Source organism: Vigna angularis, chromosome 11 (genome assembly GCF_016808095.1).
Source record: "Vigna angularis cultivar LongXiaoDou No.4 chromosome 11, ASM1680809v1, whole genome shotgun sequence".
Lineage (NCBI taxonomy): Eukaryota > Viridiplantae > Streptophyta > Magnoliopsida > Fabales > Fabaceae > Vigna > Vigna angularis.
Genome location: NC_068980.1, coordinates 2896693 through 2961440, shown reverse-complemented (window position 1 = coordinate 2961440; position 64748 = coordinate 2896693). Strand labels below are relative to the sequence as shown.

Here is a 64748-nt window from a genome sequence, read left to right as displayed (position 1 = left end):
AGTTGTAGAAATATTGACAAACTTTTACGAAAAAATAACATCAAGGAAGACCAATAAAAAAATCATCAATGTTGTTTTTTAACTACTAACAATTTTTTGATATTTCAATAATTTAGTTGTAATTAATACTTTCCTAATAAAAAATAATAAATTTGAATTGTCTTATAAAATAAAACATTTAAAATATAGTAATTTGAAATTAGATCAATTCAAAGTTTAATGTCTCACACAAATTGTCACAAATTAGTAAAATTCTCAATCCAATCAATACCTTAGAATTATAATTCTGAGTGTTTTAAGAATTACAAATATAAAAAAGTCACATTATACCACTAAATAGTCATAATAGACCTTTAATAAGCATTCAATCTCCACTATACACTTGTAACACAACATTATTCAACATAATTTTAGCACAATTAGACAATAAATAAATATCAATAAAAAAACTTAAGGAATGCTTGTATTAAGACTATCACCTTACTTAAACCAACACTTAAATAGTTATAAGAGTTCAAAAGTCAATGATTAAGGTAAATTTAGTAACCACACTTTGGCATCTAAGAACTCCTTAGTTTTAGTTTCTTATTATATTTGATATTTTAATTTATATAAGGTATATTATTAAGTGAAGAAAGTCATCTTTATTATATCGTGGAACAAACTCATACCATTTATTAATTATTTTTAAATTTATTTATTTATATATGTATCTATCTATTTTATATATTATTATGGAATGTAAGATCAAAATAATGATATAGTTCATTCGAATGTCTGATTAATAGTTAACCATTCGTTGATAGGATATATATTTATATATAAATATATAAAAGATCCATTAATGACATATCTGGTTTGATTGAAATTCAATATTTGAAAAGAAAGTTGGATTTGTCAGGACTTTTAGCTCCAACTACAATTTTCAGCTTGAGTAATAATTATTTCAAAATATCTCTCTTAATACAAACTACATTTATTTGACCTTGAGTTTTATTTGAGCAAAAGATTTTTCTTTAATTAAAATATTTCACTTAAGTGAAAATCACATCAAGAAAATGGAGTTTGTTTCACTGTTTCATTTTCACTATAAAAATATTAAATTAAATAAAGGCTTGGTATAGGAAAGTCAAAAACATAAAAAAAAAACTTACCTAAAATCAAACTAAAGATATAATTCCACCCATAACTCACATCTCCCAAAAGCGTGTAGTCACCTTAGAAAAAACAAATAAATAATTTGTGGATACACAGTACTCGTTAATAATTATTATTGAATTCTTTTTTCTTATTTAAAATAAATTTAAGTAATAAAAATAAAATTATTACTGAGAAAAATATTAATAATTGAAAAATTATTAGAATTTAATTTTATACATTTATACTTGTTATTTAGACCTAAATAATTGAAATTAAAGTTATTTTTAGAAATATTAATTTTTTAAAATATCTAACTTATTTTTAAAACAGACTAGATTTATTTACATTAATATTTTAATGTATAATTTTATTTTATATGTATTTTAAAATTATTATGTTATATAAAGAATTTTTTAGAAATAATTTTTTTAAAATTAAAAACAAAAATAAAAAATAGTTAGAGATATTTATATTTGGTGATATTTTTTCACATGTACTCGATATATATAACTACACAAATAATATAAAAAACTTTTTTTAACTGATAAAAAGTAGAGACTACCTATATCTATCGTCCTATATATCTTATACATGTCTTTACAAAACATGAAAAAGTCTTTTTCCTTTTAACTAGGTAAACAGTTTTCGTATCAACTAGGAAACTATTTTTCGTATCAAATCGGAAAAAAGATTGATTTACATATTTTAATTCTTTTAAAAATAGATTTGTTTGTATGTTTTCATCGGCAGTTTTTTGCTTTTTGAACATCATTGACTAAATTCAGCAACTTGGTTCCATTTTTTTTTCATTAATTGTAGTTATATTATTTATATTTTTGGTGTTAGTAGAAAATTATAGTCTAAATCCATTAGTTCTAATTTATATGATTGGACTCATATCTCATTGATATTATGTCTTCTTAATAAACTTATTTCTTAATAGATTCAACAATTAATTAGGTATAATGAGATTCTCAATATATCTTAAAAATAATGTATGTTAAAATTGTTCTGTTTTAAAAAATTACTAGAAAAAGCTTCTAGTTAAAAGTTAAGGAGAACGAGAAATTTAGAATTCATTTTCGTTTTTTACAGACAGAGCTGATGTTCTAATTTTAATTTTATTGATATAATATCATTAAAGTTAATAACTGCGATGTATAGTTTATATTAAAAGTTGATATTTTGATCTTTAAAAAGTATATCATAGAATTTGAGGAAAATGTATATTTAGATTGTTTTTCTTTTAAATTTCAAAATAATGTAAAATTATTGATTTACCATAATAATAATAATAAAATAATAATATAATCTAAACAATAAAAATTAAAAACATTAACACTTAAAAATACAGTTAGAAAAACGAGATATATAACTTAAATATTCAGTGAGTTGACATTTCTAGGAATAAGAATAAGAATTTAGACTTGTAGAATATTATAATATATTTGCATATTTATACTGACGTAATTAATTGAAACCAAAAGGAACTCGCTTTTATACCAAGTTTTTGTTGGATTTTGGATTTTGCAAATATTTACATCAAGATAATAATTATTTGACAATTTTTACAAAGAAAAATGTTGTTAACAAAAGTTAAATTTTGTATTTTTAAAGAAAACGAAATAATGGAGAGTGTGAAGAATAGTATAAAATGGATGTAAAAAAAACAATTGATATCAAAACACCATCCTTTAACAAAGGCAGTAATTAAGAAACTTTTACTCCGACAAACACAAGACCTTTTTAATGGTCTTTCTATATTGACGAGAGTTTTCTACACATATTTTATAATGTAAGATCCATGAAAAATATTTATCTTAATAGTAATAATTTTTTTACTAGTAGTAATAAATTTCTTTGTGAATAGAAAATATGATAAATTTATGTAAAAATAAAATGTGGAAAGGTAAATAAGAAATTTTGGTAGTTTAATTGGTAGAAAATTGTGGTGATTTCAAAAACATGGGTTCAACTCTTTTCTACCTTTTTGTTCAAAAAAAATAAAAAAAAATTAAAATATTGATAGTGGATAAAACACTCCACGTTTTAAGGCATTATTGAGGAATCTATTATGTAAGTGGTGATTAAGATATTAATATAATAAAATAATATTAAAATAATAAATAATATTAAAAAATTGTTGAATAGTAAAATTTTTGGACTATAAATAGTCATGAGAGGGGAGGCTATTTTGCACAAAGAGAAACAAATTCGGAGCAAGAGAAGTCTGGAATAGAGGTAGCGGAGCTAACCTTTCTAAGCTTTTATATTATGATTTAATATTGTTTTATTACTATTCATGTCTTGAAATTCTGTGTGAATACTGTTAATGAAAAACATAGGTGCTTACGGTATATCTATCTATAGTGAATTTCTGTGCTAATATTATATGCTCTTGTTTTGAATCTGTAAATAAGAAATTTTTTAAAAACCAGTTGAGGAACACTTTGGCTAAGGAAAGACTTGGTACTTAAGTTGTCCATTGTGACGCACCTCTCTTTCCTGGAAGTCTACTCGACAAGTTTTTAACTTAAATCCTATTGAACAGATTATGTACTGTTAAATTTGTGTAATATATCTTGTTGGAATGGAAATTTCTGATGAATTCATGTTATTATGGTAGATATGGAATTATGAATTATAATTGTGATGGTAGGATAGAGGAATCTTAAAAACCGGAGTTGGTACATCCCTGATCATAGAGCAGCCCTGGTCAAATTCAATAAGTAGTAAGTTGTGACTAGTCATATGTACTGGCGTTTATGGTGAGTTTGATTTGTCAAACATTTGATTCTTCTCCGGTGACTATTTATGGTGATATTTTAGTATTGTTAATTTATTTTGTGATATATTCATTTTGTATGATTTCTGTGATGATTGTAATTTATTATATTGGATTTGAATTTATGCATCTGAACATGATATGAGTATTATGGAGAGATTTCGTAATAGTATAATATGAGTTGAGGAATGTGAGCATGGTATGAGTCTCATGCAGAGATTCTATAATGATATGATATTTGTGTATATGTTGATGTTGAGGGTCCTGATGTTGGAGGTTATCCTGATACTCTAATAATCATTCAGTCTCAAGTAGATAAGGATGAATTATGTGGTGAGAGGGGCAGGAGGTCCTGGTCTATGTGCCGGTTTTGGACATAGTGTTGAGGACTAACCTTGTGGATGGTATGGAGGGCAGGAGGTCCTGGTCTATGTGCCGGTTTTGGACATATTGTTGAGGACTAACCTTGTGGATGATATGGAGTATTTTGGAAGTGTATTTGTAAGAAGAAGTAGAAGTCATCACAAGTGCATAACCTCCCGTAACCGCTCATCAACATATCATTGGAATAAATGTCTATTAGGTATTGTGGAAATGAGTGTCTATTGGGTATTGTGGGATGAGTGTCTATTAGTAATTGTGGTATTGTGGTATGAGTATCTATGATGCGATTGTTGTATGATGGTATGAGTATCTATGATGCAATTGTTGTATGATGGTATGAGTATCTATGATGCGATTGTTGTATGATGGTATGAGTATCTATGATGCGATTGTTGTATGAGGGTGTCTGACATAATTATTATATGAGGTTTGTTGAGTGTATCAAAGTAATGGATGAATATCTATGATGTGATTGTTGTATGATGGTATGAGGGTGTCTAACATAATTATTATATGAGGTATGTTGAGTGTATCAAAGTAATGGATGAATATCTATGATGTGATTGTTGTATGATGGTATGAGGGTGTCTGACATAATTATTATATGAGGTTTGTTGAGTGTATCAAAGTAATTATGCATGTTTTATAAATGATTGGTTGCATGTTAGCTCACCCTACTTGTTTGTGTTTGTGTTTGTGTTTGTGTATGTGTGATTATCGTATAATTCGTTATACGGGAGCAGATGGAGGAATGTCGTCTGATTCGGTGCCAATGAAGAAAGAGATAGAAGAATAAATTAGAAGAATTCGAGATATATTTATGAGTTTATAGTTGAAATCTGAGTTTAAAACGAATTATGAAGCGTAAGATTAATGGATGTTACCTTAAATGTAATGCTACAATATATCAATTATAAATTATCAAGTGTGAGATTTTGGGATGTTACATGAAATCTGTATAAAGAACTCTCATTCTTAACAAATACCATTAGTGAAAAAATTAAATTAAATTTTATTAAAAAAAGTAAAGAACTAAATTGAAAAAATCAAGATTTAGGAGTCTTTTTGAAATTTTGAATAAAATTAAATAATCAAATTAAAGATTAAGCCTTTGTTTTTTTTTTAAGTAGTGTACAGGTATCTTAAAAAATAATAACTATTATAACATGCAAACTAATATTTAGATATACCATTCATCTTAAAAAAGATAAAAATGATAAAGAAATAATAATTTAAAAATTATATTTTTCTTTGTACAAAACAATCATGTAATAATTTATAGTTGAAACTCAGTTAAATCATTACATAGGTTTCGATTTTTTATAAAAATCGGTTCCTACATTTTTATTTATCTTGACTTCTAATTCGAAAAAATTGATAGCAATCAGGTTTTCTATTAATACACTTGTTAAAGATATGTTATAGGCTAGTTCATGCTATTTTAAATAATTTTTAATTTTATTTTTAAAATAAAACTTTGTCATCTGTCAAACTTATTCCTGTCAATAGTGTGATGTGACAGTAATAGGGGTACATGTTACTGTTACGTTGGGTATTATTGTCTTAGTCTCAATTTAATCATTCTATTCTTATTTTGTCTCAATTCAATCTTAATTTTTTTTTAAAAATAGTAATTTTGTTCTTCTCTAAATTTAAGTGAAATTTAATTTTTCTATATATGTTATAAAAATACTTTTATTAAAAATTTTTGACAAAATTATTTTATGTTTATTTATATTTTACATTGAACTTTATTTAAAATTACTTTTAAATTTTAAGTTTGTTTCTTTTAAATGTTATAAACTTGTTTAAAATTATTTTAACAAATTTACGTTTAAAATGTGTAAAATTTTAATTTCTAAATCAACTAAAACATTTGTATAAAAATGATTGAATTTTACACATTTTAAAAATATACAATGATTTAAAAGAATTGAAGTTGTAAATTTATTTTATTTTATGAAATGTAAATTGAAAAATAAGTTTAACATATTTTTTAGTTGAAATTAATTTTGAATTTTTTTTCTATTAACATTATTTTCTTTTAAAAACTTTAAAACATTTTTAAATATAATTTAATGTAAAATATAAATATAAATGAATTTAATTTTGTTAAAAACATTTAATAAAAATATAAATTTTGTATAACATTCATATAAAAATTATATTTCGTTTCTATTTGAAGAGAGACAAAATTGTTTAATTTTTAAAAAAAATTATAAATGAATTGAGATAAAATAAAAATACAGTAACTAAATCAAAACTAAGACAATACATCATATTATCACTGTCATATGACATGATGTTAATTTGACATGTGACAAATTTTTAATTGAAAAAAAAACATGAACTGACATGGAACACCTCTTTAATAGTGTTAGTGCAATAGTAACAAAAAAAACCTAACTGTATCAATTTTTTCATATTAAAAACCAAATCGAAACATGGTACCGATTACAATTTTTCTAAAAAAAAATGAAACTAATGGAATGATTTAACCCTATATCTATTACATTACATGAGCTTACTCTATGAATTTATTCTAATAGTAGAGTTCCTTAAAGATTAAGAACTAACTATATAATCTAAGACCTTTTAAGAAAGTTCTTAAACCATTTTGCAGAGAGTTTTTCATATCGTTTTAAGTCATCCTTATAATCCACAAAGTGAATTCCAAAGCGTACTGCATAACCATCATTCCATTCGAAGTTGTCCAACAATGACCATGCAAAATATCCTTTTATGTTTACGCCATCCCTAGTAAAGTCAATAAAATAAATAAATTAAATTTGCAAATAAAATAATTTGTGAGCAATAAAGAAATCATTAATTACCTAATTGCCGAATTTATATAATAGAGATGGTGATAATAGTAGTGAACTCTATGTTTATCGTAAAGGGATTTCCTTATCGATACTGTCGGTTCGTCCAATTCACTTACACCTTCAAATTAAAAGCAATATACGTTAAAAATGATAGAAGAAAGATTACTTATAAACATGCAAAAAGTTATATTAAGGCTACATAGTTTAAATAATTTTGTCTAAATAATTACTTAATGAGATATTTCAAAGATAATAAAATGATGATTTGATTTAATTACCATTTTCAGTTATGTAAATCAAAGGAATGTTGTACTTTTCTTTTGTATAGAGCAACAATTCTCTGATTCCTTTAGGATAAACGTATAACCAACTAGAACCGCTCTGCAAAAATAAATATGAAGTTATACAAAACCAAATAAACCAATAATAATATGAACATAAAATTTCAAATGATTGAATACATACCGATGGACCTATTGGAACGCCATTACGAATAGCTAGCCCACAAAACAAAAAACAAAATGTGATATTATGAAAGTATAAGATATGTTATTTAAATAAGTGATAGTTAAAGTTCTACTTACATGACAGATTGGCCTTGCAATCTGTTTCATAATTAGGTTTGGTCTTGGGTGCATCGGCAGCATAGTAAGTGGTGTAATAGTTTAATCCAAGAAAATCAAATGAACCAACAAGAAGTTTTGCTTCTTCTTTAGTGAATTCTGGTAATCTTTTACCAACTAAGGAATGCATGCTCTCTGGATACTTTCCTGATGTCAATGGTTCCATGTACCTATAATTATTATTACAAAATATCAAACTTTCATACTTTTCTTTGTTGAATAACTCCAAATTATTCACATACCTACTACCAAAATAATATAATATAGTACAAATCCAAAACTTACAATATTTTACTCTTGAAAATAGAAGAACAATATAACACCTAATAACAACTTTAATTAGTGTGACTCTAGATAACTCAAGATATTCCACATCAATTATAGTTATAAGATAAATTTATAATATATAAATGAGTACAATCTTATATGATTGTATAAGTTTAAAATTCACTTATTAATATAATATCATAACTATAATTTAAAATATATCATAACGAGGTTTTTTGTTTGTCCAGCCTATTGTACAACATTATCATACCAATAATTAATGTTTAGTCCCTAAACTCAATATATATATTTCTCAGTATGAAGGACATGTGTTGAAAGTTTCGAATAGACGGACAATAAGACAGTTCACAGTATATAAATAAGTATAAATTTCATGTTATAAGTCGATTTTACAAGGTTGAGTTAATCTTAAATTTTATATTCTAACATAATTTTATTTTTAAGAGTGGTAATATTTAAATGGAGAGTGAAGTACTTACCATCCATACATAAAGTCAAGAGCTCGTTGAGCAGCTTCTTTATCTGATGTGGTATTTGAAAATGGCTCAAACCAATGAGACACATGTGTTATGCCTATCACTCCCCTTTGAGATTCCTTAAGCAAAGTGTTCCAAATTTTAAGTACAAGAGTTGTACAAAAATAGTTTAACCATATAGCAATGCTGAAGTCTAATTAACTATAAAGCTTTTGGAGAAGACTAAAAAACCTGATACTTTTTCTTGTACACTTGAACAGCTGTTGCATGAGAAAGTAGTTGATAATGTGAAATTACATAAGGTTCTGTTCCTGAATCACCACCAGTGCATTCTGGATTTAACCATTGGGAACATCGACCTGGTGCAAAGCTCCCAAGTGCATAACCACCCCTACTAAAAGACCATGGCTCGTTTAAAGTAATCCAATGTTTCACCTTATCTCCAAATTCTTCGAAACAAAGTTCCGCATAGTCATGAAAATCATTTCTGAAAATCAGTGATGGATGAATTATATTCATGGTAGTTATAATGATAATAAATTAGTGTAAAGTTAACATCAAGGAAGTAACTATTTATGGAAATTAGATTACTAAGTTATCTTACATATCATTCGTATTTTTATTTTTATTTATGACATAAAAGATAAATTTTGTAAAACTTACACAATGAGAGGACTTAAGAAACCACCATAGTCTTCTTGTAAAGCTTGAGGAATATCCCAGTGAAAAAGTGTCACATATGGTTGTATACCTGAAATATTAATATTTCGCATATAACTATTGTCACTTACTTAAAAATCTATTATAAAATGTAAACTTTTTAATTAAGAAAAAAAGAGAGTAAAGAATTAATGTTGACCGTTGAGTAGCAAATGATCGATGAGCTTGTGGTAATAGTCGATTCCTTCGTGATTTATACCTCCACTCAGCTTTCCTTCTATTTATGATTTACAAAGATTGAAATCATTAACATGAAAGGTACAAATACAATAATTACGAAAATAATTAATAATTGTTGATGAACTTTGATCTCACTTGGTAGGATTCTGGACCAAGAGATGGAGAATCTGTAAGCATCCAGATTCATATTCTTCATTATATGAATATCTCCCTGTTATATAAACAGAAAACAACACTAGAAAAATGATTAATTACTTTGAGGGAGAGTGATACTTGGTTTCTTCATTGACTCAGAATTTGGACTTTACCTTATAGCGATGATACTGATCAACTGCTACGTCTCCATTACTTTTATCCTTTATTTTCTCTGCAAGTATTATACATGTATAATCAGGCTATTGTAAAATGTAAAACTGAGCTCAAAGCTCATAAAATTACTTTATAGATGGTTAGAGATGAAAACATAAAAAATATTAAAATATAAATTTTAAATTTAATTGAATCTTATAAAATTAACTTTTTAAGATAAAATATTAACTTACTTATATATTACGAAATCTTCTTATGTTTAATGAATATGAAACTCCAACAAAATATACCTGGATATTTGTGGGTGAATACATCCCACATACTTAGTCCTCTTCCATCTTCTTTTGCAGCACCTTCGTACTACAGCATGAACATCAAATTATGTGAGTTTAGGTTCAAATTTTAAAGGTTAACTTCTTGTTAGGAATGGATTATGAGCATTACTAACAAGTAAATTTTAACCCTAATTCAACTTTTTGCATTAACATTGAGAGATATAAAGTTGGTTTAAAGAGTTTGAAAAAAGAGAATGAAAAAAATTACGAGTTTAACTCTTTTTATGAACAACATACTAACAACTCACATTTATTTATAAAAAAATAACCTAATTAAACTTATAAAATTAGTTTAAATTTAATTCAATTTTATAAAATCAATTTACTTTTTTATCATCAGAATATCTATATGTGTATATATACATAAGACACTTGTCATGTGTCAACTCATGTACAATAATTCATGATTTTACATATGTAATGTTTTTGTATCAAAAGTCCATTAAAGACAATGAGATTTGCATATACTTTATATGGTAAGGTGATATTTGTAAATATTGTAAATTTACTTTATTTATAGTTGATATAAGATTTGTCACAAGGTTTTTGCCAATAGGATAAATAATGTCATCTTTATTTACTTTGTACAATGAATAGAATGATAAATACATCTATAACTATATGCTCTCTTGCTTCGTTCAAATCTGAATAGTTATTTTTTAAAATAAGTGATAACAACCGTGTGTATATATAAACTACAAGATCTTTGATCAGATGGTATTATAACATTACACGTTGGTTGCTAATTAAACTCCAAGAGATGTAGTTCTAAATCTGAGTAGTTAATATTAAAAAAAAATTCAATGTAATAAAAAAAATGAAACCTGAATATGTATACCTGGTATGCTGCTGATGCTGTTCCAAAAACGAAACCTGTCGGAAAACTACTTCGATTGAGTGAAGAAACATCAACAATAGATGCAGGACCAGCGAAAGTAATTGATTGTGGTATGAGAGGAAGAGCGAAGAAGAGAAGGAGAATAAAGTGGTTGCATGCCATGTTCATTGTTGAATCTTAGATTCTGCTTACTGAAGCTATGATGTGTAATATTCCATTTTATAGAGAAGAAGAACATAAAGTTATAGCTAAATATAGTTTTATAAGTAATTTAGAATGAAGCTCAGCCATATACTTAAACTGTACTGGTCAATACTACTAATTTAATCTACACTACTACTAATTTAATCTACACTAAGAGATTCACTACAGTTTGAAATGATTCTGGATGAAAAATAAATCTATAAATCAAATCTAAAAAAAATTATAACTCACCACTCAGTCAAAGTTAGGATTTTATAACTTTTTTTCATGTAATAAAATATAAGAAGCTCATATACAACATCTATATTAGGAAAAGACCAAGAGAAAGAGATGAAACTCAACTTATAATAAATAAATAAATTAATGGATGAAATTTTTCACTACAATACGACGTTCAATATAGTAATACCCATATTTTATAATTTTATTCATAGTTTTCTTAATGAATCTTTTCAATACTTTTAAACAACTTTTTCATATATATATATATATAACTTATCCTAAAAGTTCAAATTTAATATGGGAACAAAATTTAAAATATGAAGAATTCAAAATATTTAATAAAAATATGTGAATAATGACAAATAATAATAATAACTAAAAATACGTAAGTTAATAAATAAATATTTAATAAATGACATTATTAATAAATCAAAAATAAATTAAATAATAAAATATTGTGAATAGTAGTTATTTTAAAATTATAATATATTTATGTTAAATTTAAATAATAATTTCATTAATAAAAAAATAAGTGTATTATTAAAAACTGAAAATCATAAACTCTTTCAACTTTTAAAAATATAAAAATAACGATTTATTTTAATTTGAATATTATTCTAAAATTGAAATTTATATTGGTAAATTTGAAACTTGTTATATATATATATATATATATATATATATATATATATATATATATATATATATATATATATATATATATATATATATATATATATATATATATATATATATATATATATATATATATATATATATATATTAATTAATTTTGATTTTGAAAATTGAAATCTAAAAAAACGGTAAACTTATAGTAAGAAAGTTTGATATTGGAATTTAAAATAAATAAAAAATGTAAAAAAATATGCCGTTATTTAATAGACCCCTTTTAATGTCTAAATAAATTTTCACATATTTGTAATCTATAAGAAGAGTTCATATTATAGGAACAAAATTTGAAGAATGAAGAATTCAACAAATTTAATAGTTTTTAAAAATTAATAATTTATCATAACATGTAATAATGTTAAATAATAATATAATGACATAATAATACTAATATAATAGTAATAAAAATTAAATAATGATATAAAACAATAAATAAATAATTGAATAATGATATTTTTAATAAACTAAATAGTAAATCATTTGAAATAATACTTCGTTTAAAATTGCAATGCAATTATGTAAAATTTAAGTAATAATTTAAAAAATAATTTCAATAACATAAAGTATCATTAAAAGGTGAAAATTGTAATTTTTTAAAAATTTTGAAGATAAAAAAAAAGTAACATTTCCATTTCAATCCTTTTATAAAATTAAGATTTATAATTCTCAACGTGAAATTTAAAATTTAAAATATATAGTAACCATGAATTTGAAATTTAGAATTACAAAATAAAAAATTGTAAAAGAAAACCATTTATTATGGACTGTTTGAATGTATCTCTGTAAAACTTTCACATACTTTTATAAAAGTTTACATTTAAATTAAGAACAAATTCTAGCAATGAAAAAGTTTAAAACATTTATCGGTTCTTAATAATATAATAAGTAATAATATTTAATAATAATAATAATAATAATAATTATAATGCTTAAATGTTTACTTCGTCTCTATGTTAAAAGATGGATTTTTCTTTAGTATCCGGTTTTAAAAATGTAGACATTGGGTCTCAAAGTTGTCAAAATTGTATGAATTGAGTCTCTTTCCTTAAATGAACAAAAATGGATCAAAATTGTATGAATTGAGTCTCTTTCCATAAATGGACAAAAATGGTTAACTCCCACCTGACGTACCCAAGAAATCTTCACTTTTTTTTCTCTTTCTTCTGCTTTTCCTGAAATGCCCAAGCTTTTACTCTTTTTTTAATCTTTTTTATATCATTCCAGGCACCTCCGCTGAAACATGAACATCTTTTTGACTATATATCTTCATTTTCCACTATCTCTAAAACACTCAAAATTTTCCTTTTGAACATCTCAAGCACGCTCCTTCTCCATCTTATTCCTCGTAAGAAACCATTTCTAAATCAGTATTTATATATTAAAATTTAGATAACTTTTTATTCTTAAATTCTTCAATTTTTATAAGTGACAAATCTATATAATTTTTAAATAATATTAATATCAATGTAAAGATATATACCATTAAATCTATTTTAATAAAATAGAAACCCAATTAAATAAAAACCAAAAATAAAATCAAAATGAATCACGCATCTAAATAAAAACATTAAATTATTTATTAAAGTTAAATAGTTACTGTTCTCTGCTAGATTTAGTAGTACATGAAAAATGAAATTGTTTTAACACTTCCTAACAGGCTACAATTTCATTTTAAGTTAACAACAAATACTCCATTATTATATACTAAAAAAAGGCACATTGTTATAGAATTTTAAAATGCAAAACTGATTTAATTAGTTTTATATCACACACATGTTTGTATTATAATATAATTAAGAAAATGTATTTTTGTCCAAATTTCAATTATTTATATTTTTTTTAATTTTAATAATTGCAACAAACACACAAAAACAAGAATTTCTTTTACAAAAGAACATTAACGTTGTGTTCCTTTGTGTGATACTCCTGTTCACGCTGATATGCAAAGATTGATTTGCGAAGAAAGTCATGTTCGCTTGCCACGATTTGCACGGAGGGAAAAGCGAGGATTTGCCAGATTCGGATACAAGGAGCATCCTGTTAATTTGAGAAGATTTGCGATTATTTGGGTGGAAAAGATTGCTTTGCCCCGTCCTATTTTAAAAATTATTTATAAATTTTTTCTCTTTATAAACATTTTTATAATTAATTTTAATATTAATAAATCACATTTTATATTACTTTAATAACTAGAGGCATTTTGGTAATCTTCAATTTCTATCAATTAAACTAATTTTTTAAAACTGTCACATCAATCAAATCATACATTAATTCTCATAAACTTTACTTCTAAATCCACTTTCAATTACCCACAAATCCACTCAAAAAACAACAAAAAAATTACCTTCAAATCCACTCAAATCCATTCAAATCATCTCCCCCAAATCACTCCAAAAGAACAAAGCCTAACAAATAAGTTTCACGATTTTTTTTCACTTTTTTCTGTTTCTTTTTATTTACAGAGGAACATTGTTTTCAAATAAAAAACTAGCATGTTGAAAATTTAATAACAATATAACAGTATATTTTCAACAGCTGTATGGCAAACCTAAATCCTCTTCAACTTTCTGCTCTCAATCAAATAAAACTGCACCTTCTCGGAGAATTCTCTCCTCTTCCAATCACATCCTCTTCTGATGTCACCAAAAATAACTTCTCTTTTCTATTTGAGGAACCAAATCCCACCTCATCTCAATCAAACTCCATCTGTTACCAATCTTCAACTTCTCACTCATTTGAAACAATGGACCATTTTTTCTCTGACTTTCTCGACTTCCCAACTACTTCCATGGAACACCAGTTCTCTCGTTTCGAACTCGAGTCCAAACCCCAAATGAGATCACCACACTCCGAATCCACACCCTCAAACATCTACCTCGGATTTCACATTTCCGAACACGCATGTCCCAGCGTCGTGGCCGGGGCTGAATTGGAGGAGGGAGACGGTGCTGGAGCCGGGAAGAAGGGGTTGCAAGCCTTCAACTACGGGCCACAGAGATCTACGTTTCCTGCGAGGGTTGTGTTCCAAGAAGAGACCGATGAGGTGGGTTAAGTTGTTGACGGAGAAAGGGATTTGACTGTTGAAGTTGTTGGAGGATAATCCAAGCGAGTGAGACGAGCGAGGCAAGTGATACTCGAAGAGAACTCACCCGAGAAGTGGTTATTCTGGAGGTAGAGGTTAAGGAGGAAAGAGAGAGAAAAGATAAATATTTAATAAAAATATAGGAAGAGAGAAAAAGTTGGTGTATTTAAGTAAGGAGTGAGAAAAAAAATGTGAAGATTCTTTTCCCACTTTACTTTAACTTCGTTTATATCCATTTTTAAAACCAATTACTAAACAAAAATTCATCTCGGATATGACGAACTAAACATTTAAACTTAATAATAATAATACAATAGTTTAATATTATTAATATAATAATAATAAATTTTTTAATATTATATAAAAAGTTAAATAAATAATTAAATTTATCTGTGCATTTTTTTCTTTCTCTTTATTCTTTATTATTATTGATATTATATGTTAAATAAATATAAAAACAGAGAAAAAATATTTTAAAGCTTAAGAAATCAATTCACCATGTGATCTTAAATTTTCTCCAAACACGTAAAAATTTGTTACCGCTATAACACAATTTGCCCATAGCGTAATATCAAACCTTCTAAGATCATATTTTAAAATTTCACAACCTCTTAATATTTTAGTAAGAATATCTTTGAACAAAATTAGATTATCCACAAATGTCAATAACACTTATTATTTAATTTATCAAATTAATGTAAAAGTGTGTGATCCTATCCTTCTTTAATAATTTGTATAACTTACACAATATTATAGGATAGAAAACCTCCATACTCCTCTTCTAAAGCTAGGGAAAGATCCCAGTGAAAAAGTGTCACATATGGTTTTAGACCTCCAACATTAATATTTAAATCAATATCTCATTCACTTAAAAAAATATATATTATAAAATAGAAGTTTTATCGAAGAAAAACCAAGAGAGGAAAACATGGACATTGACCGTTGGCTGTGAGATGATCAATGAGGCGATTGTAATAATCGATTCCTTCTTGGTTTACACCCTCCTCGTTTGCACCAACCTTTCCATCTATATATCAATAATTTTAAAAGAAGATTGAAATCATTAACCATGAAAGGTCCAACAACAATTAGCAAAGTTCATGTACATTCATCGACTGCTACATCTCCATTACTTTTATGAAGATATATTTTTCGAAAGGTGTAATATTTAGAACTAAGTATAAGAAAGCATTTGGAGACCTGGTAAGCCGAGGATGCTGTCCCGAAAACGAAGCCCTTTGGAAAAGTGGTTCGATTGAGAGAAAGAGCATCGACAACAGATGGTTCTACACGTTCTTGCTTGTCATCTTGTCTACATTTTGCTTCGTGCTTTTTTATAGGTGAAAAAACATAAAATAAATAAAACAAGACATTTGAGATATCCTAATCTATATACAAAGTTGTAACACAATTTTGATAATTAATAATTGCTACGATCATTGTTTTTATTTTTATTTTTTATTATTATTTTTTAGATAATTAAGGTTTTTATTTTATAAATTAAAATACTACATTTTATTGTTCATTACAATTTGAATAAACCAAATCAATTTTTTGTACCATATGGTTAAAAAAACATTCCCTGGTTTTATGGTAGCGGTTGCACCATTAAGATTATTGTCGGTGACTGTGTATACAGCTTCTCCTTTGTTACTTGCTTTTATATTGGATGGAGGCAATTCAGTTGTTTCAACTTACAAGGAAAAAAAAAGTAACTCATTGTTTCTACTCCATGAAAATATTATTGTTAGGAAACAAACAAAGTTTCACATGAAATAAAACTATAAATGGATATTTGTTTATATACACATAAGACACCTCTCTTAAAAAAAAAAAATTTTGAAGTAATATCAAAAGAAAATATGTGAGAGCTTAATTAGAAATGGACAATATCTTACTAGTGTGGAGATTTATGTGTGTGACTATTTTATAATATATAAATAGATATAACAATAGTTTTATGATTTTAATATCATGTTAAGAAATGAATTTTAACTCTAACTCAATTTCACAAAATCGATTTAAAAAGTAAAGTATTTGGATGACTACATTGTAGGCAAATCTAGAGTTGCAAGAAACCATGGTTGTGTTTGATTTTTCTCAAAATAAAAAAAATATTCACTTTCTTTAATAAAATACATAATATTACACGTATGCCAAGCATTTTAGTTTAGTTTTATCATTGAAATATCAATGAATGAAAATTCAAAAATATTGGATAAAATTCAAAGTGAAAATTTATGTTGAAGATGAGGAATGTTGTAGCAACAACTACCATATGTAGAACATAGGGAGAGACGTGGAGACGCATTTAATATAGCGTTAACTTATTATATAGAGTAGGATATTAAAGGCAATTTATAAGTGTGTTCAATGTGCCACCAACAAATTTGTACGATTTCTACATTGTAGGTGGGGGCTTTCTCATTAACACCTACAACAATCATACCCTTCACTTTATCACTTTCCACGTGCTAACCAAACTCACTTTATGGGAATAAAACCGTTAAAGGTTAAAAAAACAAATGCAATAATAATCCTTCAATATTTTCTAAAGAATAATTGTGATAGTAATTTTAAATTTGAAGAGATCGTAATCATAATACAAGATTTATCAAGATCGTTTTATTTTTGTAATATTAGAAATAGAGATATACTTTCCAAAACCTACTTATTTACATTTACATTTATCATCTGATATTTCATATACATGGATTAGAATATTTTATTGCATCATTTTTTAATTTCACTATTCTCTTAATTACAAAGTTAAAGAAGTTAAAAATGAGTTTTTAAGGTTTAAATAGAAAACAAAATTATTCATTTTCCATTTTTTAAACAATTATCTCTATGCAAATTTTATTCACTTGAATTTTTGCTAGGATTTTGAGAAATCCTTTTCTGTTTTTTTTTTCTTCTTTTAAACTTAAACATGACTTAAAGACACACTTAGATACTCAAGTTGATAAACAGAAGTTTTGATTAAGTAAGCTTTTGAGTTTTAGTTGGTTTTTAATTTCTTTCCCTTCTCCTTCAAGTTTTGTGTGATGTTTAGCTGAGAAGTTTGAAGAAAAACAAAAATGTACTTCAGTAGTCTATTGGGTGGGGGCCTTATCATCAATGAAACAATTAATACCTGCAGTAATAATGCACTTCGTTTTCATTTCACAAAATAATTATAATTTTGTTTCCCCTTATATTAATACAAATAGTATTTTTCAAAATATTATTATTGTAAAAATATGTGTTTGACATTCAAGATAAAACGTGTTTCGGATAAAGTCATTCGACTTTTTAGCAATGACTTTCCTTTTCTGTATTCCACACATAACCTTTCTACATTTAATTGTTAAATTTGTCATCGTATTAAGTTAAAGAGATTATATTTGAGGGTCTTATACAAGTAAGCATACCTATAGTGACAATTTTTCTTAACTTTAATAGATTATTATAGTAGTTGATATTTTTACTCACAAAAATCTACAAAATATCATAATTTTTTTTTTCAAATGGTTCAAAGTCAATTCGGAATTAGGATTACGTATTTCAGGTCTAACAATGTAGAAAAACTTACTCTTACTATTTTTTTTATATAAAAAAAATGATAATTATATATATATATATATATATATATATATATATATATATATATATATATATATATATATATATATATATATATATATAATATCTAGAATATCTAAGAAGTATGAACACTGTTACTTTAGTATATAGTTTTAGGTATATTAACGTATCTAGATTAAATAGCAAAATATGTAGGATTGTGCTTGATTAATGAGCATAGAAGATTTAAGACCAAAGTAGATTGAGATTTAAGAGATATTAGATATGAAATAGATTGAGAATATAAGCGTGAATCGAAATGTCATATTAGTTAAAAATAAAAAAGTGAAACAATATTTAAGGATAAAATTAATCTATTATTTTAAGATTTTGAGTTAAGAATGGTATTAATTTTGTATATAATTGTGTCTAGATATTCATTTATACATGACTTAAATAAAAAAGAATGTCCCTACTTTTTATCTTACATATTTATTTATACATGATTTAAAGTATTCAAATGGTGCAGTTAATATAATTTTTTTTTGTGAAAGAAAAATACAACTGATAATAAGCCAATATGACAAATAAAAAATTAAACAAATATGTTTTCTTCTAAAATAAAAAACAAGCAAAGCCACATTTCACTAACAAAAAAAACATTACATCAATAAAAAGATTAACAGCTGACACACTTCACTCTTCACTGAAATTTATTAATAGGCAACATTACATAAGAGATTATCTCCCAAACTATTGTAACAGATGTGCGTTGCAATTATCTCAACTTTTTCTGAAGAAAACTCTTAAACCAGTTTGCTGAAAGTTTGGGATATCGCTTCTGATTTTGTCTGTCCACATAATTCAGTCCAAATCCTATTAAATAGCCATCTCTCCATTCAAAATTGTCCAAAAGTGACCACGCAAAATATCCTTTTACATTTACATGGCCGTCCCTTATAAAGTCAAAAAAAATATATTTAAATTTAGAGTTAGAAACAAATTTAAAATATGTGAAAAATAAATCATTACCTTATTGCTGAAAGTAGATAATACAGATGACGATAATAAAAATCGATTCTATAAATATCTATAAGAGATTCCTCAAGTGTCTCCTTGTCTTGACTGACGTCATTGCCTCTTCCTATAAATTGAAAGTAAAATACATCAACACGTTAAAAGAAAATTTTATATTGAAATTCCACATTTTGAATAATTTTCTCAAAATATTTTCTTTAAAGACAATAAAAATTGCTTTTGATATAATTACCATTTTCAGTTATATAAATCACAGGATCGTTGTACTGTTCTTTGGTATAGAGCAACAACTTTTTGATTCCTTTCGGACAAACATATAGCCAATCAGAAGCGGTCTGCAAATATAAATATAAAGCTACATAAAACCATATGAAATAATAATATTAAAATGAACGACATAATCGTATACACACCGGTTGACCTATGAGAATACCATTGCGTTCAGCTGACGGATGAAAAAAAAAACAAAAAGTGTTGTATTAGAAAATTCAACAAATATAATTTAAATAATTGAAAGATAGAAGCTTCCTCACTTGAATAACGGACATGAGGATCTGTAGTATAACTAAGTTTAGAAGGATCAACATGGGGTTCATCCGCAACGCAAAGAGTGGTGTAATAGTTTATTCCAATAAAATCAAATGATTCGGCAAGAAGTTTTGATTCTTTTTTTGAGAACTCTGGTAATCGATTACCAACTAGAAAACGCATGCTCTCTGGATACTTTCCTGATGTCAATGGTTCCATGTACCTATATTCATTGTTACATATCAAAACATCACATTTGAGAATGCATATTCTTATGCAGAGTTAAGCACTTACCACCCAAACATGAAGTCAAGTGCACGTTTAGCAGCATCTTTATCTGATTCAGTTTCTGAATATGGCTCAAACCAACGAGAAATAAGTGTTATGCCTATCACTCCTTCTTGATATTCCTGTGTCAAGTGTTTTTAACGTTATTAAGTAAAAGAGCTATATATATATATAAGAGTCCTTGAACCCTCGTAGCATTATAGAAATAAACCATAAAGATTTGAAAGTTTCTCATTAAGGTTAAACAAACCTGGAACTCTTTCCTGTACAGATCTACAGCAGCTGCATGAGCAAGTAGTAAATTATGTGTAACTATATATGGTTCTGTTCCTGAATCACCTCCGAGACAAGTTGAATCTTGCCATTCAGAGCATCGACCTGGTGCAAAGGTTCCAACTGCATAGCCATTATTACTATAAGACCATGGTTCATTTAGGGTAATCCAATGTTTCACCCTGTCTCCCAAGTATTTGAAACAAATTCCTGCGTAGTCTCGAAAATCACTCCTGAAATATTTTTAAATTCACAATTAGTATACAATCCCCCTAGCTATAGCTTAATATCAAACCTTATGAGATCATATTTTAAAATTTCAAAACCTAGTAATATTTTACTAAGAATCTCTTTGAACAAAATTAGGTTAGCCATAAATGTCAATAACACTGGTCTTTAATATTTTACCTAAATTTTTATTTTAATAAAAAAAATGCATTGTAACTCTTAATAAGGGGTAACTTTGTTTTAAAAAAATTGTCATCATAATTTATGTTTTTTTCTTAAAAGATTATATTATCTCAAAAAAAACAAATCATATATATACACATATTTGTAATAGTACTAAGTTGAATATAAAAAAAAATTGTACAACTTACACAACATTATGGGATAAAAAACCTCCATACTCCTCTTCTAAAGCTTGGGGAAGATCCCAGTGAAAAAGTGTCACGTATGGTTTTAGACCTGCAACATTTATATTTAAATCAATATCTCATTCACTTAAAAAATATATTATAAAATGTATGAAAAACCAAGAGAAGAACACATGGACATTCACCGTTGGCTATGAGATGATCAATGAGGCGATTGTAATAAGCGATTCCTTCTTGATTTACACCCTCCTCGTTTTCACCGACCTTTCCATCTATATATCAATAATTTCAAATTAAGATTGAAATCATTAACAATGAAAGATCCAACAACAATCATAACAAAAAGAGTAATAATAGTTCATCAACTTTTTTCTCACTTGGTATTATTCTAGACCATGAGATGGATAATCTGTATGCATCCAGATTCATATCCTTCATTATCTTAATATCTTCCTGTCATATAAATGTAAAACAACGTCCAAAAATTTAATTAATTGATTTGATGAAGAAAAATAATTGGTTTCTTCATTCATCCTAGACTGTCATCATTAAGATATTGGACTTTACCTTGTAACGGTGGTATTCATCAATTGCTACATCTCCATTACTTCTATCCCTTATCTTCTCTGCAACATTACATGTTTATAAAATCAGACTATAATCTATAATTTTTATTAAGTTCATATATATAATTTTTGAAAAACTTAGAAACAGATACATTTTTAAGTTATAAAAAGTAATCTGTAATTGTTTTAGTTGGATTTATATTTAGAAAGGTAGAAAAAAGAACCTGGATACTTGTGAGTGAATACATCCCATATACTAGGTTTTCTTCCACCTTCAGACGCCGCTCCTTCGTACTATACATGGGTATACATATAAACAACGTAACAAAATCGTATGAAGTTGAAATCTCAAAGTTTTCTCATAAAAGAATAAGAGATATTATGAGGATACCTGGTAGGCCGCGGATGCTGTCCCGAAAATGAAGCCCTTGGGAAAACTGTTTCGATTGAGAGAAAGAGCATCGATAACAGATGCAGGATATTCCTCGGAAATTATTGCTGGTAATGTGGTAATTGCTACAGAGTAAAGTCGTTACATGTCATGTTGAGTGATTACGAGACTCTTATTGTGTTTAATGCAGAAGTGATACAGTGAAAAATTCATGTTTGATTCAAAATGGAGAACTTGTTTTTGACAGACGAAGAATTTGAACAAGTGACACGTGAAAAGAAACATGCAAAAAAGGAAATGTTTAAAAAAGTGATGAAGGGTAAAATAAATACCACCAGGTTCCTGGAAAGAGAGTTGTGCATCAGCAGCATCAGCAGGTGAGACCTTGGAGCCACCAGCAGCAGCGGCACCGCCGATGAGGGCAGTGCCGAGGGCCAATCGGCGAGAGACATGACTAAGGGTGGTGGCTGCACCCTCTTCCACATCATCCTTCTCTGCCTTGCACACAATGTGCTTTGCTTTGGTGGTCCCCACTCCCCACTGTGGCCTAACTCTAAGAGGAGAAGTTAGGGCATTGAACTGCAAGAAAGCTTGCGTGTAGGCCATTCTCTTCAAACTGCAATTTCTTAACTCTCTTTGGCCTCTGCATCAACCTATATATAGAGTCTGTCACAGGCAACACCATCCTCTACAACGAAAATGTTTTTTTAAAACTTTTGTTCCAGTGCAGCCTGTACTGTGTTATGTTAAGAGCTATATTGTTGTTGTTTTACTCCTGTAAAATTCGTCTTCAAGAAGCGAGGAAACTAAGAATAATCATATTTTAATACCTACAAAAATTTTATACCAACAAATATGACATTAAAGCTTACGTTTTAAAAAAAATTAAAAATTAAAAAAATAAAATACCACGAACTGATACACAATTTATATATTGTGAATTATTTAAACCGTGCTATAAAAAAATCTTTAATAAATAAAATTAACAAAAATTAAAACTTAATTAAAAAAATTAAAAGAAAAGAAAGAAAAAATAGTATTTAAATAAAAAATAAATTGCATTGCCTTTGGTGTTGTTTATTATGGTGAAAAAAAAATAAAGTTGTCCAAATCAAAGTCAGAGTGGAAAGGTTTTCAATAATTCCCATAGGATGTGCTGGAAAGGTTTTCAATAATTCCCATAGAAAATTTGGATACAATAAATAGTTTTATATTAATTAAGAGACAACAAATAATATATTTATAACTTTTAATGCCTTTTAAAAGAGAAAAAGAAATAACAAAGTTGAACTTGGAAACTAGTGGGAGAGTCTAGCTTCTCTCATAGATTGTTTTGTTATGTTGTTTCTTTACCCAATTTTCAAAATATATTAATTTTAATGTTTTAACATATTTTAATAATTTTGTTAATATACTAACATATGTATTTTGAAAGTTGAGTAGAAATGCAATACTAAAAATCTAAAGAAGAAAACAATCCAAATTTCTACAGAAGTGTGAATTGAAGGGTGTTTATGTCATTTAGAAAAAATAATTTGGACAAAGGAATGATGGTGATGTGATGAAAACACAAAATAATGTTTTTACTCTCTTTATCATGGATTCTTTATTATGCTTTGTTCACTTAAGATGATTTGGGGAGATGATTTGGAAGAGAGTGATTGAATAGATTTGAGAGTATATCTTTTGTTGTTTGTTTGAGTGGATTTGAAGGCAATTGAGAGTGAATTTGGAAGTAAAGTTTCTAAGAATTAGTTTAGAATTTAATTGATGTGACAGATTTAGAAAAATCAGCAAAAATGAACATTATTTCCATCTTCGCTTTTCGCTTTCCACCCTTAAAGATTATTTTTAAGAACACGGTGTAACTTTTCTTTTAATTTAAAAAATTATGAGAATATGACTTTATAATACAAGCAATCGTGGTCTATAGAAGATTGTGTTACATGTGAGAGACTCTGTATATAGTGACTCATTCAAAGACGAAAGAGAGTTAAGAAATTGTAGTTTGAAGAGAATGGCCTACACGCAAGCTTTTTTAAAGCTTACGTTTTAAAAAAAATTTAAAAATTTAAAAAATAAAATATCACAAACTGCAATTTATATATTGTGAATTATTTAAACCGTGCTATAAAAAAATCTTTAATAAATAAAATTAACAAAAATTAAAACTTAATTAAAAAAATTAAAAGAAAAGAAAGAAAAAATAGTATTTAAATAAAAAATAAATTGCATTGCCTTTGGTGTTGTTTATTATGGTGAAAAAAAAAAAAAAGTTGTCGAAATCAAAGTCAGAGTGGAAAGGTTTTCAATAATTCCCATAGGATGTGCTGGAAAGGGTTTAGCTTTAAAACCCTCCACTTTATTTCTTAGGTTTTCAAGTTTTAAAACTTATAAACTACCAATGTTAAGTGTTAAATAAAGCTTGGGACTAAGTTTTTAATTATAAGGTATTAAATAGTATAAAAAATTTAAAATATTATTTAATACATAATAACACTTAAAATAATTAAGTTAATAAGAATTTATTTATTTTTAAGAAAAGTTAAAAACCATAATTTATCAAAATTTACAATAAAAATAAATTTTAATTTCGCGTAGATTAAAATTATATTTAAACTTTTTCATTATCCACCAATCCCTGCTCAATCAGAATTTTTGTCCATTACATCTTCATCCTATTATGCCAATATTAAATTAACTTATTCAATTATTCTAAATGCTCATAAATAGTTACATGGAAAGAATCATAAATTATAAATGAAATTATTTGTAGTCTTTAAATTCGAATTTTATGTTTTTGAAAAGGAATACTAATCAATTTGTTTGTAAGGGCCAATAAAAAATTCTAAATATGAGTTATTTATAACAATTATTTATTAATAAAAACATTATTTTTATGTAGAGTTTGAAAAAATAACTGTTTAAAATTCAAAAGGGGGTCATTTTATATCTGTTAGCAATTTCCATTGAATATCATTTTGGCAGAAGTGAAATTTCAAGAATTTGAAATTATAAAAAATGTGTCTCTCATATTTGAATAATTAAAACTTTTAATTTATTTGTTTGATCAATTATATAAATTCAGACTTTGATTTTTAAATATTATTTTTTATAATAAGTACTTACACTTTAATTTAATTATAGTGTTGTGAATAAATTAAACGAGTAAAGTTTATTTATTTTGATTGAACTATAATAAATATATAAAATAAATTAAAAAATAAAACATCAAGTCAACCACTTAATACGAGAAGATCAAGTCAAATTATAAAATTTGTAATTAAAATATTGAATTAAATTAAATTGTTCCATTTTCAATTAAACTACTCATTTAAAATCTTTATTATGAGACTTCCTCAGTAATAAGAGTTGTTTTGGAGAATGCAAATTATTAATTAATAGTTGATAGTTGGTTGGCCTTACATAAATGTGGTTGTTGTAAGGTTTGAATTTTTGCAGTTCAATGCCCTAACTACTCCTCTTAGAGTTAGGCCACAGTGGGGAGTGGGGACCACCAAGCGAAAGCATATTGTTTGCAAGGCAGAGAAGGATGACGTGGAAGAGGGTGAAGCCACCACTTAACTTATAGATATTGTTTTTTCAAAATAATTTTTTAGTTTTTAAAAATCCATAAATTTGGTCCTTTAGTTTTTTAAAAGCATTCAACGTGGTTCTTTTCACTAACAATGAACGAAAGTTCTCTACACATATTTGACAATATGTATAAAGAAAGCGATCAAATTAGTAAAAATGATATGAAATATGTGTAAATAATGCTCATTTTTTATATCAAATTAGATGTTTTTAAAAAAATAAAGAACTAAATTGAAAAATTCAACAAAATATTGGAGTGAGAGAGAAGAAAGAGAAAGGGATGAGAAGAATGAGAGAGGTGAGAAAGGTTTAGGGTTTTTTTTTTAGTTTTGAAAATGAAAATTATTAAAATACCCTTAATCTATAACTTAGAATCCATGATATATTAAGATATTTTTGTCTACTAAAACCCGGTACACATTGCTAAAATATACCAACTGAAAAACAGTCAGTTATTTTGTCTACTAAAATCCGGTACACATAACTAAAATATACCAACTACGCAAGGTAGCAAACCCACCGTAAAAATAAAATTAAATAAAAAATATGTTTTAATTTTCTTAAAATAATTTACATTGAGTGAATGTTTTACTTTTTAATCATATCAATATTTTAATTTTGTTAATTGGTATGAAAAGATTGTGTGAATATTTTCAAATAAAGTATAAAAAATTACTTACACTCATTGAAAACTATTTTAAACATATTTTTATTCAAAAAATTTAATGGATGAAATTTTTCACTACAATACGAAGTTCAATAGAGTAATACCCATATTTTATAATTTTATTCATAGTTTTCTAATGCATTTTTTTAATACTTTTAAACAACTTTTTCATATATATATATATATATATATATATATATATATATATATATATATATATATATATATATATATATATATATATATATATATATATATATATATATATATATATATATATATATGGGGTTTGCTAACGCGCGTACGCCTGTTTTTCAGTTGGTACGTTTTAGCAATGTGTACCGGGTTTTAGTGGACAAAAATATCCTTATATATTATGGATTCTAAGTTTTAAGGTTAAGGATATTTTAATAATTTTCATTCTCAAAACTAAAAAAAAGAAACCCCAAAACCCTTACTCACCTCTCTCATTCCACTCAACCCTTTCTTTTTTATCTTTTTCACTCCAACATTTTCTCTGTCATCGCTACTGTAGTTCCAATTGAAAAAATAAGAAACATTTGCCTTTAAACAATTTGCCTTTGTAAAGAGTTGAGTCATTGACATATTCACCTTCAGGCAAAGGTTCATTCAAGATCTCTTCAATTTCACCATCTTCACTAACCTCTCTAATTTCATCATCTGCAGAATCATCATCTCTAAAAAAACTCCTCCAGGCCAATTACCAATTCTTTTGGATATCATTATGCTTGTGAAAATTAGATAAAATTATATACGACAAAAATTATAAAATGAAAATTCATTATAAAGTTATTTTTTGTAAGAAATTGTTTAACAATGAGTGTTTCTGATTTTTTCAAGGCCAATTACCAATTCCTTTGATGTCATTATGCTTGTGAAAATTAGATAAAATTAGATAAGACAAAAATCATAAAATAAAAACTCATTATAAAATCATTTTTTGTAAGAAATTATTTAACAACGAGTATTTCTGATTTTTTCCAGGTCAATTACCAATTCCTTTATGCTTGTGAAAATTGGATAAAATTAGATAAGACAAAAATTATAAGATGAAAACTCATTATAAAATCATTTTTTTGTAAGATGGTTTAACGGCAAGTGTTTTTGATTTTTGATTTTTTCAATTGGGGCTACAGTAGGGATGACAGAGAAAAAATTGGAGTGAGAAAGATGAAAGAGAAAAGGTTGAGAGAAATTTTTGATTTTTTCAATTGGGGCTATAGTAGGGATGACAGAGAAAAGATTGGAGTGAAAAAGATGAAAGAGGAAGGGTTGAGAGGAATGAGAGAGGTGAGTAAGGGTTTGGGGGTTTCTTTTTTTTTTTTTTTTAATTTTGAGAATGAAAATTATTAAAATACCCTTAACCTTAAAACTTAGAATCCATGATATATATATATATATAACTTATCCTAAAAGTTCAAATTTAATATGGGAACAAAATTTAAAATATGAAGAATTCAAAATATTTAATAAAAATATGTGAATAATGACAAATAATAATAATAATAACAAAAAATACGTAAATTAATAAATAAATATTTAATAAATGACATCATTAAAAAATCAAAAATAAATTAAAAAATAAATATTGTGAATAGTAGTTATTTTAAAATTATAATATATTTATGTTAAATTTAAATAATAATTTCATTAATATAAAATTAAGTGTATTATTAAAAACTGAAAATCATAAACTCTTTCAACTTTTAAAAATATAAAAATAACGATTTATTTTAATTTGAATATTATTCTAAAATTGAAATTTATATTGGTAAATTTGAAACTTGTTATATACATATATATATATATATATATATATATATATATATATATATATATATATATATATATATATATATATATATATATATATATATAAATTTTGATTTTGAAAATTGAAATCTAAAAAAACTGCAAACTTATAGTAAGAAAGTTTGATATTGGAATTTAAAATAAATAAAAAATGTAAAAGAAAATAAGCCTTTTTTCAATAGACCCCATTTAATGTCTAAATAAATTTTCACATATCTGCAATCTATAAGAGTTCATATTATACGAACAAAATTTGAAGAATGATGAATTCAACAAATTTAATAGTTTTTAAAAATTAATAATTTATCATAACATGTAATAATATTAAATAATAATATAATGACATAATAATACTAATATAATACTAATAAAAATAAAATAATGATATAAAACAATAAATAAATAATTGATATAATTAGGTCTTTCTATTAATATTGCACTAACCTTGCACTAACCTCCTGTTACATATATGTCACATGTTAGTTAATGTTTTTTTTCTTTAAATAATTTTTAATTATTTTTATTTTAACTTTTTTAAATAAAATTTTGTCATGTGTCAAACTCATGTCGTGTCATACGCTAGTGATAGTGTGATGTGGTCGTGGCAGTGCCATGTGTCACTGTCATATTAAGTGTTATTGTTTTAGTTTTTAATTTAGTCTTTCTATTTTTATTTTGTCTCAATCTAATCTAAAATTTTTTAAAAGTAAAAATTTTTATTCAATCATAAAAAAAATTATGACTAAATTGAGATAAAATAAAAATATAGAGATCAAATTAAAACTAAACAATGACACCATGCATGAGAGTAATATGTGACACTGTCATAGTGGCATCACATCGTCTCTGTCATATGACATGATGTTACTTTAACATGTGACAAGTTTTTATTTTTAAAAATATTGAAAAAAAAATAAGTGACATGTGACTCCTCTTTAATAATCTTAGTACATTATTAACGAAAAAACCTAATTGTATCAATTTTTTCATATTAGAAACCAAATCGAAACATGGTACCGATTACAATTTTTCATAAAAAAAATGAAACTAATGGAATGATTTAACCCTATATCTATTACATTACATGAGCTTACTCTACGAATTTATTTTAATAGTAGAGTGCCTTAAAGATTAAGAACTGACTATATAATCTAGGACTTTTTAAGAAAGTTCTTAAACCATTTTGGAGAGAGTTTTTCATGTCGCTTTAAGTCATTCTTATAATCCACAAAGTGTATTCCAAAGCGTACTGCATAACCATCATTCCATTCAAAGTTGTCCAACAATGACCATGCAAAATATCCTTTTATGTTTACGCCATCCCTAGTAAAGTCAATAAAATAAATAAATTAAATTTGCAAATAAAATAATTTTTGAGCAATAAAGAAATAATTAATTACCTAATTGCCAAATTTATATAATAGAGATGGTGATAATAGTAGTCAACTCTATGTTTATCGTACTGTCAGTTTGTCCAATTCACTTACACCTTCAAATTAAAAGCAATATACGTTAAAAATGATAGAAGAAAGATTACATATAAACATGCAAAAAGTTATATTAAGGCTACATATTTTAAATAATTTTGTCTAAATAATTACTTAATGAGATATTTCAAAGATAATAAAATGATGTTTTGATTTAATTACCATTTTCAGTTATGTAAATCAAAGGAATGTTGTACTTTTCTTTTGTATAGAGCAACAATTCTCTGATTCCTTCAGGATAAACTTATAACCAACTAGAATCGCTCTTGCAAATATAAATATGAAGTTATACAAAATCAAATAAACTAATAATAATATGAACATAAAATTTCAAATGATTGCATACATACCGATGGATCTATTGGAACGTCATTACGAATAGCTAGCCCACAAAAACAAAAAAACAAAATGTGATATTATGAAATTATAAGATATGTTATATAAATAAGTGATAGTTAAAGTTCTAGTTACATGAAAGATTGGCCTTGCAATCTGTTTCATAATTAGGTTTGGTTTTGGGTGCATCGGCAGCATAGTAAGTGGTGTAATAGTTTAATCCAAGAAAATCAAATGAACCAACAAGAAGTTTTGCTTCTTCTTTAGTGAATTCTGGTAATCTTTTACCAACTAAGGAACGCATGCTCTCTGTATACTTTCCTGATGAATGGTTCCATGTACCTATAATTATTATTACAAAATATCAAAATTTCAGACTTTTCTTTGTTGAATAACTCCAAATTATTCACATGCCTACTACCAAAATAATATAATATAGTACAAATCCAAAACTTACAATATTTTACTCTTGAAAATAGAATGAACAATGATAACACGTAATAACAACTTTAATTAGTGTGACTTTAGATAACTCAAGATAACTTTGTCAAAAGTTTCACATCGATTGTAGTTATAAAATAAATTTATAATATATAAATGAGTACAACCTTATATGATTGTATAAGTTTAAAATTCACTTTTTAATATAATATCATAACTATAAATTAAAGTCTATCATAACGAGATTTTTTGTTTATTCAGTCTATTGTACAACATTATCATACCAATAATTAATGTTTAGTCCCTAAACTCAATATATATATATTTCTCAGCATGAAGGACATGTGTTGAAAGTTTCAAATAGATGGACAATAAGACAATTTACGATATATAAATAAATACAAAGTTTATGTTATAAGTCGATTTACAAGATTGAGTTAATCTTAAATTTTATTTTCTAACAAAATTTTATTTTTAAGAATGGTAATATTTGAATGGAAAGTGAAGTACTTACCATCCATACATAAAGTCAAGAGCTCGTTGAGCTCCCAAGTGCATAACCACCCTTACTAAAAGACCATGCCTCGTTTAAAGTAATCCAATGTTTCACTTTATCTCCAAATTCTTGAAACAAAGTTCCGCATAGTCTTGAAAATCATTTCTGAAAATTAGTCATGGATGAATTATATTCATGGTAGTTATAATGATAATAAATTAGGCTTAAAATTCACTTTCTAATAAACTATTTATGGAAATTAGATTACTAAGTTATCTTACATATCATTTGTATTTTTATTTGTAGTTACAACATAAAAGATAAATTTTGTAAAACTTACACAATGAGAGGACTTAAGAAACCACCGTAGTCTTCTTGTAAAGCTTGAGGAATATCCCAGTGAAAAAGTGTCACATATGGTTGTATACCTGAAATATTAATATTTTGCATATAACTATTGTCACTTACTTAAAAATCTATTATAAAATGTAAACTTTTTATTTAAGAAAAAACACAAGAGTAAAGAATTAATGTTGACTGTTGACTAGCAAATGATCAATGAGGTTGTGGTAATAATCGATTCCTTCGTGATTTATACCTCCACTCAGCTTTCCTTTTGTTTATGATTAACAAAGATTGAAATCATTAACATGAAAGATACAAATACAATAATTACGAAAATAATTAATAATTGTTGATGAACTTTGATCTCACTTGGTAGGATTCTGGACCAAGAGATGGAGAATATGTAAGCATCCAGATTCATATTCTTCATTATATGAATATCTTCCTGTTATATAAACAGAAAACAACACTAGAAAAATGATTAATTACTTTGAGGGAGAGTGATACTTGGTTTCTTCATTGACTCAGAATTTGGACTTTACCTTATAGCGATGATACTGATACCTCTCCATTACTTTTATCCTTTATTCTGCAAGTATTATACATGTATAATCAGACTATTGTAAAACGTTACTGAGCTCATAAAATTACTATATAAATTGTTAAAGATGAAAACATAAAAAATATTAAAATGTAAATTTAACTGAATCTTATAAAATTAACTTTTTAAGATAAGATTTTAACTTATTTATATATTACGAAATCTTCTTATCTCTGTTCAACATGAAATTCCAAAACAAAATATACCTAATATTTGTGGGTGAATACATCCCACATACTTAGTCCTCTTTTATCTTCTTTTGCAGCACCTTCCTATTACATCGTGAACATAAAATTATGTGAGTTTAGGTTCAAATTTTAAAGATTAACTTCTTATTAGGAATGGATTATGCGCATTACTAACGAGTAAACTTTAATCCTAATTTAACTTTTTCCATTAACATTGAGAGATATGAAGTTTGTTTGAAAGAAGAAGAGTGAAAGAAGTTACGAGTTTAACTCTTTTCATGAACAACATACTAACAACTCACATTTATTTTTAAAAAATAACCTAATTCAACTTATAAAATTAGTTCAAATTTAATTTAATTTTACAAAATCAATTTATTTTTTTATCAGCAGAATATCTATATGTGTATATATCCATGAGACACTTGGTATGTGTCAACTCAAATACAGTAATCCATGATTTTACATATGTAATGTTATTTTATCAAAAGTCCATTAAAAGATAATGAGATTTGCATATACGTGATATTTGTAAATATTGTAAATTGATTTTATTTATAGTTAATATAAGATTTTTAATAATTATATTCAACAAAATCATTTCATGTTAAGATGGAAATGTTAAAGATTTGTCATAAGGTTTTTGCCAATAAGATAAATAATGTCATCTTTATTTACTTTGTACAAAAAATAGAATGATAAATACATCTATAAGCATATGATCTCTTTCTTCATTCAAATTTGAATGGTTATTTTTTAAAATAAGTGATAACAACACTGTGTATATATGAACTACCGGATCTTTGATCAGATGGTATTATAGCCTTACACGTTGGTTGCTAATTAAACTGCAAAAGATGTAGTTCAGAATCTGACTAGTTAATATTAGAAAAAAATTTCAGTGTAATACAAAAATGAAACCTATATATGTATACCTGGTATGCTGTTGATGCTGTTCCAAAAACGAAGCCTATCGAAAAACTACTTCGATTTAGTGAAGAAACATCCACAATAGATGCAGGACCAGCGAAAGTAATTGATTGTCATGTGAGAGGAAGAGCGAAGAAGAGAAGGAGAATAAAGTGGTTGCATGTCATGTTCATTGTTGAATCTTAAATTCTGCTTACTGAAGCTATGATGTGTAATATTTCATTTTATAAAGAAGAAGAACATAAAGTTATAGCTAAATATAGTTTTATAAGTAATTTAGAATGAAGCTCAGCCATATACTCAAACTGTACTGGTCAATACTACTAATTTAATCTACACTCAAAGATTCACTGCAGTTTGGAATGATTCTGGATGAAAAATAAATCTATAAATCAAATCTAAAAAAAATTATAACTCACCACTCTTAGTATTTTATTACTTTTTTATGTAATAAAACCTAAAAAGCTCATATACAACATATATATATATATATATATATATATATATATATATACTAGGAAAAGATCAAGAGAAAGAGATGAAACCCAACTTACACGAATAAAGAAATTAATGTGTCTAAATTGAATAACTATCACAAGATTAACTCTATTGTCTTGGATTTTCAATCAGACCAATAAAAAAGAAGTTAAAGAACTTAAAAATACGTGGGTTAAAGAGAAATTATGTATTTTAAAATAATGAAACACTTTTGTTATAAAATTATTTATATTAAAATATTTTAATATTAAAATAATTGTGTCTCAATATTTTTAAATCATCATATGATACAATTGATAATGCTAATTCTTACCATCTAAGGATCAATTTAGTATCAAAATCAACTCTTTTTTAGCTTAAAACGTCTTACTTAATCTTGTCTTTTATCTTAGTTTTAATAAATAAGTGTATTTTGGGCTACTACTTTGATGTAATTTCATTTATAATCGCTTTATTTTGTAGCTAATAATGTGCTTGGAAAAATCTTCAACAATTTAAAGAACTAAACCAGTCACACAAAACACTAGTGAAAAAAAATGAAATTTTATGACGTACAAAAATAATATATTATGACGTAGTTAATGGGGACATAGTTCTGCGCGTTATAGTAAGTCTGTGCATTTTATAACGTAGTTGAAATTTATGTCATAATAGCTTGAACATATTATAACGTAATTTCTGAAGTCCGTCATAATATGCGCAGTTTATTATGATTGTCCGTGATAATATGGCGAAAGATATTATGACGTAGATTTGTTTGTAAGTTATAATATTTGATGTATTATGACGTAGATGTTTTTACCAATCATAATATGCCGAATTCAAAATCATATTATGACCTACATATTTTAGTATGTCATAATATATGTTTTTTTTTAAAAAAATGATTATTAAAATTGACATCCAATGAAATTATAATCATATTCATGTATTATCATCTCATCGAATCAATTTATAATCAATATAGCTTCAAATGAACAAATTCAATAGAACTAACAAAATAAAATTCATTTCAAACATTAAATTGTCTAATAATATTTAATACATCATCTATACATGAAACTATATATTAAATCCAAATTACATTAATGTACATACACTATTGAATTGTAGTCAAGTTTTTACTAACACTTAAAATAAAAGAAACTCAATTCCTTCTATCGTCTTCAATGTTTGCACTTCTATGGGACATGAATCATTAAAGATCTACAAATAAAATAATAGAAAAACAATATTGTCATCAATAGTTGGATAAGTCTTTAGTTAGTTTTTTAATACCTTATTCCATGATTCAGTAATGTTTCTACAAATAATGGTATGCATGTGTTTAATTACATAATACTCACACTAATAGTTTATAAAATTTAATTATTTATCATAACATGTAATAATATTAAATAATAATATAATGACATAATAATACTAATATAATAGTAATAAAAATTAAATAATGATATAAAACAATAAATAAATAACTGAATAATGATATTCTTAATAAACTAAATAGTAAATCGTTAGAAATAATACTTCGTTTAAAATTGCAATGCAATTATGTCAAATTTAAGTAATAATTTAAAAAATAATTTCAATAACATAAAGTAGTGAAAATTATAATTTTTTAAAAATTTTGAAGATAAAAAAATGTAACTAACCATTTCCATTTGAATCCTTTTATAGAATTCAGATTTATATGGTTAACATGTTAAAGATATGTCACATGTTAGTAAATTCCTTTTTTTTAAATAATATTTAATTATTTTAATTTTAATTTTTTTAAATAAAATTTTGTCATGTATCAAACTAATATTTTATACAGTAGTAATAGTGTGATGTGACAATGGCAATGTCATGTGTTACTATTATATTAAGTGTTATTGTTTTAGTTTCAATTTAGTCTTCCTATTTTTATTTTGTCTCAATCCAATCTCAATTTTTTAAAAGTAAAAATTTTATCCCTCTCTAAATTGAAATGAAATTTAATTTTTCTATATATGTTATATAAATATTTTTGTTAGATATTTTTGAAAAAATTATTTAAGTTTATTCATATTTATATTTTACATTGAACTTTATTTAAAATTATTTTTAATTTAAGTTTATTTCTTTTAAATGTTATAAACTTATTTAAAATTATTTTAACAATTTACATTTAAATTTATAAAAATTTTAATTTTAAATCAATTAACACATTTGTACAGAAATGATTGAATTTTACACATTTTAAAAATATACGATGATTTAAAAGAATTGAAAAAGTTGATAAATTTATTTTATTATATGAAATGCAATTGATAAATAAGTTTAACATATTTTTTTAGTTAAAATAAATTTTGATAACATTACTTTCTATTAACAACTTTAAAACAATTTTAAATATAATTAAATGTAAAATATAAATATAAATGAATTTAATTTTGTTAAAAATATTTAATAAAAAATGATAAGTGTGAAAAATACTTGTTTTCATACTTATTAATTATCTCATTGGCTTAAAGTTCTGATTATTGATGAATTATGTGTTTTCCTCATAGAAAAGATGTAATAGTTAGTAGGAAAGTGGTGTAGTTCTTTGTACAAGAATTGTATACATCATTAGAGTGTTATCAGCAGTTCTCGCTAAGTCAATCATCATGTGCTCAACTACAAGATTATTCGCTTAGCGCACTAGCAGCATTCGGTCAGCGAATGGGGTCAGTTAAGACATCAGAAGTTGACTTTTCGCTCAATGCATGAATGTTGTGCGCTGAACGAAAACCTTTAGAGGAACTCCAAAAGGCTACTTAAAGATATTAAGACACCATTTCTGCAAGGGATTGCTTCAAATGTGTATGTTTTAGATGACTAAGAGTAGCTAGATTTCTCTTTCGTTGGAATTGAATGTAATGACTTCACTGTGATGTAAAATTCTTGTGCAATATATCGTTGTTCGTTCATATGCTCTTTCTTGAATTTATTTTCATTATATGAAAATATAATGCTATTTGAATGTCTCTGCTTACTAGAAAGTAACTTTGAAGATGGACATAGATAGAACACCTAAGTGATTTGGGATCTAGGGATAGACTCAATAACTTAGTCATTCTCAGCATCTGACCTTAATGCAAATTGTATATCAAATTGACTAAGAGATTAACACTTTGATATACGAATTTAGAACTAGGTCCTAAGGAATCGTATGTCTTGATGTGATTGTTTGAATGAAATAAGGGAGTTGCTCCCTCCACCCCCACACATCTCTTCCTCCACCTCCCCTTTACTTTTTTGCCCCTTCCTCCACCTTTCCTTTACTATTTTGCCCTTCAGTAAAATTTTATTTTTAAAATTATTGTTTTTTAATTTTATTCATTTATAACATATTTCACTGATAACCTACGTAGTTCCTTGTATGAGTAAAATATTTTTCTGCAAAGCTTGGTGATCGTGAAAAGAATTATCAAGCAATCTTCCTCTTGTTCTCGGTGCAATACGTGGTGCAGTGCGTTTATGGTGTAGTGTCCTTGTCGTGGTTCCTCTCCAGGTACGTAGTCATAATCCTTCCTAAAATTCTAAACCCTAAACCCTTCCCATACTTCCAATAATCCTTTGAATATCCAAGCCTATAATCCTTGCATGAGCCGCAAAACGTAGTAAAATAAAAACGAAACCTCAAAAGTTAAAAGGAACACTGCCTCTGGACGGATGACATCCTTCAACGGATGTCAACATCCGTTTAAGGCGAAACGGATGTCGACATCCGTTTTGCCTTAAACGGATGTTGACATCCGTTGAAGGATGTCATCCGTCCAGAGGCAGTGTTCCTTTTAACTTTTGAGGATATAGTTGTCATTTTAGAAGGATATAATTGGCATTTTAAAAAATTGGGGAGGTGGAGGAAGAGACGTGTGGGGGTGGAGGGAGCAACTCCCATGAAATAATGATATGTTGTGCAAGGTTTTATCTTCATGTGATTCATGAAACCAGTAAATGAGTCCAATTAGATAACGTCACTCAATTCCCTTGGGAGAACAATACTTTGTACTTACTTTTACTACTTGAAACAATTTGGTATACTTGACAAAATGTTATCAAGTTTTTAGCGTCGTTGTCGCGGATCAAACTCAAGTCGTCCGCGTGCAGGCAAAAATACTTAGCACTATACTATTGCATAACATTTATATAAAAATTAAATTTCGTTACTATTTGAAGAGAGACAAAATTGTTTAATTTTTAAAAAAAGTTATAAGTGAATTGACATAAAATAAAAATACAGTGATTAAATCAAAACTAAGACAATGACACAGGCACGAGAGTAACATGTAACACTCCCATAGTCATATCATATTATCACTGTCATATGACATGATGTTAATTTGACATGTGACAAATTTTTAATTGAAAAAAAAACATGAACTGACATGTAACACCTCTTTAATAGTGTTAGTGCAATAGTAACGAAAAAAAATCTAACTGTATCAATTTTTTCATATTAAAAACCAAATGGAAACATGGTACCGATTACAATTTTTCTAAAAAAAATGAAACTAATGGAATGATTTAACCCTATATCTATTACATTACAAGATCTTACTCTATGAATTTATTCTAACAGTAGAGTGCCTTAAAGATTAAGAACTAACTATATAATCTAAGACCTTTTAAGAAAGTTCTTAAACCATTTTGCAGAGAGTTTTTCATATCGTTTTAAGCCATTCTTATAATCCACAAAGTGAATTCCAAAGCGTACTGCATAACCATCATTCCATTCGAAGTTGTCCAACAATGACCATGCAAAATATCCTTTTATGTTTACGCCATCCCTAGTAAAGACAATAAAATAAATAAATTAAATTTGCAAATAAAATAATTTGTGAGCAATAACGAAATCATTAATTACCTAATTGCCGAATTTATATAATAGAGATGGTGATAATAGTAGTCAACTCTATGTTTATCATAAAGGGATTTCCTTAACGATACTGTCGGTTCGTCCAATTCACTTACACCTTCAAATTAAAAGCAATATACGTTAAAAATGATAGAAGAAAGATTACTTATAAACATGCAAAAAGTTATATTAAGGCTACATATTTTAAATAATTTTGTCTAAATAATTACTTAATGAGATATTTCAAAGATAATAAAATGATGATTTGATTTAATTACCATTTTCAGTTATGTAAATCAAAGGAATGTTGTACTTTTCTTTTGTATAAAGCAACAATTCTCTGATTCCTTTAGGATACACGTATAACCAACTAGAACCGCTCTGCAAATATAAATATGAAGTTATACAAAACCAAATAAACCAATAATCATATGAACATAAAATTTCAAATGATTAAATACATACCGATGGACCTATTGGAACGCCATTACGAATAGCTAGCCCACAAAACAAAAAACAAAATGTGATATTATGAAAGTATAAGATATGTTATTTAAATAAGTGATAGTTAAAGTTCTACTTACATGAAAGATTGGCCTTGCAATCTGTTTCATAATTAGGTTTGGTCTTGGGTGCATCGGCAGCATAGTAAGTGGTGTAATAGTTTAATCCAAGAAAATCAAATGAACCAACAAGAAGTTTTGCTTCTTCTTTAGTGAATTCTGGTAATCTTTTACCAACTAAGGAACGCATGCTCTCTGGATACTTTCCTGATGTCAATGGTTCCATGTACCTATAATTATTATTACAAAATATCAAAATTTCATACTTTTCTTTGTTGAATAACTCCAAATTATTCACATGCCTACTACCAAAATAATATAATATAGTACAAATCCAAAACTTACAATATTTTACTCTTGAAAATAGAAGAACAATATAACACGTAATAACAACTTTAATTAGTGTGACTCTAGATAACTCAAGATATTCCACATCAATTATAGTTATAAGATAAATTTATAATATAGAAATGAGTACAATCTTATATGATTGTATAAGTTTAAAATTCACTTCTTAATATAATATCATAACTATAATTTAAAGTCTATCATAACGAGATTTTTTGTTTGTCCAGCCTATTGTACAACATTATCATACCAATAATTAATGTTTAGTCCCTAAACTCAATATATATATATTTCTCAGTATGAAGGACATGTGTTGAAAGTTTCGAATAAACAGACAATAAGACAGTTCACAGTATATAAATAAGTATAAATTTCATGTTATAAGTCGATTTTACAAGGCTGAGTTAATCTTAAATTTTATATTCTAACATAATTTTATTTTTAAGAGTGGTAATATTTAAATGGAGAGTGAAGTACTTACCATCCATACATAAAGTCAAGAGCTCGTTGAGCAGCTTCTTTATCTGATGTGGTATTTGAAAATGGCTCAAACCAATGAGACACATGTGTTATGCCTATCACTCCCCTTTGAGATTCCTTAAGCAAAGTGTTCCAAATTTTAAGTACAAGAGTTGTACAAAAATAGTTTAACCATATAGCAATGCTGAAGTCTAATTAACTATAAAGCTTTTGGAGAAGACTAAAAAACCTGATACTTTTTCTTGTACACTTGAACAGCTGCTGCATGAGAAAGTAGTTGATAATGTGAAATTACATAAGGTTCTGTTCCTGAATCACCACCAGTGCATTCTGGATTTAACCATTGGGAACATCGACCTGGTGCAAAGCTCCCAAGTGCATAACCACCCCTACTAAAAGACCATGGCTCGTTTAAAGTAATCCAATGTTTCACCTTATCTCCAAATTCTTCGAAACAAAGTTTCGCATAGTCATGAAAATCATTTCTGAAAATCAGTGATTGATGAATTATATTCATGGTAGTTATAATGATAATAAATTAGTCTAAAGTTAACATCAAGGAAGTAACTATTTATGGAAATTAGATTACTAAGTTATCTTAGATATCATTCGTAATTTTATTTTTAGTTATGACATAAAAGATAAATTTTGTAAACCTTACACAATGAGAGGACTTAAGAAACCACCATAGTCTTCTTGTAAAGCTTGAGGAATATCCCAGTGAAAAAGTGTCACATATGGTTGTATACCTGAAATATTAATATTTCGCATATAACTATTGTCACTTACTTAAAAATCTATTATAAAATGTAAACTTTTTATTTAAGAAAAAAAAAAGAGTAAAGAATTAATGTTGACCGTTGAGTAGCAAATGATCGATGAGGTTGTGGTAATAATCGATTCCTTCGTGATTTATACCTCCACTCAGCTTTCCTTCTATTTATGATTAACAAAGATTGAAATCATTAACATGAAAGGTACAAATACAATAATTACGAAAATAAGTAATAATTGTTGATGAACTTTGATCTCACTTGGTAGGATTCTGGACCAAGAGATGGAGAATCTGTAAGCATCCAGATTCATATTCTTCATTATATGAATATCTCCCTGTTATATAAACAGAAAACAACACTAGAAAAATGATTAATTACTTTGAGGGAGAGTGATACTTGGTTTCTTCATTGACTCAGAATTTGGACTTTACCTTATAGCGATGATATTGATCAACTGCTACGTCTCCATTACTTTTATCCTTTATTTTCTCTGCAAGTATTATACATGTATAATCAGGCTATTGTAAAAAGTAAAACTGAGCTCAGAGCTCACAAAATTACTTTATAGATTGTTAGAGATGAAAACATAAAAAATATTAAAATATAAATTTTAAATTTAACTTAATCTTATAAAATTAACTTTTTTAAGATAAAATTTCAACTTACTTATATATTACGAAATCTTCTTATGTTTAATGAATATGAAACTCCAAAAAAATATACCTGGATATTTGTGGGTGAATACATCCCACATACTTAGTCCTCTTCCATTTTCTTTTGCAGCACCTTCGTACTACAGCATGAAGATAAAATTATGTGAGTTTAGGTTCAAATTTTAAAGGTTAACTTCTTGTTAGGAATGAATTATGAGCATTACTAACAAGTAAATTTTAACCCTAATTTAACTTTTTGCATTAACATTGAGAGATATAAAGTTGGTTTGAAGAGTTTGAAAAAAGAGAGTGAAAAAAAGTTACGAGTTTAACTCTTTTTATGAACAACATACTAACAACTCACATTTATTTATAAAAAAAGTAACCTAATTCAACTTATAAAATTAGTTTAAATTTAATTCAATTTTATAAAATCAATTTACTTTTTTATCATCAGAATATCTATATGTGTATATATACGTAAGACATTTGTCATGTGTCAACTCAAGTACACTAATTCATGATTTTACATATGTAATGTTTTTGTATCAAAAATCCATTTTAAAAAGACAATGAGATTTGCATATACTTTATATGGTAATGTGATATTTGTAAATATTGTAAATTTACTTTATTTATAGTTGATATAAGATTTGTCACAAGGTTTTTGCCAATAGGATAAATAATGTCATCTTTATTTACTTTGTACAATGAATAGAATGATAAATACATCTATAACTATATGCTCTCTTGCTTCGTTCAAATCTAAATAGTTATTTTTTAAAATAAGTGATAACAACAGTGTGTATATATGAATTACAGGATCTTTGATCAGATCGTATTATAACATTACACGTTGGTTGCTAATTAAACTCCAAGAGATGTAGTTCCAAATCTGACTAGTTAATATTAAAAAAAAAATTCAATGTAATAAAAAAAATGAAACCTGAATATGTATACCTGGTATGCTGCTGATGCTGTTCCAAAAATGAAGTCTGTCGGAAAACTACTTCGATTGAGTGAAGAAACATCAACCATAGATGCAGGACCAGCGAAAGTAATTGATTGTAATGTGAGAGGAAGAGCGAAGAAGAGAAGGAGAATAAAGTGGTTGCATGCCATGTTCATTGCTGAATCTTAGATTCTGCTTACTGAAGCTATGATGTGTAATATTCCATTTTATAGAGAAGAAGAACATAAAGTTATAGCTAAATATAGTTTTAAGTAATTTATAACGAAGCTCAGCCATTCATACTCAAACTGTACTGGTCAATACTACTAATTTAATCTACACGGAGAGATTCAGTGCAGTTTAGAATGATTCTGGATGAAAAATAAATCTATAAATCAAATCTAAAAAAACTTGTAACTCACACCACTCAGTCAAAGTTAGGATTTTATTACTTTTTTTATGTAATAAAATCTAAGAAGCTCATATACAACATCTGCACTAGGAAAAGATCAAGAGAAAGAGATCAAACTAATCTTATACGAATAAATAAATAAATTAATCCGTCCAAATTGAATAACTATCATAAGGATTAATTTTAGTGTCTTAGATTTTCAATTATACTAATAGAAAAGACCTTAGAGAACTTAAAAACTGATTTAAAAGAAAATTATGTATTTTAAAATAATGAAATGCTTTTTGTTATAAATTATTTATATTAAAATAATTGAGTTATACAATCATGTTTAAGAGAAAATTCTATCATTTTTTAATTTGAATTCTCAATAACTATAAAAAAAATTAAGAGTTGATAAGAGTCAGAATTATAATTCAACAACTAAGAGAATTGTCCTTAAAAACTTGCTATCTAGTGAAGTTTTTCCATCAACCAATTTAATATTCTGTAAAATTAAATTAAAATTACAATTTATTTAATTTACTAGATTATTATTAAATTGTTATTCATATTCTTTAAGTTTATTTTTTCAGGAAATATTATAAGAAACAAAAGATTCTTTAAGTTTCTTCTTCATATAATATTATAAAAAAACAAAGAGATCTTTTTGTACCTTGATATAGATTTTATTATTATTATATATATATATATATATATATATACCGTAAAAATAAAATTAAATAAAAAATATGTTTTAATTTTCTTAAAATAATTTATAATTTACATTTAAGTAATGAGTGAATGTTTTACTTTTTAATCATATCAATCAATATTTAATTTTTTAATTGGTATGAAAAGATTATGTGAATATTTTCAAATAAAGTATAAAAAACTACTTACACTCATTGAAAACTATTTTAAACATATTTTTCTTCAAAAAATTTAATGGATGAAATTTTTCACTACAATACGAAGTTCAATATAGTAATACCCATATTTTATAATTTTATTCATAGTTTTCTTAATGAATCTTTTTAATACTTTTAAACAACTTTTTCATATATATATATATATATATATATATATATATATATATATATATATATATAACTTATCCTAAAAGTTCAAATTTAATATGGGAACAAAATTTTAAATATAAAGAATTCAAAATATTTAATAAAAATATGTGAATAATAACAAATAATAATAATAATAACTAAAAATACGTAAATTCATAAATAAATATTTAATAAATGACATCATTAATAAATCAAAAATAAATTAAATAATAAAATATTGTGAATAGTAGTTATTTTAAAATTATAATATATTTATGTTAAATTTAAATAATAATTTCATTAATATAAAAATAAGTGTATTATTAAAAACTGAAAATCATAAAGTCTTTCAACTTTTAAAAATATAAAAAAAAAACTTGAATATTATTCTAAAATTGAAATTTATATTGGTAAATTTGAAACTTGTTATATATATATATATATATATATATATATATATATATATATATATATATATATATATATATATATATATATATATATATATTAATAAATTTTGATTTTGAAAGTTGAAATCTAAAAAAACTGTAAACTTATAGTAAGAAAGTTTGATATTGGAATTTAAAATAAATAAAAAATGTAAAAAAAAATAAGCCTTTTTTTAATAGAACCCTTTTAATGTCTAAATAAATTTTCACATATTTGTAATCTATAAGAAGAGGAACAAAATTTGAAGAATGAAGAATTCAACAAATTTAATAGTTTTTAAAAATTAATAATTTATCATAACATGTAATAATATTAAATAATAATATAATGACATAGTAATACTAATATAATAGTAATAAAAATTAAATAATGATATAAAACAATAAATAAATAACTGAATAATGATATTCTTAATAAACTAAATAGTAAATCGTTAGAAATAATACTTCGTTTAAAATTGCAATGCAATTATGTCAAATTTAAGTAATAATTTAAAAAGTAATTTCAATAACATAAAGTATCATTAAATGGTGAAAATTATAAATTTTAAAAAAATTTGAAGATAAAAAAAAAAGTAACTAACCATTTCCATTTCAATCCTTTTATAAAATTAAGATTTATAATTGTCAACGAGAAATTTAAATTTTAAAATATATAGTAACCATGAATTTGAAATTACAAAATAAAAGTTGTAAAAGAAAACCATTTATTATGGACTGTTTGAATGTATCTCTGAAAAACTTTCACATACTTTTATAAAAGTTTACATTTAAATTAAGAACAAATTCTAGCACTGAAAAAGTTTAAAACATTTACCGGTTCTTAATAATATAATAAGTAATAATATTTAATACTAATAATAATACAATAGTATAATATTATTAATATAATAATGATAAAAATTTTAATATTATATAAAACAATAAATAAATAATTAAATATTCATTAATAAACTACAAATAAAAATAAAAAATATTAAAAATAAAACTTTTTTTTTAAAATTACTTTATAATTTAAACATTGTTAAATTAATTTCTTTTATTTTGAATCATATTTATTATTATTATTTAAAATATAATATTTATCTTTAACTTCTTTACTTATTTGTAATCACTCTGAAAAACAAAATTCAAGAGTCAAAATACTAGTTAAAAAATTACAGTTTGAAAAGAAAGAACCCATTTTAAAAACGTTAAAGTTATCTTGCTTATTCCACCTCCGCTAAATGCTTCATGTAACATTCTATATCCAATCTACCTTTGCTATAAAATAGATATCAATATCCGTTTCACTTTCAACAGCTTTCAACGGATTTTGACAATCATGAATAAATACTGATATCCTTTTACATATTTTAAATTTTTATTTATATTTTAGTTTATTATTTTTATTTTAAATTTTATTTTAGTAATATTTTTTATTTACATAATATATTATAAAAAAAAATACTTTAAAAATTAATTTAAAATATAAAAGAATTTAAATAATATTTAGATATTAATTTAAAATACAATAAATTAATAAACTAAAAAAACTTAGCGACACGTCTGTTTAAGTAATTATATAAAAGTATTTAAATAATTAATTAAATAATAATACATAAATTAAATTAGTAATAATTATTTTATTAAATAAAATAAAATTAATTTATATATAATTACGTAATAAATTTAAAAACAAATTAAATAATATTTATATATTAATTTAAATTACAATAAACTAAAAACTAAAAGAAAATAGAGAAAACTCAAGAGGATGTGGTAGATCGGTTTAAGTAATTATATAAAAAATATTTAAATAATTAATTAAATTATAATAGATAAATTAAATTAATAATAATTATTTTATTAAATAAAATTAATTTATATATAATTATGTAATAAATTAATTTATTTTATTTAATTAAATAATTATTATTAATTTAATTAAATTATAAAAAAATTTAGTTAATTATAATCAACGATGTATGTAAGGCCCTGGAAACTATATGGGCTATTGGATCTTATTTTCTGAGGTAGTCAGACTCAAAGGGCCAAAGGCACCATGACTTTAGAAGGGGTTCCTTCATTTTCCAACTCTGAGCTCATTTTCCAGTTCTCATTTCTCTCTCTAAACTCAGCTTCCTCCTTCTTGCTCTGCCTTCTCTCTACCCTTACACTCATTTGAACCGTTGCATTTTCAACTAGGTGGTGTTCTTTCGCTCACGGAGTTGAGAGCTTCCCTTCTATCCGATTAGATTTCTATTTGGACGGGTAAGTCAATTTCTCCACTCTTCTTGAACCTAGGGCATGCAACTTTACTGGTTGCATGCAACTAGTGGTGCTCCTTTTATTCTCTGCCTATTCTAGCTCTAAGAGTTGTGTTCATCACCATTTAGGTGGTTGTACGACACTGTTTGGGTTCTCTCTGTGAAGGCACGGTTAGGGCATTCTAGTCGGCTATACTGCTCAACTTCAAGGTAAGGGGAGCTAATTATTTTTTTATGAATTTATTTTATAAAAATATATGCATATGAATGTTGAACTGGTGTGCTCTTGTGAAACTGTTTTATGACTTTTATTGTATTGGGTGTTATAACTGTGAAATTGTGCATGTTGTGATGTGATGAATTTAATCTGTTTTGAATGAGTTTGTTGGCTGAAATTGATCTTATTGGAAGGTCTGGAGTATAACATGTATATGGGTATTAAATAGATGTACAGGTACCGTTTGAGGTTGTTGTGAGAGGAAGTGAAAATATTAAAATTAGGCATTTCAGATTTAGAGCATAAGAGAACAGGGTAGATAATTTAAATAAATTAATTGTTAATTGTTGAGAGCCTTTCTTTGTTGGTAGGATAGAGGAACCTTAAAAACCTGAGTTGGCACATCCTGATCATAGAGCAGCCCTGGCTTGGTCCAGTCAGTTGTGACTAGTAATATGTGCTGGCGTCGAAGATGAGTTTGATGCGTTCAGACATCTGGGTCCTCTCCGGTGACCAATTAGGATAAAGAAAGATCTCTACTAGGATGAAAATAAAGGTCCTTTTGGAGGAAGTGAGGTAGTGAATTTGAGTTAGGGGTTCTGGATATAATTGGGCTATTGGGGCAGTCTTAGCAAGTGGATTGTGACTTGTTTGAGTCACCAAATTGGTGAGAATAGGTACAGAGTGTTAGAATTGGGTTTGGGGTCCTCTAGTTATTGAGTTAGATGTTTTGGAGTAGAAATTGAGTTGGTTTAGTACAACTAATTCCTATCCAAATGACCAATGCAATACTTTACTTTCATCTATAAACATGTTTCATATCAATATTAGTGTTACAGATTTTAATTTGTTCATTTGGATATGTCTAAGATGCACCAAAACCAGAAAAATCACATTGCTGTCAAAAATTGATAAGAATAATCGATTATCTCACTTGATAATCGATTATTTTAGTCAGAGAGTTGTATCCTCTTCAAAGCTCTCGCAAATAATCGATTATCACATATGATAATCGATTATTGTCGTCGGAAAATCATACAGGATAGTTTTTGGTGGTTTTCGGGAATCCGGATATCAGTTTTGGACGTTCTTTAGGTCGTTTTAGGGGTTTTGGGCCTTTCCGGAACTGTTGGTGATAGTTTCAAAGTTATTTTCCTGGTCTAAGTATGATTTTAAGGGGTTTTGTGTTGTTTAGTGGGTATTCTTGGACTGTTATTGTCTGTTAATGTACATGGAATGGTTTCATGTGATTTTTGATGACTTATTAAGTTGTTTGTGGTCTTTTGAAGTATAATTAGTATTATATCTATGTTTGTATGCAATGTAAAAGTGAAAGTATGGGATTTTCAAGGTATGTTTGATGGACGTAATTCCATGGACCTCACAGGGGGTTATATGGTGGTGCCTCATATTGCGATCCACAGTGAATTCTCTTGTTGAGATTCAAGTATGTGTAGAATGATTGCATGGCAGCTCAGTCTTGGGAGTTTTCCTGAAACTATAATGATCGATCATTCTCAAGTAGAGAGGATTGAACCATGTGGTGAGTAGTAGCAGGAAGTCCTAGTCTTGGAGGCTTCCAGTATGCTCCAGGGCGCGGAACGAACTAACCTCGTGAGTGTGGTAGGGTGGAACCCATTGACAATGGCTTTGCAAAGCAGTAGAGGCCACCACGAGTGCATAGCCCGCCATAGCTCGGCAATCATTCTAGTCCGGACGAGTCAGTTTATAAAGTAACAAGTCTTGTGATGTCATCTTACCATGTTTTGAGTGACTTTTGCATGTCGTGTGAGGTTGAATAACATGCTTTTTATATCTAGCTCACCCTTGCTTGTTTGTGTTGCTTGTGTATGTTTCTTTTGCGATGATCATCCACTTGGGTGGGAGCAGATGGCGAGGAGGTTCTTTTGGAGACGGCCTTGGAAGTTGAAGACAATGCTGCTGCCTAGTCTCCTTAGGATGTAATCGATTATTGTCTGTATTTTGAAATACTGTTTACCTTTAAGTTTACCGTTTAGATCTTTTTGGAGTTGAAGTTTAATTTCTGAAGTTACTTTGAGGATGACTGTAATCCTTAATTACTCTTGACTGCTTTTCTATATTATGCATGATGACGTCTTTATTATATATGATTTTCTATATAATTAGGATGTCACAATGTACATATCCGTTAATGTGGCCAAAGTTTTTTTTAATTTTTAATTTATTTAAATATTATATTTTAATTAATTTATAGATTATTATAATATATTATGTAAATTTATTTTATTTTATTTAATTAAATAATTATTATTAATACAATAAATTAATTAACTAAAAACTAAAAAAATATAAAATTTAAACAGATGTGGACCCGTTAATCCGTTGAAGAAATTTTTCTTTAACATATGTGATTATTGTTGGAACAATCGGTACCGTTATAGAGTCGCGCAGCGGAATAAAATATAGATAGCGGAAAGCGTGTAACGATCACAACACAAGTTAAAATAGCCGGTTTCAAAAATTAATTTTCTTAGTGAACTTTTATCGAACGGTTGATGTGCTAAGAGTTTAGGGATAAAGAAAATCAACACAGAATTTTTATCCTGGTTCGAATCAAAAGATTCTACGTCCAGTCGTTAATCACTATAAATAGTGATTAACCTTTTTCACTAAAAATATGGTTTGCAGATTACAATCAGATAATCAAAATAAGCAAGGAATAGAAAACACCTTCCTTCGACAAACGAACGGAAGAACCTGCTCAGCCAACTTGAAGAGAACCGCTCCGACCTTTGACACACAAAACGCGAGCTTCTCCTATTCACAAGACCAGGCAAGAGCACTCTATCACTTTGAGAACTTCCTCAGACAAACTGTATTCTCAAAATGGCATAGATCCTTTTCACTCACAGAGAGCTTCCCTTAGGCACAACAAAGCTCTAATACTCTCAATTGAAAAGTTCTTTTTAAGAGCTGTGAAGACCTCTATTTATAAGCCTCGTGCAGGGTCAAAAACTGAAAAGACATCTCCCAACTGCCACTGATAATCGATTATCAAAAGTGATAATCGATTATTTGTGTCCGTTATGGGGTTTACAAAAAAGTGATAATCGATTATATGATGTGATAATCGATTATTCCTGTATGACTCTGTGATAATCGATTATTGTCATTCCATAATCGATTATTGCAGTTAAAAATGAAAGTTTACAAAGTTTACAAGAATTTCCTACTACATTTAATCTCTACAAATTGCTTTTAACTAATTCTAATATCTTCTTCAACTAAAACTTCTTGCAGCATCATCAAAACAAATTTCTTCAAGATTTACCAATACTCCTTATTGGTAACAATCTCCCCCTTTTTGATGATGATCAAAAATACCTTCTTGTTAAAAGCATTTCTAATTTCCTGCACAGATTTCATACTTACAAACATGTTAGTAATAACTGCACTACTTAAATTAGAAGTTTTCTCCCCCTTTTTGATCATAAACAAAAAGTAAAAAAGTGGAAAAACTCCCCCTCAAATTTTTCTCCCCCTCAACAAAAGAATTGATGCATTTCAAAACAGAAATAAAATTGAAATTTCATAACATGAAAGAACAGAATACCTCATGGAATATAAGAAAAACAGAAATTCAACTCTAATTAAGAAGTACAAACAATATTAATTAATCCATAATAGAGATAAAAACAAGATATCTAACAAACTCATATATCTTCCCTTGAATGTAATAATCCCCTTTTAAAAACAGACTCAAATTTTTTTATTTTTTATTTTTTTACGCTGTGACTTAAGATAATCGATTATTACTTTAAATAATCGATTATTTGCGAGCCAAATTGCCAAAATCCAAATTTTGAGGACGAGATAATCGATTATTACCCTTGGTAATCGATTATTTACGTTAATTTTCGAAAAACACAAATTTGGGCCAAATTTTCAACCTAAGACACATCTAACATTCATAAATTATTTCAAAGCTCTTAAAAAATACCAGGATACCATAGAGTCTTCTTTTCCTTTTGAAAAATTAACCTGCAAAACAAAACAATAGAGTTTTGGTCCCCATAATATCATTTGGGTCCTTTGAGGTTAGAGACAATTTACTTTATAACAGGAATCCAAACATATTTTCCATTTGGAACATCAAAATGTTTAATTCTACATTTGTTAGAAGTGTGCCCCTTTTTCATACAATAAAAGCATGTGACAACATTTTGGTTTCTATAAGACACAGTTCCTTTTTCAACCCATACCCTACGGGTTCTTTTAATTTTGTTCTTACTTTTAAAAACACTTTTGTTTTTATAAACCTTTCTAACAGTTATAGGCATTTCAATATTATTTTTTCTAGTTTCAACTTCAAGAAGATTTTCAAGAATATCAATATCAAGCATATAACTCTTACATGAAAGACATTCAACAGGATGTTCAACATTTGAAGACTCTTTCATTTCCAAGTTGCAAATTTTATTTCTCAAACTTATTTCCTCATCTAATGCCTTCTCATATTTAATTCGCAATTCTTTAAATTCCTTTTTCAAATTTTTATGAGCAGCATTCAATTTTTCAGATTCATCAAGCAATTCAAGAAAAGCTTTTTGCAAATCAAATTCACTAGATTCAGAATTAGAACAACTTACTTGGCTTGCAGTGTCATCAACATTAGCTGTCAAACATAAGTTTGTTTCTTCAACAGAATCACTTGAACTACTTGAGTCATTATCAACCCAAGCAATGTGAACCTTCTTCTTTTTGTGAAATTTCTTGATAATTGGACAAACGACTTTTATATGGCCTCTTTCACCACATCCATAACATTTAAAGCTTGATGAGGAGCCTTGATTGTCCTTCTTTTTCTTCAAGAGTTGGCTTTTAGATGATTCATTGCTGGCCATTAAGCATAGATTTTCTTGCTTATTTGAATTGTTTGAGCTTGAGGAGCTTGAATCAGACAACGTCAACTTAACAACATCTGTGACTTTATCATGAGTAACTCTTAAAAATTCCCACATTTCCTGAGCACTTTCATAAACAGAAACTTTGAAAAAATCATCAAGGGTTAGTGCAGATAAAATTATGTTCCTAGCCCTAACATCATATTGTGCCATTCTATTTTCATCCATAGTCCACTGTAAAAATGGTTTTTCTACCTGCATATCATTTACAAAAATAGTGGGAACAATTGGTCCATTCATAACAACTTCCCAAATACCCCTGTCAATAGACTCCAAAAATATTTGCATTTTTATTTTCCAAAACGCATAATTTTCCCCCGTAAACAAAGGAGGTCTATAAATAGAAGCACCCTCAGCATAAACTTGGTTATGACCGCCCATGTTCGAAAAATTTGAAAAACTATCAAAGCAAGCTCTGATACCAATTGTTGGAACAATCGGTACCGTTATAGAGTCGCGCAGCGGAATAAAATATAGATAGCGGAAAGCGTGTAACGATCACAACACAAGTTAAAATAGTCGGTTTCAAAAATTAATTTTCTTAGTGAACTTTTATCGAACGGTTGATGTGCTAAGAGTTTAGGGATAAAGAAAATCAACACAGAATTTTTATCCTGGTTCGAATCAAAAGATTCTACGTCCAGTCGTTAATCACTATAAATAGTGATTAACCTTTTTCACTAAAAATATGGTTTGCAGATTACAATCAGATAATCAAAATAAGCAAGGAATAGAAAACACATTCCTTCGACAAACGAACGGAAGAACCTGCTCAGCCAACTTGAAGAGAACCGCTCCGACCTTTGACACACAAAACGCGAGCTTCTCCTATTCACAAGACCAGGCAAGAGCACTCTATCACTTTGAGAACTTCCTCAGACAAACTGTATTCTCAAAATGGCATAGATCCTTTTCACTCACAGAGAGCTTCCCTTAGGCACAACAAAGCTCTAATACTCTCAATTGAAAAGTTCTTTTTAAGAGCTGTGAAGACCTCTATTTATAAGCCTCGTGCAGGGTCAAAAACTGAAAAGACATCTCCCAACTGCCACTGATAATCGATTATCAAAAGTGATAATCGATTATTTGTGTCCGTTATGGGGTTTACAAAAAAGTGATAATCGATTATATGATGTGATAATCGATTATTCCTGTATGACTCTGTGATAATCGATTATTGCCATTCCATAATCGATTATTGCAGTTAAAAATGAAAGTTTACAAAGTTTACAAGAATTTCCTACTACATTTAATCTCTACAAATTGCTTTTAACTAATTCTAATATCTTCTTCAACTAAAACTTCTTGCAGCATCATCAAAACAAATTTCTTCAAAATTTACCAATACTCCTTATTGGTAACAATTATTTGTTAAAGAAAAGAAATGGATATGTAGAATATTTTAAAATATAAATATTAGTTTTGAAATTTTAAAAAATTGTGATAATACAGGCAACAATGTGTATGGGGTGTAGGAGTAACCCTCAAAGTTATTTCAACCCTAAATTACTTAAATCTACGTGGCAGCATGAGTCCTACAAAACATCCCAATTTTGCACTTCAGGTGTCTTTTTTTTGGCATTCATTTTTGTTGGGCCAATAGTTTCTACATGCACCGCTTCAATCCAATATATCTACCCTCCCTTTTTTCCTTTTTCAATCATCTCTTTAATTGTTGTTTCGGAAACAAAAATCTTTTATATATATATATATATATATATATATATATATATATATATATATATATATATATATATATATATATATATGTATATATATATATATGTATATATATATATGTATATATATATATATATATATATATATATATATATGTATATATCATTTCTAAAACCAGCAATGACACAAGCACGATAATGGAAGAAAAAATAATGAAAAAAATTATAAATTTTAAACTCTAAACAATGATAACACACTAGAAAGTAAAGAAAAGAGAATTATAAAGTAATTTAGTGATAAAATTGAAACAAAGATATGGAAAGTTGTAAATTAAATTTATTTCACTAACATTTAATAATTATAAGATTAATGTGAAAGATTTTTAAAAAATGAGAAATTATGAATTTAACTCTTTAATTAACAAAATACTAATAGTTTCCACGTCGACTGCGTGAATACTCAAGTTATTAAATACTTGCTATGTCTTTTTGCTGTCGATGAGCATAATATCTTTCCTTACCACACAATTCTTACATCTATTATTGATTAAACTAATATCATATTTTTTCAAAGTGGTGCATAATTAAAGGATTTTTTAAAAGAAAAATAGTAATTATAGAACGCAAATGAATATTTAGAAAAAGTATGAAATCTGATAGACAAAGAATTATTAAAAAAGAAACTTTTATTTCTAAGAAGCAATCATATAACAATTTATAGTTAAAATTATTACACGAGTTTGCATCGGTGTTTCTAAAGTCTAATGACAGTGTCTTAGAGATTCTCTATAGTCTAAGACCTGCGAAGAAAGTTCTTGAACCATTTAGCAGATAGCTTTTGATATCGCTTCAAGCCATTTTTATAATCCACGTAGTGTATTCCGAAACGCACCGTATAACCGTCACCCCATTCAAAGTTGTCCAATAACGACCATGCAAAATACGCTTTTACCTTTACGTCATCCCTTTTAAAAGATAACAAAATTAATTAATTAATTTACAAAGAAAATCATTTTTAAAAAATAGAGAAATTATTCATTACCTAATTGCTGAATTTACGTAATAGAGATGACGATAGTAACTGTCAATTCTGTATATATCTTGAAGGGCTTCCTGTAACGATAGTTCTGGATTGTTTAATTCACTTACACCTACAAATTAAAACCAATAACCATTAAAAATGTTAGAACAAAGATTCAATACAAATATATTAATTAATTTTGTCTAAATACTATATGAGACATTTCAAAGATATTAAAATGATCTTTTGATTTGATTACCATTTTCAGTTATGTAAATCAAAGGATCGTTGTACTTTTCTTTTGTATAGAGCCACAACTCCCTAATTCCTTTGGGATAAACATATAACCAACCAGAACCACTCTGCAAATATAATTATGAAGTCATAAAAATCAAATAAAATAATAATAATATGAACATAGAATTTGACATGATTGTATACATACCGATGGACCAATTGCAACGCCATTGCGAAATGCTGGCACACAAAAGAAAATACAAAATGTGATATTATGAAATTATAACATATATTATTTAAATAAGTGATAAATATAGTTGTTCTTACATGAAAGTCTGGCATTGGAATCTGTCTCATAATTAGGTTTGGTTTTGGGTGCATCGGAAACATAGTAAGTGGTGTAATAGTTTAATCCAAGAAAATCAAATGAACCAACAAGAAGTTTTGCTTCTTCTTTAATGAATTCTGGTAATCTTTTACCAACTAAGTTACGCATGTTTTCTGGATACTTTCCTGATGTCAATGGTTCCATGTACCTGTAATTACAAATAAAAATATCAAATTTCAGATTACTAATAAAAGTTCTTTGAAGGGTGATTTGAAGGTAGAGTAAAAGACTTACCATCCATACATGAAGTCAATAGCTCGTTGAGCAGCTTCTTTATCTGATTTTTTATTTGAAATTGGCTTGAACCAATGAGACACTATTGTAATGCCTATCAAGCCCCTTTGTAATTTCTGAGTAGAGTGTTTCAAATGTTAAGAAGAAGGGTTATGTTATACAAAAATACTTTAACCTAATATAAAGTTTTGGTGAAGAGTAGCAGTAAAAAAACCTGATATTTGTTCTTGTAAAGTTTGACAGCTGCTGCATGAGCAAGTAGCTGATTATGTGAAACTAAATAAGGTTCTGTTCCTGAATCACCACCGGTGCAGTTTGGATTTAGCCATTCAGAACATCGACCTGGTGCAGAGCCTCCAATGGCATAACCACCTCTACTAAAAGTCCATGGCTCGTTTAAAGTAATCCAATATTTCACCCTATCTCCAAATTCTTTGAAACACACTTCTACGTAGTCTTCAAAATCATCTCTGAAAATCACTCAAACATATATTATAATGCATCATATACAATTAAATTTACAATGGATGTAAATTTTATTTTATAATGTTGTTATAACTTACACAATGCGACGACTTAAGAAGCCTCCATATTCTTCTTCCAAAGCTTGGGGAAGATCCCAATGAAAAAGTGTCACGTATGGTTCTATACCTGCAACATTAATATTTCACTTACTTAAAAATCTATTATAAAATGTAAACTTTTTAATTAAGAAAAAAAAAACAAGAGTAAAGAATGAATGTTGACCTTCGGCTAGCAAATTATCGATAAACCTGTTGTAATAATCGATTCCTTCTTGGTTTATACCTCCACTCAGCTTTCCTTCTATTTATGATTAAAAAAAGAATGAAATCATTAACGTGAAAGATGTAAATACAATAATTACGAAAACAATAATATTTCATCAACTTTGATCTCACTTGGTAGGATTCTAGACCAAGAAATGGAGAATCTGTATGCATCCAGATTCATATTCTTCATTATCTCAATATCTTCCTGTTGTGTAAATGAAAAACAACATCCGAAACATGTGACTAATTGTTTTGATGAAGAAAGATAATTGGTTTTTTCATTAATCCGATGTGCCGATCATCAAGAATCTAGGTTGTATGTACCTTGTAGCGATGATATTGGTCAACTGCCACATCTCCATTACTTCTATCTCTTATTTTTTCTGCAAGTATTACACATTTATATTCAAACTACTAAGACGTGTTTTTACAAATACAAAAGCGAATTAAAAATGTTGTATAGAGGTAGTAAAATTATTATACTTAAAGAATAATACACAACTATTATAATATATATATTATAAAAGTACTCTAAATTATATCACATCAGAGATTGAAACAGAGAAGAAGAAAAAACCTGGATATTTGTGGGTGAATGCATCCCATATACTTGGTCCTCTTCCATCTTCTTTTGCCGCACCTTCATACTATAACATGAACGTAACAAAATCACATGAGTTTAGGTTCGAATCTCAAAGGTTAGCTTCTTCTTATACGAACATATCATGAACATATATAACAAATAATGTCTTGTTTAAGTTGAAATCTCAAGGTTTGTCATAAGAACAAATTTCAATGTAATACCAAAATGAAATCTGAATATGTATATATATACTTGGTACGATGCTGATGCTGTTCCAAAAACGAAACTTGTTGGAAAACTACTTCGGTTGAGTGAAGAAATATCGATAACAGTTGAACGAAGAGCGAAAGTAGTTGATGGTAATGTGAAAGGAAGAGCGAAGAAGATAAGGAGAATAAAGTGGTTGGATGCCATGTTTGCTGAATCTTAGATTCTGCTTACTGAAGTTATGATGGGTAATGTTCCCTTTCATAGAGAGAAGAAGAACCTAAAGTTATAGCTAAATATAGATTTAAGTAATTTAGAAAGAAGCTCAGCCATTCATACTCAAACTGTACAGGTCAATACTTCTAATTTAATCTACACTGAGAGATTCAGTGCAGTTTTGAATGATTATGGAGGAAAAGTAAGTGTATAAATCAAACATAAAAAAAGAAAAAATTGTAACTCACCAAAGTTAGGATTTTATTATTTTCTAATGTAAAATAAAACAATTTTTATTATGCTTTTTCTTATTGTATAAGATATGGATAACGAAGATAATAATAGTTCTATTTAATTTTTTTCAATTTATTTTAACTATTATATTATTGATAATATTTATTATTGGGCTTTAATATACTGATAATGGTTATTTTTTTATTATAATATATTTTTTAAAATTTTCATTAACTAATAAAAAATTTATTTAACTTTAAATTTTATTGAAAGTGTTTTAAGATGTATGTAAAATGAATAGAAGAATTCAATAAATATATAATAATACAAGTAAATCCGCTATGATAAAAACTGCAACAAAATTTAAAACTAATTAAAATTATAAATACTTTTAAATATGTTTATCAATAAATAAAAAGTTAAAACTTATATAAAACATTGGTATTATTATTTATATGTTATTCTTTTATATGTATCATTAAATAAATAAATTTACTATAAACACTTATAAATTAATAAATCAGCTTAAGAAAATTTATCTACTAGTTACTTCTAGTAGTGTACTATAAGTCCTATAAAACCTATTAAGTTAAGACTAACAATAAATATATTTCTTTTTAGGAAAAGAGATATCATATAGCTGTATGATTCTTAGTTATGATGTATGAAAGAATGTAATGTCTTCAAAACAGTCAGCTATATTAAAATATGGATGCTAACCACAGTTCAAATGTAAAATGTGAGGTAGACAAAGACTAAAAAAAGAAAAAAAAAAGAAGAGGCTTTATTGATAACAAAGTTAACCTTTTAGAGTTGTTGAGACGAGATCTTCCAAGCAAAGTCAACAAGAATATGTTTCGAGGATTTTTATGCTCGATTAATAATTTTTCTAAAAACTTATCTTTTTTTCCTAGTTTCATGTGTTTTTTTTACAGGGTATGTTTTAATAAAAGTTTTTCTTTATTTTTTATGATTTGTTTAGTTAAGAAATAGTTTTTAAGTATGACTTATTTTTATAAAAATGACTAATATTCTAATAAAACTGATACCATATATTAAATAAAAAAGAAATTTGTTAAGAATAACTTTTAATGTATGATTTTGATATGACGTTAAAAGATAAATTTTAAGTCTAAGTTAATCTCACAAAAATGTAAAGTGAAGTTTAAACTCATTTATATGTTCTAAACTGATTTTTGTTATTAATCGATATGTAACTTTCAATAATTTTTATAAATATATTGATACAATATAAAAAACAATAATTTTACTTAACTAGTCTTAGTGGTATTTAATTTTTATAATATTTGTAAATTTCTAGTTATAATGATGCTATACTTTTAATGAATATATATATATATATATATATATATATATATATATATATATATATATATATATATATATATATATATATATATATATATGGGGTTTGCTAACGTACGTACGCCTGTTTTTCAATTGGTATATTTTAGCAATGTGTACCGGATTTTAGTAGACAAAAATATCTTATATATCATGGATTCTAAGTTTATAGGTTGAGGGTATTTTAATAATTTTCATTCTCAAAACTAAAAAAAAAAAACCCCAAACCCTTGCTCACCTCCCTCGTTCCTCTCAATCATTTCTCTTTCATCTCTCTCACTCCAACATTTTCTCTGTCATCCTATGGTAGCCCCAACTTAAAAAAATCAGAAACACTGTTAAACAATCTTACAAAAAATGATTTTCTAATTAGTTTTCATTTTATAATTTTTGTCTTATGTAATTTTATCCAATTTAAGCATAAACGAATTGGTAATTGACTTGGAAAAAATCAGAAATATTCGTTGTTAAACAATTTCTTACAAAAAATGATTTTATAATGACATCAAAGGAATTGGTAATTGGCCTAGAAAAATCAGAAACACTCGTTGTTAAACAATTTCTTACAAAAAATTATTTTATAATGAATTTTCATTTTATAATTTTTGTCGTATATAATTTTATCTAATTTTCACAAGCATAATGACATCCAAAAGAATTGGTAATTGACCTGGAGGGTTTTTTTTAGAGATGATGATTCAACCTATGCAAATGATGAAATTAGAGAGGTTAGTGAAGATGGTGAAATTAAAGAGATCATGAATATGTCAATGACTCAACTCTTTACAAAGGCAAATTGTTTAACGGCAAGTGTTTCTGATTTTTTCAATTGGAGCTACAGTAGGATGACAGAGGAAAGGTTAGAATGGGAGAGATGAAAGAGAAAGGCTTGAAAATGAAAATTATTAAAATACACTTAACCTTAAAACTTAGAATTCATGATATATATACATATATATATATATATATAGGGGTATTTTTGTGTACTAAAATGTACCAACTGAAAAACAGGCCTACGCGCGTTAGTAAACCCATATATATATATATATATATATATATATATATATATATATAAGATAGAAATGTGATTGTTGGAGTTTATTTTATTAGAGTATACTTATTAAAGAACAGCTACTTTAGAATGAAATATACGTGAAAAAAGATATTAATTAATATGACGTAAACTTATAAAACATCAATAATTTTTAAATTTAAAAAATATATTATAAATATGGATAAGCACTTTAAATGTAATAAACATGTAAGTTAATATATTGCTAAAAAAATGTTGAATAAGCATAAATCACGTCTATCATTATGACTACCAAATTCAAGGTTAAAATTATCAAATTATAAACACGATAACAAGAGTGACAAAATAAATTAGTGGGATTCATTAAATATTAAATTTTTCTATTACAATTAATTATCAAAACTTAATTTATTACTTTTATTAATTTAAGTTAAAATATTATTGTCAGTTGAATCCTTCTCATCTCGTATGAAAGTGAATGAACCTGTGAAACCCATTAATTTAGAAGTGGGTTGACCCGAGCATTTATGTCACCTTAAAATGTGTATAAAAAATATATGATATTTTCAGTCTTTTTATTTTCAGTTTTTGAGTTCTGAATTTCTTTTATAAATTTTTACAACTTTGAATTATGTAGTTTGATTTTAAGTAGCCGATCCACATTTCCAATGATGTTCATCTTTGCCAAAGAAGAAATATTCAACTTTAAATAAATTCTGCTGCTGCCATATGTTAAAGGATGAATTCCAATTCCTTTTTCATTTAAAAAGAAGGTTTATCTATTCTGTGAAAATAATATATTTAATATTTAATTATATATAAACATTTTTCTCGTATAAAAAAAACAAACAAAATATTGCACACTAAATTCATTCACTTTGGTTGGCCCAATAAAAGATAAAAAGGCTTTTTGAATATAATTAGCATATAAAAAAAACATACATGACTATTTGAAAAGATGGAACCCATATTCTTCATAACTTTTATAAGCCAACAGAAATCTTATATAGATTAGAAATCGAATGTTGCATTTTAGAAACAAAATTACGATGGAATCAACTAATTCTAATATATATTTTTTCACGCTTTTAAAAAAATAAAATTTTAGTTTAATTTTAAATTTTATGTATGTTCTACTTTTATTTTATTTTTAAAATTACACTACCATAATATGATAGGTTTGTCTTCAAAGAGTTACACTGAAAGTATAATATAGCCATATACATGTTACACTCTGTTTTAAATCCCTTCCCATACAATGTTCAAACATCACACAAGAACAAAAATTGGTTGAGGAAAAAATTTGCTCTTATCATTTTCATATCCAAAAATTGAACTAAACAGCACAACTTTATAAAAATCTCTCTCTTCGAACCATTGTTATAGAATTACCACACCAGTAAAACAGATTCAGCATATGATGCACCTAATTTCTTTTGTTAATACTAACAACATATGCTTAATGAAACTACAAACAGAGTGCTAATTCAAGGTTCATTCAAACAAAATGAGTTGCAGTTCAGAAACTCAGACTCGTGAATTTTACCTTTCAAATAAATGATAAGTACTAAAAAGTCAAAAAGGTTTCAAGACATGTGAGAATAATACAGAAAAATAAGGTAAACCACTTGAGTAGTTCTCAGCAATTCACCGGCAGGCTTATAATTAGAAGCAAATGGAATGATTTCATTTTTCACCATGTGATGGAAGAGAGAGTATAGAAAATGAAAGTAGAAAAGGTTTGAATTGGAAGTGTTATAGCATTATAAGCAATAGGTAGCATTGTAAACTCTCAAATTCATGATTGAAATAAAGAAAAGAAGGAATTAATGATAGGGTATCAGCGAATGGAACCCTCAAAATCAGACTCACCCAGGAAAAAGGAAACTAAAAATGAGAGCAAAGAAAGAAAACAAGTAAATAAAATAAATGATACTACTGAGTCTCACTTCCTATCTGATCATTGTAACTGGTAATATGAAAAGGAAGAAAGCTACTGCACAACTTTGATTATGGTTACTTGCATTGCACTCCTGCTTCAGCAGCTCTACGAGGTGTGTTTTTGCGTCTGCTTCCATTATGCCTAAAACCATTGGACTTTGTCAACTCAGCAGTGCTGTTTGATCCATTGTCAATGCCATTTTCTTCCTCAACTGACTCCAGTTTCTCTTTTACCTGTGAGCTTTTCTTCCTTTTCCTTCCATTTTCAGTTGCCGTCGGACTTTTCATCTCTTTGTTAGAGATTCCATTCTTCACATTGTTGTCACTGTCATCTTCTATCTTCTCTACTTCTTCTTCATCAAAATCATCCTTTAGTGGTTTCTGTGGCCTCCCTCTTCTCTTCTGCATGGGAATTTTTTCATCCTCCCCACTTGCAGGATCCTCGTGATTGATAACAGCTAGTTTTTTACCCTTTCCTCTACCTCTACCCATGCTCTTAAATACACCTGCTCATGCAAACAAGGACGATACCTGCAAGAAAAACACACAATGGCACACATGGAACTGGCTTCATTGGAACAGATAAAGAGGTAAACCCATGACTTAAAAAGGGCTTGCACAAACACAGGCTTAAGAGCCACCTCTGCTGCATTACAAAACAAAAATCTGATCTGATATAGTACCATGGCTATGATCTGTTACAGGGCAAAAGAAACATAAAAAGAAATATAGTCCTCCATTTTATTTTATATAGAAAGAAAAAGACTTTTTCCTGCCCAATTGTTCTTGCACTTGGCACACTTTTATTCCCCTGGATTAAACCAGTATCAGTACTTTTGGGGTTTGATTTTTCAGTGAGGCCACAAAATTACTGAACACTTCAATTTTTTAGCAGTGTGGAAAAAACTACTCTTTAAAAAGATGAAAACTAGGTAAGAGAGATGCATCTTCCCGAAACTCAAAAAAGAAATAGATTAGGGCATATAGGAAAACTAAGAGAAATTGACAGTTCAGTGAAATTGTAAATCGATTGCGAGATAATTAACAGAATAAGCTTCTAATCTAAACCCAAAGAAACTTCACAAGATTCATAATCAAGCATGAAAGCAGTAAGCTTGCAATTGGAGAGAACTGATAACAATCGAAATCCACAGTCACCTCAGACTCTCGAAACCCATAAATCTAAAAGCACCCGAAAAGAAACACATTTCTAATCCTAACACAAATTCAACAAATAGAATAAAAACAACAATAAAAATAGAAAGAAATGACGAAAAAACCGTACGAACAAAAAAATGAAGATAAAAAGATTGAAACAGGCAGCATGAGTCAAGGAATGAAATCTTTCTTAATCCTCAGAACTCTAGAATAAGCAATACCCAGAGAGCTAGTATCATTATTTATCGGAAAGCAAGCAGATTCAAACAGTAAAAAACAGAAGAAGAAAAAAAAAACGTAAATTTCAAAAGGGCATAAAAAGAAGGCAGAATGATCTTAAGAAGATGAATGAAAAGAAGAAATAAGCAATACCCATATGATGAAACATTGAGAGAGATTGATAGAGCAAAATGGGGATTGGGTCTGACGGAGTTGCAAGTATGAAGAGAGTGGCTTGTGAGAAACAAGGGGCCAAGTGAAACAGAGGCGAAGTAGGGATAGAAAGAAAGAAGAAAGAGAGAAAGAAGCGTTTGTAGAGATATTTGTCTATTGGTTCATGAGTCTGTGACTCTGTACACTTGGGTGTATTTATTTATTGCTTATATCAAGCGTGAACAACGTTAAATCGTGAGGGTCACTCTCGTAATTTCAAAACCAAAGTGTTTGTACAGATAAAAAAGACCGTGTACAGTGAGCAACTACACTACACACATAAAATAACCGTTAGTGGTTGTGTTAGGTGCTTACGAGTGTTGTGCACTTGTGTAACCTAGTTGAGTGCATGTCGAATTTCCAAGTGTAGATTGCATGGAATCTGTGATGTCTTTCAAGTTCCAACAACAACGATAACTGAAACCTAGGTAATTGGAAATGAGACATTCTCTTGCTATTAGGGACATAGATTATTGCATTATTGCATCATGGTTACAAACTAGAACGTGTGATGTGAGTAGGGTTCAGAGAGTGCTTTACTTTGTATATATAGTGATAGAAAAATATTATGGAATATCTTTTTGACAAAAAAGAGATTAAAGAAATCAGTGAGAGAAAAAAAAGTTATACTTGTCTAAAAATTAAACTTAATTATTAATATAATGTGACGAAAAATTCAATATAAAATATTGGTTTTGAGCTATAATTTACACTAACCATGGATAAATAGATGGAGGATTATAAATAAAAACATATAGAAAGTATAACCCCAGATTTTTAAAGTTTAGGTTTAAGAATAAATATTTATTAAGCTACTGGCTTGTCAATGCAACTAGTGCTACTTGGTAAAGAAGAGTAAAAGTTACTAATAATTTTAATGTTTGTTGAACATTTTTTGTTGTTTCTAGACTAACGTTAATTAATGTACATTACATTTATAACAAAGACGTATATTGTAAGAATAAACATCAATTTATAGTTTTTATTTTATTTTTTAGTAATATTTTTTTTCATTAAAACTATGAAAAATCAATAATAATACAGGAATACACAACAAAAAATTTCAGAATTTTAAAACCAGTATAGATATTTAAAATAAAAGTGTAAAGTATAGAAAAAGAATGAAAAATACCAAGAAAAAAACATGCTTTAAACGATGAATTTTTACAAATTTAGAACTCCAATCCCCATTGGGTTTCCACTAGTAGACTCGTCACTCCATTTTCAACATCTTTCATTTTTGAAACGTTTCCATCCAAGATCCATAACAAAAATTATGACCATTTAAAATTTACATATTCAAGATTAACTTAAAAAACAACTTTAAATAAACAACCATGCTAAGAAATGAAAACACCAACCTACATGCGAAATGCAATCGAGAAGAATGAAGATTCAGTCCAAACAAGCATTACAATGGCAAAATGAAAGAAAAGGGATTGAAAAACTTGCCCCTGCAAGTTTGACATTGTCGATGCACTTTGTTAGGAGGTTTCGTGTAAACATAAAAGAGAAA

General features: G+C 26.9%; 6 protein-coding genes and 1 pseudogene across 6 annotated transcripts; 1 reads left to right on the top strand and 6 right to left on the bottom strand.

The window, feature by feature from the left end:
- Positions 1-6894: 6894 nt before the first annotated feature.
- On the bottom strand, positions 6895-11078 carry LOC108333159 (cyanogenic beta-glucosidase-like). The gene is made up of 13 exons (XM_052871170.1): positions 10904-11078; positions 10021-10090; positions 9730-9788; positions 9557-9632; positions 9381-9458; positions 9185-9272; positions 8753-9008; positions 8525-8640; positions 7719-7927; positions 7600-7631; positions 7413-7515; positions 7144-7252; positions 6895-7066 (listed from the first exon to the last, which is right to left on the bottom strand). The coding sequence occupies exons 1-13, from the start codon at positions 11069-11071 to the stop codon at positions 6895-6897; spliced, it is 1536 nt and encodes a 511-aa protein (XP_052727130.1). The 5' UTR covers positions 11072-11078.
- Positions 11079-14320: 3242 nt separating this feature from the next.
- On the top strand, positions 14321-15496 carry LOC128194827 (uncharacterized). The gene has a single exon (XM_052871171.1). The coding sequence runs from the start codon at positions 14559-14561 to the stop codon at positions 15069-15071; it is 513 nt and encodes a 170-aa protein (XP_052727131.1). The 5' UTR covers positions 14321-14558; the 3' UTR covers positions 15072-15496.
- Positions 15497-19189: 3693 nt separating this feature from the next.
- Positions 19190-22987, bottom strand: LOC108334412 (cyanogenic beta-glucosidase). Its single transcript, XM_017570248.2, has 14 exons — positions 22678-22987; positions 22346-22470; positions 22179-22248; positions 21956-22014; positions 21766-21841; positions 21574-21660; positions 21392-21479; positions 20770-21025; positions 20526-20641; positions 20237-20454; positions 20117-20148; positions 19936-20038; positions 19698-19809; positions 19190-19621 (listed from the first exon to the last, which is right to left on the bottom strand). The coding sequence occupies exons 1-14, from the start codon at positions 22949-22951 to the stop codon at positions 19444-19446; spliced, it is 1794 nt and encodes a 597-aa protein (XP_017425737.1). The 5' UTR covers positions 22952-22987; the 3' UTR covers positions 19190-19443.
- A 6606-nt stretch (positions 22988-29593) lies between these two features.
- LOC108332960 (beta-glucosidase 13-like) lies at positions 29594-33367 on the bottom strand (annotated as a pseudogene).
- A 5021-nt stretch (positions 33368-38388) lies between these two features.
- On the bottom strand, positions 38389-42583 carry LOC108333173 (cyanogenic beta-glucosidase-like). The gene is made up of 13 exons (XM_017568542.2): positions 42409-42583; positions 41519-41588; positions 41227-41285; positions 41054-41129; positions 40878-40955; positions 40681-40768; positions 40249-40504; positions 40021-40136; positions 39213-39421; positions 39094-39125; positions 38907-39009; positions 38638-38746; positions 38389-38560 (listed from the first exon to the last, which is right to left on the bottom strand). Exons 1-13 carry the CDS (start codon positions 42574-42576, stop codon positions 38389-38391), a joined length of 1536 nt encoding a protein of 511 aa, XP_017424031.2. The 5' UTR covers positions 42577-42583.
- Positions 42584-54133: 11550 nt separating this feature from the next.
- LOC108333033 (cyanogenic beta-glucosidase) lies at positions 54134-57066 on the bottom strand. The gene is made up of 13 exons (XM_017568352.2): positions 56899-57066; positions 56641-56710; positions 56388-56446; positions 56193-56268; positions 56020-56097; positions 55836-55923; positions 55487-55742; positions 55273-55388; positions 54978-55186; positions 54859-54890; positions 54673-54775; positions 54435-54543; positions 54134-54357 (listed from the first exon to the last, which is right to left on the bottom strand). The coding sequence occupies exons 1-13, from the start codon at positions 57058-57060 to the stop codon at positions 54186-54188; spliced, it is 1530 nt and encodes a 509-aa protein (XP_017423841.1). The 5' UTR covers positions 57061-57066; the 3' UTR covers positions 54134-54185.
- A 4395-nt stretch (positions 57067-61461) lies between these two features.
- On the bottom strand, positions 61462-63376 carry LOC108333167 (uncharacterized). The gene is made up of 2 exons (XM_017568525.2): positions 63173-63376; positions 61462-62173 (listed from the first exon to the last, which is right to left on the bottom strand). Exon 2 carries the CDS (start codon positions 62132-62134, stop codon positions 61718-61720), a length of 417 nt encoding a protein of 138 aa, XP_017424014.1. The 5' UTR covers positions 62135-62173; positions 63173-63376; the 3' UTR covers positions 61462-61717.
- Positions 63377-64748: the final 1372 nt, after the last annotated feature.

What these genes read in the sequence shown, in the direction of transcription:
- LOC108333159 (XM_052871170.1), bottom strand. Translation starts at nt 11,071, where the DNA reads ATGAACATGGCATGCAACCACTTTATTCTCCTTCTCTTCTTCGCTCTT. An exon ending in ATCAGTATCATCGCTATAAG is followed by an intron (nt 9,633 to 9,729) that starts GTAAAGTCCAAA and finishes TTTATATAACAG; the next exon opens with GGAGATATTCATATAATGAA. An exon ending in TTCTTAAGTCCTCTCATTGT is followed by an intron (nt 9,009 to 9,184) that starts GTAAGTTTTACA and finishes ACTGATTTTCAG; the next exon opens with AAATGATTTTCATGACTATG.
- LOC108333173 (XM_017568542.2), bottom strand. Translation starts at nt 42,576, where the DNA reads ATGAACATGGCATGCAACCACTTTATTCTCCTTCTCTTCTTCGCTCTT. An exon ending in TTGGTCCAGAATCCTACCAA is followed by an intron (nt 40,956 to 41,053) that starts GTGAGATCAAAG and finishes AATCATAAATAG; the next exon opens with AAGGAAAGCTGAGTGGAGGT. An exon ending in TTGCAAGGCCAATCTTTCAT is followed by an intron (nt 39,126 to 39,212) that starts GTAAGTAGAACT and finishes TTTGTGGGCTAG; the next exon opens with CTATTCGTAATGGCGTTCCA.
- LOC108333167 (XM_017568525.2), bottom strand. Translation starts at nt 62,134, where the DNA reads ATGGGTAGAGGTAGAGGAAAGGGTAAAAAACTAGCTGTTATCAATCAC.
- LOC108333033 (XM_017568352.2), bottom strand. Translation starts at nt 57,060, where the DNA reads ATGGCATCCAACCACTTTATTCTCCTTATCTTCTTCGCTCTTCCTTTC. An exon ending in CAGCATCAGCATCGTACCAA is followed by an intron (nt 56,711 to 56,898) that starts GTATATATATAC and finishes TTCATGTTATAG; the next exon opens with TATGAAGGTGCGGCAAAAGA. An exon ending in TTCTTAAGTCGTCGCATTGT is followed by an intron (nt 55,743 to 55,835) that starts GTAAGTTATAAC and finishes AGTGATTTTCAG; the next exon opens with AGATGATTTTGAAGACTACG.
- LOC128194827 (XM_052871171.1), top strand. Translation starts at nt 14,559, where the DNA reads ATGGCAAACCTAAATCCTCTTCAACTTTCTGCTCTCAATCAAATAAAA.
- LOC108334412 (XM_017570248.2), bottom strand. Translation starts at nt 22,951, where the DNA reads ATGGCCTACACGCAAGCTTTCTTGCAGTTCAATGCCCTAACTTCTCCT. An exon ending in ATGAATACCACCGTTACAAG is followed by an intron (nt 21,842 to 21,955) that starts GTAAAGTCCAAT and finishes TTTATATGACAG; the next exon opens with GAAGATATTAAGATAATGAA. An exon ending in GATTTATATAACTGAAAATG is followed by an intron (nt 19,810 to 19,935) that starts GTAATTATATCA and finishes TTCAATTTATAG; the next exon opens with GAAGAGGCAATGACGTCAGT.